General features: G+C 37.8%; 4 protein-coding genes across 10 annotated transcripts; 1 reads left to right on the forward strand and 3 right to left on the reverse strand.

Annotated features, from left to right (window-relative positions):
• Positions 1 to 7,721: 7,721 nt before the first annotated feature.
• On the reverse strand, positions 7,722 to 19,620 carry nsun3 (NOP2/Sun RNA methyltransferase 3). Of its 2 annotated transcripts, none has more exons than XM_089132186.1 (6): positions 19,500 to 19,620; positions 19,097 to 19,206; positions 15,747 to 16,108; positions 13,520 to 13,674; positions 9,771 to 9,892; positions 7,722 to 8,199 (listed from the first exon to the last, which is right to left on the reverse strand). In XM_089132186.1, exons 1-6 carry the CDS (start codon positions 19,512 to 19,514, stop codon positions 7,932 to 7,934), a joined length of 1,032 nt encoding a protein of 343 aa, XP_088988312.1. In that variant the 5' UTR covers positions 19,515 to 19,620; the 3' UTR covers positions 7,722 to 7,931. The 2 variants fall into 2 exon arrangements, with proteins under 2 accessions (XP_088988312.1, XP_039505575.2); XM_039649641.2 differs by having other exon boundaries at positions 19,372 to 19,540.
• A 977-nt stretch (positions 19,621 to 20,597) lies between these two features.
• Positions 20,598 to 39,134, reverse strand: arl13b (ARF like GTPase 13B). Of its 6 annotated transcripts, none has more exons than XM_089132190.1 (11): positions 38,822 to 39,133; positions 30,781 to 30,851; positions 30,436 to 30,685; positions 28,446 to 28,551; positions 28,055 to 28,257; positions 25,145 to 25,259; positions 24,904 to 25,057; positions 24,603 to 24,722; positions 22,228 to 22,296; positions 21,672 to 21,736; positions 20,598 to 21,561 (listed from the first exon to the last, which is right to left on the reverse strand). In XM_089132190.1, the coding sequence occupies exons 2-11, from the start codon at positions 30,833 to 30,835 to the stop codon at positions 21,520 to 21,522; spliced, it is 1,179 nt and encodes a 392-aa protein (XP_088988316.1). In that variant the 5' UTR covers positions 30,836 to 30,851; positions 38,822 to 39,133; the 3' UTR covers positions 20,598 to 21,519. The 6 variants fall into 6 exon arrangements, with proteins under 6 accessions (XP_088988316.1, XP_088988313.1, XP_088988315.1 ...); XM_089132187.1 differs by having other exon boundaries at positions 38,356 to 39,133; XM_089132189.1 differs by lacking the exon at positions 22,228 to 22,296 and having other exon boundaries at positions 38,356 to 39,134.
• Positions 39,135 to 39,458: 324 nt separating this feature from the next.
• On the reverse strand, positions 39,459 to 56,610 carry znf654 (zinc finger protein 654). The gene is made up of 9 exons (XM_039649539.2): positions 56,450 to 56,610; positions 55,487 to 55,632; positions 53,904 to 53,985; positions 52,282 to 52,417; positions 51,966 to 52,168; positions 45,177 to 45,313; positions 44,856 to 44,997; positions 40,773 to 44,724; positions 39,459 to 40,689 (listed from the first exon to the last, which is right to left on the reverse strand). Exons 1-9 carry the CDS (start codon positions 56,573 to 56,575, stop codon positions 40,679 to 40,681), a joined length of 4,935 nt encoding a protein of 1,644 aa, XP_039505473.2. The 5' UTR covers positions 56,576 to 56,610; the 3' UTR covers positions 39,459 to 40,678.
• A 553-nt stretch (positions 56,611 to 57,163) lies between these two features.
• Positions 57,164 to 58,385, forward strand: cldng (claudin g). The gene is made up of 2 exons (XM_039649538.2): positions 57,164 to 57,323; positions 57,608 to 58,385. Exon 2 carries the CDS (start codon positions 57,610 to 57,612, stop codon positions 58,237 to 58,239), a length of 630 nt encoding a protein of 209 aa, XP_039505472.1. The 5' UTR covers positions 57,164 to 57,323; positions 57,608 to 57,609; the 3' UTR covers positions 58,240 to 58,385.
• The last annotated feature ends 5,842 nt before the right edge of the window (positions 58,386 to 64,227 follow it).

Below are 64,227 nucleotides of genomic sequence, written 5' to 3' on the forward strand. Positions count from 1 at the left end.
TACCAGGGAGAAGCGCAAAGTCTGGCAAACCACTGCACAGATCGCAGGCAATGCAGAATCTCGCTGGGTACCGCCGTCACACCAACACTGAAGAGGACGCTCGTCTCGAAGAGTCTTGAATCAGCTTTGAGGAGTGAAGAGGTTCTCTTGGCTCCGAAGCGAAATACTGCGGTTGCGTTCACTTCCTCCTTTTATACTCACGGAGTAGGGCGGAGTACGCTATGCAAATTTCCGCAGCCCCAAGGCATTGCATGCCATTGGCTCGTGTTTTAATACTCGAAGAGGATTGGCTTTCTATGCGAAATCCCCCAATCTCCGTCACTTCTGACGTAACTCGAAGTGACTACGAAAGGGAACTCAATAAAAGAATGAGCTGAAAGGAACATATACTAGTCCGGCATAATCTTATTTCCTAGAAAAAAATTACTTCACTACTTATTTGAAGAAAACAAAAATGTTCAGCTCAGTTCTTGCGTGGCGCTCTTGTGAACGCACTCAGAGGCCCACACAGCAGAAAATGAATAGTTGTCGTTATTTTTGTTTGTTTTTTGCACACAAAAATTATTCTTGTCACTGGATAAACATAAGGTTGAGTCACTGTAGTCACTTGGACTATTTTAACTATGTTTTTACTAACAGAATGAAATTACTTAGAAGCCTATGAAGGAGTGAGACAGCTCTCAGATTTCATCAAAAGTATCTTAATTTGTGTTCCAAAGAAGAACGAAGGTCTTATGGGGTTGGAACAACATGAGGGTGAGTAATTACTGACAGAATTTTAATTTTTGGTTGAACTAACCCTTTAATGATAATGTGACATGCTCCTATAAAACATAAAGCAAAACAACACTGTGAAGAAGAAAAAAAAAACACAAAAAAACCCCGTCTGTCTCTCTGTGCACGTGCCCCATTACCTGTGTATACACTCCCATTTGACATTTCAACATTCTGGAGGAGAGACACTTTGAAATCTTTGCCTGTTTACCTCATAATTAGTCCCATAAGCAACAGTGCAGAATGTGTATGAAGTAATTAACAGGCGAGATGAAGTTGACTCATTACAGCTGTTTCACTTGTGCACTCTTTGTTTGTTATCATAGAAGCTGCTCCATCATATTCTGTGCCATTTTGATATCAGATTATGATACTCATAAGAGTCATACTGTAGATGTCATGTATTTACATCTATCGACTAGGAATGTTTGTGACTATTGGTTTCATTGTCAGTGAAAATGTTATTTTATTAATTGTATAAGTGTAAATATTTTCACACATTTGCATAGTCACAGAAACATACGCTGTAAATGTATTATTGACCTAAATTGTATGTTTTTTGGAGACATGCAAATGTTTACGACTTTAAGGTTCATGAAATATTAAATTTGTTGCTTTCAATCAATATGATTAATACAATGTGTAAAATGCTATCAAATTTATTTAGCATATTTACACCGTTTGATATGAGTTTAATTAATTTCTGTGTGATTTCTGGTGCAATTTTAATATATATTTTTAAGGATATTATAACTTTATCCAAGCCTAACCTGTTAAATGATTTAATTAGTTAATAAATAACAACAATAATAACACTATTCAATCATTTTTTCTTTATTTTAAACTGCTGTGGAACAACTAAAATTATATGACAAATGCACCATAAAATGACCATAAGCATAAATCCAATATATTTTTGCATTGTATTCCAATTCTTCAGAAGCTCTCTCTCTCTCTCTCTCTCTCTCTCTGGGTGGATGTATAGACAGAGGGATGGATAGATGGTCACTTACAAATACCTATACATACTTAAGAGATCCGAATAAAAAAAAAACCTAACAAGGCCTCATAATGTGACATTGTTTGTAAAATAACAAGAGTCCATTATAACTACAACAAAATGAGGCAAAAACATCTCAAATATAAGCTATGCGTCGGTGAACATGGGCATACACACAGACATTGTTGAAGCTGTGAGCATATTTCCTCTAAGCAGAGCCAGGCCAGTCATAAACAGACCCCCATTAACACTGGGGACTGTGTTGCAACCCGCAGAGTTGGCTTGGTATCTGCTGTGCAGTGCAGGCCAGGAAAGCAATCTCAACATCAAACAGAGAGAGAGAGAGAAACAGAGAGGCATAGAGAGAGACAGAGAGAGAGAGAGAGAGAGAGAGAGAGAGAGAGAGAGAGGGGCAACATCAGATTAAATCAGATATCAGTATGGGTCGCCAGCGCTCTTTCACCCACATGAGGACATAGATGAGACGGTTCAGCTACACATGAACTGAAGTGAAACAAAAGAGTCATGTAAACACTGTGCTTAATCCAGTTCCGTTATTTACAGGGGTGACGACTGCAACTGAATTCACGCCACAATGATTCAGGAAGTGACAAGAAAATCATCATTAAACCTGTGTAGCTTGTACAAAACCAAAATGAACAAGTAGTTATTTGGGCCCAGTGTTGTTAAGGCCAATTTATAATTCTGCGTCGAGGGTACGCCGTAGTGTGCGGCGTTGGCTACGCACGTATAGAAGCGACGCCGTTGTGAGCATTTATGCGCTGCGTTCAGGTCTTTGTTGCTCTGCAGTACTGCTCCGAAACGCTAGTTGGTGGCGGAGGGTTTTAATGTTCTACTGTGTTTAGATTCCTCGTGGCTAGGTTACTACAAGCAATGGTGACTGAAAGGGAGCCGATCATGTTGGAGTTGAAGTTTATTGAGGTGGAAAAACAGTTAATTTTAGTGAAATTACTAAAACTCAAAGGCAGAAATGAGAGAAGACGTCGGAGGAGATGGTACGGGTGGAAATGCGATGCTACCACGCAGTGGCGTATCCAGGACATTTTTTGGGGGGTGGCCAAGATGGGACACAAAGCTAGAGTGGGGTCACTCCCTTTCTACTGCAGCAATGCGGTGTGGCGTGGAGTTGATCAGTCTGTGGCACTGCTCAGGTGTTCTGAGAGCCCAGGTTGTTCTGAAAGTAGCCTTCAGCTCTTCTGCATTATTGGGCCTGGCATATCGCATCTTCCACTTCACAATACCCATAGATTTTCTATAGGGTTTAGGTCAGGCGAGTTTGCTGGCCAACCCAATCCCTCTTTTTTGCTGGAAGAGGGATACCATGGTCCTTAAACCAGGTACTGGTAGCTTTTGAAAATGAAATTTGCATCTCCATAAAGTTGGTCAGCTGCAGGAAGCATGAAGTGCTCTAAACTTCCTGGTAGATGGCTGCGTTGACCTTGGACCTAAAAAACACAGTGGACCAACACCAGCAGATGACATGGCACCCCAAATTATCACTGACTGTGGAAACTTTACACCGGACTTCAAGCAATGTGGATTCTGTGCTTCTCCTCTCTTCCTCCAGACTCAGGGACCTTGATTTCAAAAGGGTGAGTCATTAATGACATCATTTTCATTTTTGGGTAAACTAACCCTTCAAGGAAACATTTTTAAAGTTTGACAGTAAAAATCATGTGAGCGAACTTTGCCCTCATTGGTCAGAATATTCCAGGACTTAGCTCATAGCAGCATTTATGCATTTTAAGAAGGATGAACAAAACCTCACCATTCATTTGAAGGCGAGACCAATTTGGTTGAACCTGAACTTTCATGCATTCGGTTTCCTCCATAAAAATCGTAATGAACAGTGGAGAATTTCTCAACTCGTCACAGGTGTGTGAGTTTTTTCTGTCCTTTTCACAGTGGCATTATTAAAACAGCAGACATGGGGAGCTAGTGTAAATGTCAGTGGCTATTTTAAAGTCTTTACCCAACCAGGGCCCATTTCTCAGACCGGCAATGGACTCTGCGCAATCTTTACTGAGTATGCTTTAACGTTGCCAGTCTATCGTTCCTTGCTCTTTCCTCTTTTCCTCTCTCCCTCTGAGAGGCAATAATTCATTTCCTGCGCGAATGAGCCGCTCACTGATTTGAAAGGGCAAGCGGAGCCCAATGCAGAAAATGGAAGGGCAAAGACACCTGCCATCCCGGCACAAACTCACACTGAGATATTTTTTCTCCTTCCAAATGCAAGCAGAGCTGCTCTAAAAAACATTCCAGTTTGTTTTACATAAAATAGCAACATTGTGAGAAATCTATGAAGTTAGCACCAGTTAATGCCCCTTAAAACAAAAATTAAATTGTGCATTTTAACTTATCTACTGTATGGATGGATAATTTTACTGTAACCGAAAGAACAGTTTTTTTTTTAAGTGTAATGATATTGCACACACACTTTTAAGGGTTTCACAGGTTTTATATAAACGTTTTGGAGGAGAAAAACTCAGCCCCTAAGACAGTTAATAATTGATATGATATGAACACAAAACTGTGATGTATTTAACCAAAAGATTACACAACATCAACACAATTCAATTATGGCAATAAAGTCAAAGAATCAAGTATTTTACTACATAACCTTGTGACTCAATGCACATTTAAATAGTTTATTTATCATTTACCTACACATCCTAAGTGATCTGAACCACTGACAACTTCTAAATAATCGGTTGTAAATATTGCAATACTTAATTTAGAAATGATAAATAATTAATAAATTAGGAAAATACAATTAATAAACATATTATAGATATTATGCAGGAATAGAGAAGAATAAAGCATTTATAGCTGCATTTATAAGCTGATTATTAATGTCTATTAATGCCTTATAAATGATGAATTAACTAATTCTTAACCAATGATCAACAGCGTGCAGTTATTATTAAGTGTTACCGAATTTATGAATGTCGTGAAAATTCCCACCAAAGTGTCAATTCCTCCACATCTCAAATTATGTATCATGTTTAAAATAATTTAACTTTTTAAAAAATTTTTGGAATAAAATAACTGAAATAAGGAATACTTTGATTACACACAATAGAAACTTTCCATTCAATGATATTTAATTTGATTTCTATTTTCTTCACATAGTTTATGAATATTATATTACCTTAAAAAATGTATTAAAGGGGTGATGAACTGAGAAATCAAATTTTCCTTGAGCTTTTGACATCTAAAGGCCCGTACACACCGGGACGAATATCAGCACGCGTTATTCGTCAGCGTTTTTCAACGCGTTTTTTGTGTTCACACCAAAGCGATTTTCACTGACATTCATTCCCTGACATTAGATGGCACCAATTTGCTCTGCAATACAACTCCATAACAGTTTTCTTTTATCAAGATGTTTGTAGTCCCTGTCGCGTTTGTCATATAGTTCTTTAGTTCTTTTCTTTATAGTTCTTTTGTCATATAGTTCATATAGTCTTATTTCTTCCTGGCTGTGTAGACGACGACGCGTATATCTTCTCCACCGTTGCAAATGTGTGTTCTGCAAGACCGTTTTGTGCTTGAGCGCCCCCAAGTTATGTTTTACTGTCTATTCAGAAGCTCCAAACACGTGAGCAAAAGCGCCAATCTCATTGGTCGGATAGTTTCTGACGAGGCGCATCAAACTAAAAAAACCAACCAGAGGCGTTTTTTTTTTTAAAACGACGCTTTTACATGTAGCGTTTTACATGTTGGTGTGAACACTCACATTGGTGCCCTTTGTTAGTCACGAGGCGTTAAACGTCGGCGAAATAACGCGCGCGAAATTCGTCCCGGTGTGAACAGGCCTTAAGAGGTCATCAAATTATAAGAATATCCTGTAAGTTTTAGAAATGAAAACGTCCTTGTTAGTCCAATAAAAGCTTTTATTGACACCAGGCTCAGCAAACGACTCGTTTTCAAAGTGGGGAACTATGACATCAAAGAGGATAAAACACCACCCCTGCAGAAGAAGATCAACGCCTACTTCAACACGGCCGGTTTAGCCCCGCCCAACGATTTGCGCATTACTCGCATAGCTTAATAACATAGGCCTGCCTACCTCGTGATGACAAACCGGGTCGAGAGTGAAACTCATTATAATATGCAAAACTGTAATCCGCTCACAGCAGTGGGCGTTTACTTCCAAGTCTTCAATGCGAGACTCCAATAAAAACCGAGCGTTTTTGAGCTGGGCTCAAAACTAGGGTACAAAATAGCCCATTACTTATTCATTTTGATGTTTTTTTAATGTAAAAACCAAGCGAACGTCATAAGTTGACCTTAGACAACAATATAAAAAACTTTAAAAAGCCAGTTCATGACCCCTTTAAAGTAAATACTGTAGTTTGGTGTGCTGTAAGCAAAGCTCTAATTGTGAGACATATTAATAGTAGTAATAATAACAGAATTAACAATACATATTACAATGGTTATTTACCTTATTTATTGTATAATGGATACAAAAACAGCACAATTAATATTTTACAAGTGAGCATGGAAAGAAAAATATTACAGCCTCAACATGTGATAGCATGTAATGGGCTTGACAGAAACATGAAATAATCATATGAACTGAATTTTTGGACCGCCACGCTTTTAGGCAAAACCCTAGTACATCACACAAAGAACACAATCCTTAGAGTGAATCACGTTGGTTGCAACATCAAGTTTTGGGTTGGCTTCTCTGCGGCAAGGATTAGAAAACTCATAAAGTTGTAAGTAAAAAATGGATGGAGACACGTACAGTAGAATCCCTGAGGACAGCGTGCAGCAATCCACAAAAGCGCTGAAATTTGGAAGACGATTCATCTTCCAACAGGGCAATGACCTAAAACATACCGCAACAGAGCTTGAGCAATATTGCTCCGAAAGAATGAGCAAAAATTCCATTATCAAGATGTGCAATACCGACTTGGAGGCTATGGAGGCTGACAACTGTAATCCTGCCAGAGATGATCCAACCAGGTTTAATCTTTGGGGGAGTGAATACTTTTATATTCAAATGCACTTATAGTTAAATGAACCATCTAAGGTGCAGTTTATGTATAGATGAAATAGCAACAAGCATTGATGACCTCTTAGGATAAAGTTGTTAATGTATAACCCTGTGTACTCTGTGAACTAAAAATAAAGCTACAATGCTGCTGTTATAGCACTTATAAAATGTTCCTTAAATGTATACACCTTGTCCAAGAGCCGAGATGCATGCGATCTCATTTTCATACATCATATTAATGGTGAACATTCAAGGTGTGCTCTTCCATGATTCAGGAAAACTCTTAAGTTTTATTAGACACAATTTGTCTTTGAGCTCAAAGGCTGACAACAGTGAAACCTCCTCAAGCAGTTCAGCTGAGACGTTTAAAAACACTTATGCAAAAGAGAAGAGACCTGAGCCCGCATTCATTACTCAAAACCTTGTTCAAGTGTTGCGTTCTGAGATTTCAAAACAGCCTTCACTTGCGACAGATCATCTTAAGTGATGCTTCAGCTGGAGGGTCACCAGCGATTAACATTTCTGCCTAACCTGTGCCTTTGCCATGGCATGAAACAAATCAAAGTTCAGATGCAAGTTCCATCAGATATACATGACCTTGCAAAAATACTTTTCTTTTGGAAATAAATCAATACCTTAATTCCGCGAGGATGCATTAAATTGATCAAACGTATCAGTAAAGACTTTAAACATTAACACAAACCATTTCTATTTCAACTTTCTATTCATTAAGGAATCCTGAAAGACAATGTATAATGGCTTCCAAATTTAGCAGCACAACTGTTTCCAACGTTGATAGGAAATTAGAATGATTTCAGAAGGATCAAGTGAAGACTGGAATAATGATGCTGAAAATTCAGCTTCCATCACAGATATAATTACTTTCAAATATAATAAAATAGAGAAGTTACTTGGAAATGTAATAATACTTCACATTATTCATTTTTATTGTATTGTGGAAATGTGGAAAATAATAAACAATAATAAAATTAAACTTTTCTCAAACAGTATTATTTATTTATTGAAGAGGGCTAGGATAGACAGTCATGACTCAAACCCATGTGAACACCCCAGCTCTGATGTGTTAAAAGTAAAACTGCATGCTGCACCATAGCCCTACGTACATTTTTAATTTATTCTCCGTAATCGAGAAACATACATAGGTCCCCAAGTTTTACCCTTTAGCGGGATCACCAACTGTCCCAATGAAGGATGGAGGTGGGCAAAGTAGAAATGATCAGATAGAGAGTCAATTAACTGTTGCTCCAGGTCCAGAAGCTCCACCCCTGGATAAGACGCAAGGACCGCCTCCACAACTGATTGGTTCTCAGCTCGTGACATGGTGCAAGTGGAGTAGACAACCACTCCTCCAGGACGCACTGCTGCTAATGCCGAACTGAAAAACCACAACCAACCAACTATTATTAACATTAAAGTAGGGCACTTTCTAAAAGTATGTTAGTAAAACCAGTGGTGTTATTGTTAACTAAAACTATTAAAAAATTTTCATTCATTGAAATAAAGCAGAGATAAAACAATATAACCATTATATGAAAAACTTAAACTGAAATGTTTAAAGTCAACCTGTTATGCTTTTTCTGGATATTACCTTTCACGTAGCGAGTTATTTAGCTGTTTATGAATTTAAAATTTACATACAAATTTGCAAAATTCCAGCCTATGGTCTTCACAGTCTATCTGTGAACGTCTACTTTGACCCGCACTCAAACACTGTAGCTGTAGCGGAGGCCTGGAAGAGTTTGCTTCGTGATTTGCGAAAGCAAATCCACTTTCCACGCTCTTCCAAAAGGATGAGGACTTTGGCTCAAATTGATTCAGTAAAACCAACGCCTGTTTTAGTCACTGTGTATTAAGTGCTAAAGAAGTATCCAGAGCTGAAATTCAGATATGGTAACGGCAGTTTAATTTCTGACACACTCTGTAAGTGATAGACCAATCACAAACACTCTGGGGCCATCTAACCAATCAGAGCAGAGTAAGCTTTCAGAAAGAATCCTTTACCAAACTCTTTCATACACTTTAAGAAAAGAGGTGATTCTGCACTGTATATTATGAAAATAAGTGGGGGGTTTTTTGACATTAGATACATGTAAACTGTTGTAGGAGACAAATTAATCACCTTTGAAAACTGCATAATAGGGGCAATTATTTATGCACTAAAACAAAAAATGACAAAAGCACAAAATTACTAAAATAAAATCACTTAAATTAAACTGTACAAATAAAAGCTAATTCAAAATATGAATAAACACTATAATAGTAAATACATAATACTGAGGAAAAAAAGGCTTGAAACTTTTTCCAACAAATAGTCAGGTGCTTAACCTTAAAATGAAGTCAACCCCAGGAGGGTAGAATTAATACTTAAGCCATTTTATTTTCAATTATATGAGGTCTGCGATATTTGCAATGCTGTTACGATTTTGTCATTTTCTAGCAATAAACTAGCAAAAAAGATATATATATATATATATATAACTTTATATATTATTTCTCATATTAATATATTCAATATTAATATTAAATAATTTATTATTTGCAACAAAAAAAAAAAAAATCTGAAAATGCTATAGAAATTATGCCACAAAAATACTCTTCCTGCCATACCGTGGGAAGGATACAAATGTTATCACTATGACACAAATTGACAGTTTTTTGTACAAATTAGGAAACCATGCAACAGCAGGGTCATGCAATAATTTTCGTACACATCAAAATAATGCTTTTGGTCATTCAACTTCCTTTACAAATAGGCTTTTTAAACTGCCTTTTTAATATTATGCCTTTACTGTTGTACGATACGATTTAAAATTTTGCATAATATCGAAAAGGTCAAGAACTTTGCTCAAACGAAACAGAAACAATAAAAATAATGAAGCAGCTTTGTTTAGCTTTGTCTACTTGCCCACATGAGTGTGTGTGTTAGTTCCCATGATAGATATTTACCAGAGCAGCTCCTTCTGTAAGAGTGGTAGTTGAGTTCTCTCCTTCAGCCACATTTCCCCTTGGTGGGTATCAGGGGTATAAAGCCAACTCCGGTCATTAGAGCACGGGGCATCAACAAGCACCTGACAGACATGGACAGAGCAACGCACACAGACAAACACACATCAGAGAACAGGTTTTAACTCCGCAGGGAAGAAAAAAAAGTGTATGAGACTGAAGGGGAATATTTCATGTAGACTTGGGGGATGGCGAACATAACACAAAGAAGAAAGCAGAAGGACAGCAGGGACCTGCTGGAATCGGCCTCATTAGCTCTTTAAAAGAACCAACACACTCACACCGTTCTCTGTGAGACCGGCTGGGCAAATGAGAGAGTGGCTGAGGCAGAGAGAGAGAGAGAGAGAGAGAGAGAGAGATAGTGGAAACACCACACACACCTGGGGCCAATAATCTCAAGTCGCACCTGCGTTAGCATCTTCTACAGTGGTTAAACAAACAACTAACGCAAGCGGCAAGAATCTCCCTGAAAGATTCAGATGAGCAATAGAATGAATGAAAAAATGATCCAAACCTCTCTTTTTCTCTGGAAATTCTGTGGCCCAATACCCACCAAAACCCCTCGTTGCTTGCTCTAGCTAAGCTCATCTATCTAGGCTCCCTTTGAGACTACTCTCTCCTCATTAGAACTGGCTGAAACTGCAGTCAATCTGAAAATTGAGCCCCACTGTTTTTCTGCCTGCCAGCTTTGTATTAGAGCCTCTTAATTCCCTCTCTTAGCTCTGTTGCCTGTCTGGCTAAGAGAATGCCGGGGGGCACTCTGGAGACCGACGTCACTAAAGGACATGATGGTGTAGAAAGACCCCCGCGGGCCTGACAATGTGATCTAGGAACGGCTGCATTTGAGAGGAAGAGCCAAACCTGTTGCCCTCATCTAAGTGCCAACACTGATAAAGTGATTTGATTATGGGCGTCAGAGACATATTCATTTGGCATTTCGGGACAGGAGGTTTCATCACCACAGCTTGAACGCGTACCTGTGTCCCCTCCATCGAGGGTCCCCGGGATCTTAAGCATCTGTCCAATGTGAATCGAGGTCAGTGGGTAAAAACTAAACAAAAAAAACCAACACTGCCACCTTCTGGTTGGATCGGTGCATCACAGCCATGTACTTACACAATTCACTGCAGCTGAAATGAAAACTGGTGGCAGTATAACCCCAACAACTTTTATTCCTTTTCACACAAATTCTGATTGCAGCAGCAGATAATTGATTATTAAAGACTTTCTTGTGGTTCATTGCACAATACTATGTTACGAACTCAAAACAATTTTAAAGGTGTTGTATGTAAGTTTTTGACTGTACTAAAGAACACAAATACCATAATATGTTTGCAGATACATAGGAATTAAAATGCGTGTTCTGTGTCGGAATGTCCGACACAGATACCCACACGTTGCCAATTTACCCAATACACTTTCACCACCACACAGGTTAGGTGAAAACATAGCATATAGCAGCCATGGAAGCCAGCGAACAAAGTGGGTCAGAGATGGCAGATTCTACCCAACCTAAAAAGCCTTCCTACTCATCTAAAAATCTCTATGAACAGAAACATTAAGTAAGCAATAAGGTACGAGAGCCTGTTCTGTATCGTGAATAAGTAACGGCTGAAGGCCGTAGTTAGCCACAACACGAAGTGGAGCTTTTATAAAATTGTTACCACTCAATATTACAGTAAAAAATTGCAACTTTCATGAAATTAAATTAATAAATGCATTACTTCTGCTAGAAATTAGAAAAAAAAAAATGAAAAACAAGTTCCAATGTGTTATATGCATGAAAAACAACAAACAACAAACCGTTCTCAAACTTTGTCTCATTCTTTTTTTGTTTGTCTCAACACAAATTGTGTGAAATTTCCTCACACAAATAGGCATAGCTTATCTCTCAGCATGAGAAAACATTTATTTTATTGTTTATTCCATTATTTTTCTCTGTGCACTAAACTAAATATTTACATAGCCTTATAAAAAAACACAAGGGCATAAATTAATAGATAACAGTTAGGTCGTTAATCTATTTTATTAATGTTATTAATTTAGTTGCTAAAATGCTGCCTAACGAGATAATACTAAATAAATATTTGATAAAAAGATAATAATATTTGTAGAAGTCTCTCCAAATTGTTCCTCAAACCACATATGTATCATCATGCTACCTAGTAAATAGAAATTTACTTTGAGCATTTTAGCCTTTTTAATTCTTATGTTTTTTTTCTATGTTTATGTGTGGTTGCTAAGGGCACAGAGATAAATAAAACCGTTGGGTGAAGCGGACATAGCCGTGTTTTATCATGAATAATCAGAATCAAGGATTGGAACTAACCGCTTTATAAAATCCATTATAACACAGCTCTGTGGAATGCTTGATTCTGATTGGTCAATCGTGTCATCCAGTGGTATTGGTATTCCTTGATAACAACCGCTGAAAACAGATAACACAGGCCCATCTGGGTTAAGTCAGCAGCGCTATACACTTTTTTTACACTTAGTTTTGTTTTTGGTGAGCTAATAAAATATAAAAACTCAGTCGAATCAATATTTTGTGTACAGTTATTTAATTATGCCACCCAGTATCATGGCCTCGCTCTCTCGTTTCATACAAACGCAGCTGCTGCCATTTCGTGAAACACGAGACACAATAAAAGAGCTCAAAATCTTGTAGAGGCAAGCTAAAATGGCATGGTAGCGTCAGCAAATACATTTATATCTTTAGTTTTCTTTTATTAACACTATCGGTTAAATTTAAGCTAGGGTTTAATGTCGGTGGTTCATTCTTTTTTTTAAAACGTAATAGCGCATTAACCTTTTAGCACAACTCACCGGACATTTAATTTCTGAACTGCTGTGCTGCGTAAAACATCCAACATAATAAAACAATGCCAGATTCATGTCATCAGTATCGAATAATGCTGAACATGTTTTTAGCGCCAACCACTGAACATTTCGCTTTGAAAGTGACGTGAGACATGCAAGAAGCAGCATAATATCATTTTGTAGAACTGTTGCCACAGGGATGTTTTTCAGTGAGCCTCTGTTGAAAACCACCCTGAGCCCTTTTCATTTAAAACCATCACGACACCTCCTGTCGCATTGTGTATTCGTTTACCTTTCTGCTCAGTGGCCCGACTCTTCTCTCCCCGCCAGAAGAAGATAATTCTCAGTCAGCAGTATCTGGGAACCTTAAAAGCTCCATATTCACTGCTAGATTGGCATGTTTGGCCTGGAGGGCTGCTAGTGACCTGCCCAGTGTCTCGTCACCCCATGTTGAGTAGGGGAAAAAATGCGTACATATGCAGCTTTGCCTTCAAATGACTGAGTGTGCAGAAAACCTCTATTCCACCAGACAGCTTTTTTGGTTGCTTTGAGAAGGAAAGTAAGGGCTTGCACTAAGTGTTATAAATGAGGGAGATTGGAGGCAGCATCGTGTGAAAGTGTCACTCTGACATTCAAAAATAAGCAGGGTTTTTTCCCCAAACACTTGGATGGATGAAATTCAGGGGAGGTTAATTCAGTGCATTTAGCTTCTGCAGTTAAAATAATCTTACAAACGTTAGGTTAGGTAATGTTCTCTCTTATGGAGAAGTCATTTGATGATTCGTTCTGGGTAAAAATCAGTGCTTAAAATAGCAAAATGATGGCTTAAATGTTGTATGGCTCTGGCAGATGAGCAGAGGTGAGAGTGGTACCTTGTCGTAAGCCCCTGGCCGCACGCTCCCAATGCTACGGCCGTCCAGGTGAGTCACTGAAAGCAGATGTCGTAGTGCAGGAGGAAAATATGATTCCAGAGTCTTCAGTAGCCAATCATGTCTGTGCTTATCCAGCTCATTACAGTGCAAGAGACCTGGGAGTTAACAAAAATATAATTGTAGGGTACAACAAAGTCATTTACATTTAAAGGGGTCATTTAATGAAAAAATGTAGTTGTACTATATAAATGTGCTGTAAGTTTCAGTACTGAACAACCAAGCCTAAGAAACATAAAATACATGATTGTTCAATAGTCTGGAGTTGTATGAAAGTATGGGTATGATTTCATTTGTTTGAAGAATTCTCTTGTGCTAGCCAAGGCTGCATTTATTTGATCACAGATGAAGTAAAATGTAATATTGTGAAATATTTTTTCAATTTAAATTTTTAGCATCGTTACTCCAATCTTCAATGTCACATAATCTTTAAGAAATTATTTTAATATGCTGATTTGGTGCTCAATAACAATTTCTTGTTATCAGCAATTATCTTATTGTTAGCTGAAAACTGTTGTGCCGTTCAATAATTTTGTGTAAACTTCAACTGACCATAAGTTACTAACCTAACCGTCTAATAATAATACTCTAACTAGAGTTAGTTGACTTGTAGTTGCAAATGAATGAGAATTAGTTGACATGTAGTTGCAAAGTTGGACTATCGAAATAAAGTGTAACCTATATCAATTATTTCACTAGACTACGCTTGGAATCTCCTGATTCTCTGCTCAGATCCTCACTTTTGTCTTTCTCTATGTTCAGAGAGATGCTTTAAAACTTTGCCCCCACTTTCTTCACTTCCAATTCTTGTTGACATCCTTTACTTCAAGAATGATTAAAAATTAGGAAAGGCAACATACCAGCCCACTTATTTTTTTCTTATTTTGGCATTTTTAATTATCTGTGCTTTTAAAATTTCAAGAACATAAAACAAAAATCAGTAAATGCAATATAATAACATATGTACACTACACTATTGATACAAAATTGGGCCCAATATTAGCAATATTAATTTACAAATAACAAATAAAGCTGTTCTTCTGATCTTTGTAAAAAAAAAAAAAAAGTTCAAATTCAACAAGAATATTAAGCAGCACAATTGTTTTCAACATTGATAATAATAAATGTTTCTTGGGCTGAGTTGAGTGGGGGACGGAGGGGGGTAACTCTGGGACGCCAGAGTCACTGTCGAGCCCTCTTGAGGTGACGTGGGCTAGTCGAAGAAACACTGAGGAAGGTGCCCACTTGAAGACCCTATAGATGTCCCCTACTCGGCTCAATCCAGACGGTTGTCACACCACCATATGGAAAGAAGCGTAAATGTATGGAGAAGCATAGTTTACTGTAAAGCTACATCTCGGTTTTGCTTATCTTGGCAAAAGCCGAGTACAAATCAGCATAAAGTTTTTAACATCTACTCTTGTAATGGAAATCATTTCTTGAGCAGAAAATCTCAAGAATGATTTCTGAATGATCATGTGACACTTAAGACTGGAGTAATTATTGAGCTTTGCCAATAAAGGAACACATTACACACACACACATATATACAGTATATATATATATATATATATATATATATATATATATATGAGGAGTTCAGATGCAAAAGCCTCTAAGTGCCATTTGAAATTTTCTTCTTCTAGAATGATAATTCTTATCAAGCTTGTATATTTAAGTTCAGTGCTTTCACTTAAATGGCAATGATAATTACCTATTAATTGTTATATAAGCGACTTTACTGAACTTAAATATACAAGTTTGATAAAAATCATCATTAAAGAAAATTTAATTAGCATTTAGAGGCTTTTGCATCTGAACTCTTCATATATATATATATATATATATATATATATATATATATACATATATATATATATATATATATATATATATACATATATATATATATATATATATATATATATATATATATATTACAATTTAAAGTATATATTTTACAATATTGCTGCTTTAACTGTATATTTGATCAACAAAATCCAGCACTGGTGAGCATAAGATACTTTACAAAAACCTTCCCAACGCTAAATTTTAGAAATGACACAACATGGTTTATCATTAGGTATGTTCCAGTCAGAGATTATTTCACATATATTAGGCATGGCCCTGGCTATGGCTAACCTGACTCTAGACTCGGTTTGTAACTTACCAGGAGTGGCTGTCTGTAATATGGCCAGACTTTTCCCCCCAGGAGCTGCACAGAGATCAAGCACATTTTCTCCTTCCTTCACATTCAAAGTCAGTACTGGGAGAAGAGAGGCTGCATTCAGGAGGTAGTACTGCTTTAACCAGCCTGGGTGGTGGCCTTGTGTGGGAATACGCACTGGATCCCGATGAATAAAACATTGCAGGGGGATGTGTGTCGTATGGGACTGAGATTCAGGATGTGTCGTCTGTGGAAGGAGGTTTGTGTATCCAAACGCTGTGAGACACTGCTTGAGGTTTGTAAGGTCACTAAAGCGATTAAGCAGGACACCGTATTGCCATGAGAGTGGATTCAGAAGCACATCCCTGCAGACATCAAACATTTATGTGGGCTAAATTCAGAGATAAATATGTCAGGTAAAATCTTACATTTCCAGAAAGCTAATACTTACAACAACAAAAGTACTGTGAAAGTTTCATGCTTTGGTAACACTTTACAATACAGTCTCATTTGTTCGGAGGCGTATTGCATTCACTTGAAGAAAAAAAATCTACTCTGTTTTTCTGATTTAATGAGTTAATTTTTCATGAGAAAAAAAAAAATTTTGCTCTGTTTTTCTGAATTAATGAGTTAATTTTTCATGAGAAAAAAAATTTGCTCTGTTTTTCTGAATTAATGAGTTAATTTTTCATGAGAAAAAAAAAATTGCTCTGTTTTTCTGAATTAATGAGTTAATTTTTCATGAGAAAAAAAATCTACTCTGTTTTTCTGAATTAATGAGTTAATTTTTCATGAGAAAAAAAATTTGCTCTGTTTTTTTGAATTAATGAGTTAATTTTTCGTGACAAAAAAAGTTTTTGCTCTGTTTTTCTGAATTAACGAGTTCGAAACGTCAAAAGATCGCGTAGCTCCCGTTTACAAGCCAGCGTCTTTATAGTAACGTTAGCCTATTGGCTACTGTTTTACATCATGGATATGCTAATTCACTTTAATGTTTGTGTGGTAGATAATAGCCATATCATCAATATTATAATATCAAGCTACCATAGATGAGTCTGCAAATTTTAAAAATCGATTTGCATTATAGCCTGAGGCAAGACACTTTCACCAGAAAAATAAGTAATAAACATGAATATCAGCTTGATAGTTATCCTGACCGATTATTTTGTCCGTCTAATCATGTAATACTTGCAAGAATGTAGTCCCTACCAAACTCAGTAATCAGTATACTTTCACATCTCAAGCTGGTGCAAGCTGCCCGCCCCGGCTCTGCGGGGACGCTTGAGTATGTTAAGCGCCCTCAAAAGAAAGCAATGCAGCTTACATTGGATGCAGAGACAACACATTACCAACAGTAAACTGATCGCTCGTGCTCTGTTTCTGACGCACTTCACATTTGCTAGGCAGGGAAAGATTGATGCACCAGACTGAAGCCATGACAACATACAGAGGTAAAAAAAAAAGCGCTCATTGTGCTCTTGCGTCGGAATTTGAGGAAGTGGGGGAAGTGATGTATGCCGTAAAGCAGTCGAATTTTGTAGTTCTTTTTGTGCTCGGGTTCCTACCCGCACCTCGAAGTTACATAGTGCCCAACATGACATCATGACTTTTGCGTAAACATATACGCCACTTTCGCGCCAGGTGGCGTGTTATCTCTACGCATTTTGAGCTATCCGCGTGTATCCGCATGTATGCGTATATGTCTACGCCATTAATGCCCGCGTCATTCCGCGTGTCTGTACACGCAGTCAAATCTCCAGTCATAAATGCCATTAACCCCAGTGACGGTTAAGTTTAGGGATGGGGTTGAGGTAAGTCATATCTTTTTCTTTCCTAGGATGGTAAGGGAACAGTCATAAATGCCATTAACCCCAGTGACGGTTAGGTTTAGGGACGGGGTTGAGGTAAGTCATATATTTATATAACGTTAAGTCAACGGCGTTCATAAACACGCTGAAAGGCGATTATGCGTCTTGATAGCACGCCAAAAATGGAAATACGAATTGGCGTGTCATACACACGCTATTTCATGAGATCAGTCTGTAGTGCCAGTAAAAGCGATACAGACACTGTCAGGCTATGGCAGACCAGTCATTCAACCTATTGTAAGTCGATGTACCATCTTCAGGGTTTTGGAAAAATATTATAAAGGTTGAAAAAGTTACATAGCGCTGCTTTAATACTATTTAGCATCATGTGTTAAGTAAAGAAACTGATTTCAGAGATTGAATTAGAATTTAAGATAGTAGGGTGGTTATTACATTTTAAGAGATAGACTGTGGAGTCCTTTTCAGACAGCCTTATTACATCCACAGGTTCTCCTCAAGGATGTGTTCTCACCCTAACTCTACATTTATACTAATGGTAGTGTAAGCAAACACACAGATAGGCTCATTTAAAAAACTGCTGATGTTAGTTTACTGTTATTGTTAGTTTGCTGACTAAGGATGAGAATTGTCATGGTCCAATTCATGGTGTGACGGTGCCTTTTTGCAAGTAAATGTAAAAAAGACCAAAGATATGGTAATTGATTTTAGAGTCCTTTGGCTTCTCGACCAACAAGAGTGAAAGATCAAATGGTGGAATAGGCTGTTACAAGCATCCTGGACTTATCATTGATAATAAGTTGCATTTTGATACTTATTTTGAAGCAGTAAGCAAAAAAAAAAAAAAAGGGCCTGCTCCGTTTACACTGTCTTTCTTATGACCATGTACTATGCATATTATATTTAATCTGTTCTTTGCTTCTCCATATGCTGTTGGTATGCAAATGTTAATGTTAAACATCGAAACTCATTGAATGGCATTGACAACCAAGGTAGTAAGATTATTGGCATTAAGCAGTCAAGTCATCACATAGTTTTGAACGATTTGTCTTCTGAGAAAGCTAGAGCTATCCTTGCAGGTTGTACTCATCCACTGTTCCATGAATTTAAAATTCTTCCTTCTGGTTATAGTATGCCTGAACTTAAAAACAATCGTTATAACTAAATTAAACTAACAATAAGCTAAATGTTTTTACAGCATGTTTTAATTTTAGTTAATAAAAATGGTCATATACATGGATGTTATGGTCATACAATGTTAACAAATTCAACTTTTGATTTTAGTTAGCAAATGTTAGGATAAACATTAACAATTAATACAATGCTTTAGAAGTATTATTCATTATAGTCAACCATTGTTAGTTAACAAATGAATCCTTATTGTGAAGTGTCACCCATAGTTTTAAATGTAAATACATAAATGTAATACCATAATAACCTAGCAAGTGAAAGCATGATACAAATGAAGAATGAAAACGTTTTTACAGAATTTGAGAAAATTATAATTTTGAAAAATCATATGCCCACCTTGCACCACGCCACTGCTCTCCAAGCTCTTCACTGTACTGTGCATCAAAATGCTTCAGTACAGTCTTACAGACTTGCCTCCGAGGTGCAGATTTACACTGTGCTGCAAGCTAATGATGTGGACAATAATTTAAACACATTTAAATGATTAAAAAATAAGAATGATTATAACTTATACATGATACACAGAAAATATATTTATAAAGTGTTGTCAATGTTTTTCTGTTAGTAATAAACCACATATATCTAATACCCTCGTTGTTTCGTCCGCTCACCGTAGTAGTGACTGTGCAATGAGACGAGGCGATTAAAATACACTTAAAATACTTCAGAGCGACAAGAGGACTACTTGAAAATCCCTTTATACAGCATAATTTCGGAGAAAACATCGATGTTGGTTTACCGTTTTTTTAAGCATGTATTGTCCGTCTTCTGACTGTGTTCCCCCAGAAACGTGGAATATGATATTAGTTCCGCGTCGGTGTTCAAGGCGGTTCACGGGTCGGCTTCATAGGTCGGCTTTTAATGTTTTCTGGTCGGATTCATTGCGAACAGCACCAACAAAGACCACCACACTGGTTCAACAAAACCTACCAACTGGTGAAAGTGTACATCATCTAACTCATCAACACTGCTGAGGTTTTCATATATATATAATGATCCCCTTGATATTTTTTTTGCATTATGAGACTTTTTGATGTGATGGAAATGACATTTTGCAGTGCCAGTTGGCAAATAGATATAAAATACTCAAATTATATTTAAGCTCAGTCGTGGCCATTATTATATCTTTACATTAAAGCGTGTAAACATTGTCTTGACATAATTCTAACAAAATTCAACCAAATTTCATTCACCAAAATGTAAGATGGCAAAATACCCCCAATTGAAGAATCACCCAAGTACTCAAATAAGTAGGCTACTAGGCTACTTTAGGGTTAGTTGCTGCTTGTAATTATGCGTGCTTGCACACCATTAGTTAAGTGTTAAAAAGTCTCTTTCATCAAAATTAGGCCTAGTTGTTAAATGTTTAGGGCTTTTCGGGACTTTCACACTCAAAATGAGAAAGCTTTTTTGTTGTTCTTTATACTCATTTTAATTTTACAATTAGAATTGTTCAAAAGGAGAGATTTAAAAAGTACCAGATACTGTGATATGCAAGCCTAAAAAAATGATGAGCATAAAGTGTTTTTAGTAATTTTAATAATGCACTTTAGAATGGATTTTGGAGTGATGATCAAAGTTTGATTACAATTACTGGCCTTATGGAAGGGCAAATATGCAGAAGACCTGAAAAATGTGTGATGGCGTATATAGACAAATTCATGGTTCATAGACCTTTTAATCCTAGTTTCACTTTTTTTAATAAGTATAAAATATTAACTACCAAAGGTGATTTCAAACCTTTTACATTTTTTTACACTTTATGATTGCAGAAGTACAACATATTTCCCTTTATATATTTTTTTAAATATTATCCTTGCGTGAAAAAAAAAAACTATAAGTATAGGCATTTTTATTTTTTCCATGAATTATACAGAAAGCATCGAAATAGTTCAACTCTCTTTGTTTTAATGAACAAAACCGTGATGGTGTAGTTACGGCATGTGCCAGCAGAAGGCGCCGCTAACAGTTGTGCAAATGTGTGCATTATCAAACAGTTGTAATAATAACACGGAAATGTGTTGAGTGATAGTGAAAATTAACAGAATAAACTTTCTCTCTTTCTTTGTCATTCATACTAAATGTAAACGGGTTGCAAAAGGCGCAGGTACTGCAAGCAGAGCAAACTGGATGATAGACAGAAGTTCTCATGTGTGGGGTAAAATACAAAACAAAACATCCAACAATGTAAATTATAAAAATCGCAATAGCATAAAATAAATATGAAAGCATGTTTTTACAGTATATGTCATAATACATTAATCAAGATCTCTTTATCTGTTGCTGGTGCTATTTGAGAGTATGAATGTTGTTCTCAAAATTAAGACAGCGTAGTGTATAAACTTATAGATGCTGCTGAGAAGAAAAAAAAAGTAGATATTTTCTGATATTTTAAAGGCAAACTGTGTCGAAATGAACAGCACATTTCATATGCACACGAGCTTAATATATGCAAATGGACCATAAAGAACATGTTTTTACAATTTCAAGTACACAAATTTAAACTTTTATATATTTACATATTTTTCAATTCTCTTAAAAAATAGGTCTGTAACATGGAAATGTCTGTTAATACTGAATTTAAGTATTTTGATTAAACTACAGAAATAAGAACATTATACGAATATGTCTAACAGTGAATGTCCACGTCCCTTCATCTCAAACACTGGCCAGGAAACAGCTTCCGATGACCATCAGTCATTGGTTGGTTGAGTTCATGTGATCCATCTGGGTATGCCGATTGGGTATCAATTCCTCGCTTATGGGGAATTACATCCGCGTAGATTACTACACTGCCCGTGCTTGAAGATAAGAACAAAACAATACTTTGATTGGTTGGGACCCTTAAGAACTGTGAACCAGCAAGGAGGATGGGAGGGAGAGGGTGCGAAAGGTAGTGTTAGGAAATTACATCATGAGTATCGCTGTTCGGCCTCTGCCTAATTGCTACAGGTGGGAGAGGTTTGCCATAGAAATCTGCCAATGAAAGAGAGTCATGGAAGAAAAAAAATTAGGTCAGCAATGTCCATTTTTTAAAATCAAGGATCAACTAATTTCAACGGACTACAAGCTACATCATTCAATTCCTAGATTAAAATGTCACTGGATGCTCAAAAGACGACATAGAACATTATATGGAGGATTCAAAATGTTTCCTGCAAGCGTCAGGAAAATAAATGGCATACATTAGATACAGTGCAGGAAGCAAGTTGTTAGGGAGATTATGCAAGTAGCATTTGTTAGGTACAATATTAAAGTGGATGGTTGAGGTATTTCTGTTGGCTGATGACAGATGACTGTACAGGAAGGATGTGGCTGAGGCTTGCTGTGTGGATGGAGAGAAAACAAAGCTTTAAAGACAGAATTATGGGAGACACTTACATGGTTAGGAAACAGAACGAGGGGAAAAAAAAATGTTAGTGATGCGCATGCCGGAGATGGAACAGATGCAATGAACTAACAATTACCAGAATGACTTGTATCTCCAAGAGGCTCAAGTTTGGGGAGCCTAGAAACTTTGGGAGTAGCCCATCCAACTAAAACCAAGAAAAAAAGTCAAATGATTAGCTGTTAGGTTTAAATATATTTAATTAAAATGAAGAAACAAAAGGGAAAACTAGGACAAATCAGTGGTTATTTTGCACACGCATTTGACAATGAAAATTAATGTTTAGCAAATGATAGAAGAGAGTTTCTCTGACTTTCCAGAAGTCTGTTGTAATCCTAGAAACATTCACCACTGCAATGATTTTTTTTTTTATCTAATAGTTTTAAATCAAAATGTCATAACTCAATCTTCCACTTGAAAGACTTCTCTCTGGTGACATATGCTGTACGTCCAGACTCCATCCAATCAAAGACCGATAAATTGAACCCCACTCCACATTTTTACCCTTTTGAATAATCTATTTAATCTGATGTATGCCACAATACAGAAAAACAAGCTATGCTGCTATGCTTCTTCTTTTGAAACTTTTCTTTTGTTAAGAGGCAAGTAAAGAGACTACTCTTTATTTTCTAGTATTCCATTAAATGTATTATTTCTATAAAAATATTACTTGTGCTATGGATTGGATTTTAAATAAATACGTATTTAAATTACTGTATTTTCCAGAATACAAGTCACATGCTTTTAATTAACCTAAACATGCTGTGACTTATTAAATACAATGAACATCAAGTTCACAAAACATGGATTTATGCCTAATGAGAAAGGTAGGTGAGCTTAAGCATTTCCCACATACTGTACTAGTAGTTTCAGTTTATTTCAGTTTATCAGTCATTTATAACAAATGTTGTTTATAATGACTGACACTTTAATTTATGTGTGTTTTATTCTTATATTTTTCATTCTTGTTCTGTTCTGAATATTGTTACATTTAAAGGATTTGTTGTGGAGTGAAAGGAACTAAATACATGATTATAGAAAATATAATGTTTGTAAATATTTGGTTTTATTCATCAATGTTTTACATTATTTCTGAACGTAATAAAAAAGTGTGACCAATGCAACTTATCTGTATTTATTCTCTCTAAAATGGAAATACTTGCATTATTGGAGTATTATAAAAGTATAACAGTAACATGGAGTATATAATAGTACAACAGTAACATGTAAGACATGTCTTTGTGAAACCTCTCAACCACATTGAACAGAACAAGCACTTCATAAAAGCACTTGGCATGGCAACTTGGACACATGAAACATATAAAGTGCTCCTCCTATGCTTGTACACTTCTATGCTTAATAAATCCAATAATTTTTTTTTTTAAATGCAATTAATCAAAATAAAATTTTATACACATTGAATTTCTTGTGCATACTATAAATCCATTGCTTTAATATAACAATATTCGGTAACACTTTAAGGGTTCATGTCATGAATTATCATGAATTCGTGGATAAATGAATTATGCATTAATTCATATTAATATCATCAGGAACTATCAACGTTTTTTTTTTTTTTAACAGTTCAACGTTTTTCATTCATGACTTCATGGATGAACAAAACCTTAATTAAAACATTAACTAAGACGAGCACATCATCATGAATTATGATTTATTAAGCATGATCTAACGATATCGCTGTTGTCAACCTTGGGACGTCGCCACTGAACTTTTTTGACGGCGATCAGCTGTAAACTGGCTTGGTCCTGCTCGGTTTTCGTTAAAACAACTGAAAGTTTTCCAAAAGATCCTCTGGGGGTCAGTGTGTCAGCGTGACAGAAGTTTGATGCTGTCGTGTGAGAACAAACAACAGCCGGCATTTCCTCCTCCCGAGTCCATCTTCTTCCTCACGTAAATGATTCGATTTCGATGTCACGTTTACCCATGCAGGATGCCTTACCCTCCGCAGGTTCACCAATGCTGTCAAAATTATTCATTTTTTTGTTTGTTTGTTGATTGAAAGGACAAAATAGAGAAAACCTAGGAAGCCGGGTTAGTTAAAGCGCTGCAGTTACTGTTTACATTGCGTGGAATGGTGCGTTGTGATTGGTTTAGCGGATATGTGGCATTTTGCAGAAAAGGGAGACTGGCGTTTGTCGCGGTTTGGAAAGAAAGGGAGAAAACATTTCATAATAACACGGCGGATATCCCATTTTACGTAAAATTAAACATTGTTTTGTATCTGGTCGGTATTGAAAAGTCAGATTTTTGCAGTAACTCATTTTTTTTTAAAATGGCGTTTATCGCGTTTTGGAACCAAACTCTTCATATATGTTGTTTTTGTTTGACAAAGGTTCATAGTGCAAAAAACCTTGGTAAACCATTTTTATTGATTTGATCAATTATTTGTTCATTGTTCATATCTGTAACTACCAGTAAAAGAGGCATTCTTACCTGGTAGGGGAGTAGGGGTGGGGCTTTTGGCTGCTGCTTCTTCCACTCTAAGAGGGTCAACTCTATGCTTGCGTTTCAATCGCAATTTCCTAGTTTTGTTTTTGGTCTGGTCCACTGCTCCTGATTAAAGGTGACAGATACATTGCGGTTTGTTTTAAAGTGATTTCAGAGGCAAAAATGTTTCTCATATGTCATAATAGTAAAAGCATGTATTTGAAATGAACTGACAAAACAAAAATAAAAATTTTCATTTTTTACTCTCAGCATAATGGAGACCCTTTGAGGAAATTAGAGGTCCTACCTGATTCTGTACTCTCTGGGGTCTGTCTCTCGCTCTCTTCTTCATCCTCCTCCTCGTCCTCATCTTGAAAGACTCTCTGTTCTTGCACACTGTTCTGCTGGGCCTCTTCTCTTTGTCTTTGCATCTCTTGCTCTTGAATTAATTTGTCTTCAAACTGGGATTTTTATATAAAGTGAGTATTTTTTGCATCTTAATGATTTCATCCAACTTGTGTATTAAAAGAAACAATGTGACAACTAACCTCAGTAAGAACATTGTTTATTGGCTGGAATGGGTTGGGCATGTTGATATCATCTACCTCATCCTCTTTCAGTGTCCTTCCTTCTCGCTCAGCCTCCTCTCGCTCCTGTCTGTCTCTGTCAGAGCAAAACATCTTCATTAAACTGTTGTTTGCATTTTGAACAATTTAAAGTCATAATAAAACAAGTAGACAGATATTTTCTTCAGTGTACACATGAGGGTAACAGATTATCATAAAAAAATGTGGTTAGAGGCTCCAAATATCATCAGCAGCCATTTAAAAATGGGTGTTCCCCAGGGTTCTGTCCTTGGTACTCTTCCATTCTCTCTTTACACACACAGTTCTGAGGCCTTGCTTATTCAGTTTACTTTAAACTCAACTGTGTTTTTTGCTGTATACGCAGTTTTGATGGACCTGATCGCTAAGAGTGATGAGACGGAAGAGAATCTGACATGGAGATGTTGGTATAATTCTCTCATTTCAAATACAAGCAAGAATGTAGGACTTGGTTCAATTATTTGGCTGTTGATTGGATTTTGTGTTGCACTCAAATGAATAGCTGCTTTTCCACTGAGGGGCCAGTGGGAGCCAAAGTTAACAGCGTGCCGAGGCCAAAATCAAGCTATGTTTCCACTATAGGGCCAGTAGCCCCGCAATGCTACCCTTAACCCACCCTTAACATGCCTGCATAGAAAAACATCACACAACCCCACCGTTTCACCAGGGAAGCTAGCAGACTAAAAACTAACTAGATCGGGAGTGCACATCAAACATGCTGACTCAAACAGCATATCATTATTTCACATAAAAAGTGAACACACATACTTATTCAGTTACACCTGCCTCAATTTATTGAAAAATTAGGATTTCTATTAATTGTCCATGAAATTGTGCGATCTTGAGGATGTTTGAGCGATCTCTCCCATCTCACTATACTATTATCCCTTCAGTCAGACCAACAGATGGAGCTCACAGAGAGAAAGCAGGAGTTATGAGTTGTATGAGTTAACTGGAGTAAATGTATTTTATGTATTTTATGTGGACGCAGAAGTCCGGTGTCAACAAAGGCACAGGGAAGAGACTGATAAATACATGATTATAACCATAAACCATGCATGCTTTGTTTAACTTCTTCAAGCATTGGCAGGCAATTTCTTTAATCATATCTGTATTTATATTATGACAATAGTTAAAATAAGTAGCTTTTAGTATCACATATAAAATATTTCTGCTTCATACTGTGATCAGAATCCCCATCAGAATACAATCAGAACTTATTTCACACACTCCCTGTGGTGTCTGAAAGTGCGTTTTGAGCTGAAAATTATTGTGAATGTCTTTAATGTTGAGGTTAGCTGTTAGCCTGACGTGGAAACATGAGAAATGATCAGCGGTGTTGACTCTCAAACGTCGCCTCTGTTAATAACCACTGCTCAAACCCTTGTTGGCCCACTCTGGACCAAGGAATTCAGTGGGCCAAAAAACTGTGCCTGACCTTGGTACGCACTAGCACACTTGTATTTGGCCCAACAGTGGAAACACGGCTAATGAGAGCTTGCCCACTGTTCAAGGGGCAGGGTTTAAGCGGACCAAAAGTTTGGAAAAGTCTGGCATGTGACCAGAGAGAAAAGTCTGTCACTTGCATGGAGGAAGATTGAGTTTAGATTAAACATTACAAGAACAACAACAACAACAACAACAAAAAATACATGGATAAATCATCCACAGTAAAATCTATGAGATGCATTAAACAGGGTATATTTTCATTTTATGTTGACTTAACTAGTAGTAGTAGTTACTAAGTAGTAACTCTGCAGTAAAACAAAGAAAAACACAGTTAGACTAACTATGAATATATATTTGAATATAAAAGAAAATAAAACCAGCTTAGTTGATATGAACTAATTTCTGAACTAAACTAAATTTATTCTTAAACTATTTTTAAAGGGATAGTTCACTTTGAAATTAATTTTTGATATGTTTTAGCTTACCTCAAGGGCACCCAAAATGTAGGTGTCTTTGTTTTCACAGTATTTTCAATTTTGACATTTTTCGTTCAAACCGGTGTTGTCTGTCAGTCATATAATGCAGGTTTAGGGGGTCCACCTCAAAGAGCATGCAGAGAGAAGTCAAAATTAAACATGATTTAAAGACTCGTGAATGTAAGTACACACTGATGGCCTAAGACACGAAAAGAGTGGTTTGTGTGAGAAAACCAACAGTATTTATATAGTTTTTACCTCTTGTTAACAAACAGCCGTCGAACTGATCTGAATCAGATGTCCAACTGAACCGTCTCCAGACGTTCCGCCGGAAGTGATCTCTCGCGCGTCTACGTCACGCATTGTTTACACGGAGATTTCGGAAGTTTTACCCAAACATATTTAGATATACGGGAAATCGCAATATTGCGATATATCTAAATGTGTTTAGTTCACTTCCGGCGTAACGTCTGGAGACGGTTCAGTTCGCTTCAGTTGGACATCTGATTCAGATCAGTTCGACGGCTGTTAACAAGAGGTAAAAACTATATAAATACTGTTCGTTTTCTCACACAAACCGCTCGTTTCGTGTCTTAGGCCATCAGTGTGTACTTACATTCACAAGTCATTAAATCATGTTTAATTTTGAGTTCTCTGTGCATGCTCTTTGAGGTGAACCGAGGGAGGACCCCCTTAACCTCCAGTGTATGACTGACAGACAACAACGGTTTGACCAAAAAATGTCAAAATTGAAATTGCTGTGGAAACAAAGACACCTACATCTTGGATGCCCTTGAGGTAAGCTAAAACATATCAAAAATTAATTTCAAAGTGAACTTTACCTTTAATGACTATGCAACTGCTGACATATCTGCAAAATGGGGATTAGCATGACAACACATGTGAAAAGTCTTGTTAGCTCACTGACCTCTCCTCTCTGATCCGCCGAACTCTTTCTGCTCTTTCCTTCTTGTCTTGTTCTTCCTGAGCCTTCTGCTCTGCTGTATCTCTTTGCACACGCTCTGAAATTGCCTCGTAGTCCTTGGCAATGTTATTCAGGAGCCAGTTAAGGCCATTCTTGATGGATTTGTCAACCTTCTTACCATAACCAAGCACAGCAGAACAGGGCTCCTAAGATCAGAAGAAACAACGTTTAGTTCAGTTTTATATGATTGTTTTGTAACATTTCTAGTAATTAGTAATTTGTTGAATTGTAAATATAAAAATATAAATAAAGCAAATTTCCTCACTCATTTTCACATTAATTACAAACTCAAACTGGTCTCTGGTTAATGTAAACTTTTTACATTTTAACTCACAATCTGACAGAGGCATTTATTCTCGTTGACAATCTTCTCTAATGACAGGGTCTCGATGATATCTGCCTCAGCCAATGCCCCATCTTGGTCCTGTTTATTAGCCAGTCTGAAAGCCAATCAAAAGAATACAAGCTGGTCACTAGGTGTGCAGGTTCCAAGGTAAGCTGTCACAAACAAATGGCCTGAGGTCTGCACTTGAGGTGGACTGAATAATTAGCTTTGAGTTATTGAGCACTCTTGACTTATTAACACACTTAACAAGCTATTATTAGTCAAGGACTTCATCTACTGCTCACTCCCTCAGCTAATTTGACCCACTGCAGTTGTCCAACGCTCCAACAGTTATACAGATGATGCATTGCACATTTTCTGCACACCGCCCCATTCAACATGGGCTAGAGGCAGGAATTATGTGAGAGTGCTCTTCAATGATTACGGCTCGAAATTCATCAAACCCTCCAGGCTCGTCAGCAAACTCTAGGTCTTGGCTCTGAACACCTTCCTATTTCTGTCAGGCAGACATGGGTGATGAGAAAGGGCTGAAAACATTTAAAAATGGGTGTTCACCAGAGTTCTATTCTGAGCCCTCTTCTATTTTATCATTTACCCACACAGCCTCAACTCCATAACGTTTTTTTGTTGAAGCAGTTTTGGTGTGTCTGATCAATATAAGAGCTAGTAAGCAAAATAGTAAAGAATTGACATGATGTTGTTGGTATAATTGCCAAATACTAGCAATAACAAGAAGAAAATCGCATGAAAAACACACGCTGACAGCTTGTTTAGGATGAGCCCCAAGGTGCAGAGATCTTTTACAGGTGTACAAATGAAATCATTCTGTCTGGTAGTATTACTGCCTGTTAGAGGAGCTGGACCATGCCAAACTGTAGAGGCATGCACAGGGTGGTGTAGAAAGCTGAATCCATCACTTAGGATGTGTTTTCCAAAATGCAAATCTTCATAAGGCAAGAATAGTACTAAAGTCAAGGGGGAAAAAAGATTAAAGACCCCAGTCACCCGAACAAAAGCCTTTTACATTGAAGACCAGTAATAATTCATTTATTTTTTAATTTTCCACATTATATCTAAACACGTAATGCAGTATGTGAAGGTGGGGTATTTTACTTTTCTCCTTTCTAAACATGAATCTGCATATCTCATCAGTATGTACATATGCTTTAGGTAAAGTGAGATTTTGCACAATATTAGTATAAATCCCTATTATTTACTGGGGTAAATGCATTTAAGTAACTTGCATTTATCATTGAAGACCAGTAATAATTCATTTCTTTTTGAATACATAACGGTGATACATAAATGTCACATTCAGACACACCCATTTAGCAGCTGTGATGCCTGATTGATGGATTAAACTGGCCCAAGTTTCTATATTTTTTAAGAATATTTGGTCACCACACCTTTATAGCTTTAGTGATTGCTAATTATGTTAGTTAGAAAGAGTAACATTATTAAATGTCATAACACAACAACCGATTAAGGCCCTTGCACACCAAGTCCTAAATTCACGTCCAAAATCTTATCTTAAAATAAAATAAATCTGACCTCACGTTATGTCAATCACGCTTGCACACTGCCTCCGAAACTTTCGTCGGTCATAAAGAAAATCGAATTGGGTTCAATTTTCTGCTTTTTTCGCATCCGTAGCAAGCAGTTTGAAAGGAGTTTGAATGGTGTTTTGACAATTCAGAGCCACTGAATCATGAACACGAAAAAACGCATACGAAAATTTTGGACTCAGTGTGAAATGGCCTTTAGAACCCATTGGATGCTTTAAACATATATTTGAATGGCACTGCATATTTTCTTTAATTTTCTGTATATTGTGCTGATATACATGTGTTATGTATTCATTTTGTCTAATGCTTTGTTTTTATTCTATTGACAGCCATTCCATGTTTAATGATCTGTACTTATTCCAGCCATTAAGTCACATTCAATGACAAGAACATGTCAAGTTCTGAAAACTCACACTAATACAGGTTTGCCTGCAATACGAGGGTGCCGGAGAACCTCAGCCATTGTGTCTCTGGTTTCTTGGATTCTCTGGACATCACTGGAGTCCACAACAAACACTACCCCATAAGACTCAGAGTAGTAGTTTTTCCAAATGCCACGGATACGTTTACCGCCACCCAAGTCGAAGATTGTGACCTCAAACTTCCCCTGCTTCAGGTCCACCTTTGAGAAGCCCACTGTAGGGGCTACATCTAAAGGACTTTCTATGACAGAAATTACACATTATGAGAATTATCCTGGATCTCGAAAACACAAAAAATAATTAGAAACAGGAAATAAAATTATAGTGAATATTTACCTCCCTGGATTCCTCTGACTGTAGCGGTTTTTCCAGCATTGTCCAGTCCAACCATTACTAAAGTCACTTTCCTGCAAGAACACAAATATAGCAACACTTTTATTATGCATCACAAAGACCTCCCAAAGTTCAAGACGGCCTTTCCAACAAGAATTATTTTTCTGTTAAAGGTTCTCTAAGCGATGCTGGGCCAAAACATTTTTTGTCACATACATCAAACGTCTCCTCACTATCGGCTAGCTGCCTGTCCCCTAAACACACTGTAAAAAAACACGGTCTCTGTAGACACCACAGGCTCCACAAACGGCAACAAAAACAATCATGTCTTACCCGGACCACGAAACCTAACAAACAGTGTTCCAGCCAATCACTGGCAAGAAGTATTTGAGGGTGGGTCTGGGGGGTTAGTGCGCGTGCACATGAAGGGTGTGTGTGTGTGAAGGAGAGCAGCGAAGCATCAGAGGGAAGTTTGAAAAATTACCGACACACGACCAAAGAGACGTCGTTCTGAGGAACATATTAAAAAGAAGAAGGAGTCGGATAAAGAATGTGCGAAGTTCCGAATTTACATCGGTAGCAAAGCTTTTGAACGATGGCGAGAACTACGCCAGCAGAAGGGCTTATAAAAGGACGGCGTGCTCTCCGGAGCTCTGTTCATACAGGCAGCGAGTCTCCTGTTGTGGGCGGACCGTCACATTCTTTCCATAAGAGCGGTGCACATCCTCGGTCTCCTAAATCTTGGAGAGGAGAGCTTTCGAGGAGTGGGATTCCTCAAGGAGAGTGGAAACTTCACCCAGGATCGGTGCAAATGATTTGGGATCTGTTCGTAAGGGCGGAAGTCGACCAGTTCGCTACAACAGAGACCACGCACTGACAGGCGTTCTTCTCGCTATTCCACTCCTCTCTGACGGAGGATTCTCTGACATTGCGCTGGACGGGGACCAGGCTTTATGCGTTCCCTCCGGTGAAGATTCTGCCTATGGTGTTATGCAAAATTCTCGTGGCCCCGAACTGGCCAAATCAGCCCTGGTTCGCGGACCTGAGAGGGTTATTGGTGGCTCCCCCATGGGAAATCCCCCTCAGGAAGGACCTGCTGTCTCAAGCGAATGGCACGATATGGCACCCAAGCTCCGTGCTGTGGAACCTTCATGTGTGGATGCTGTGGGGACTTTGAATGTGTGGGACACCCTGCACTCACGGTCTATGCTCTGAAATTGGGAGTGTTCACGAAATATTGCCAGGAAACCGATGTTGACCCAGGTAGCTGTCCCATGTCAGATGTTCTGCGCTTTCTCCAGCACAGATTGGATAACGAGAGTTTGCCATCCACGTTAAAGGTGTGGCAGATATTTGTTACTTTTCATTCCCCGGTTGACGAGCAATCGATTTGTAAGAACGCTCTGGTGATCAGGTTTCTGAGGGGAGCGAGGAGATTGTGTGCTTTATGGCCGCCATCCGTGCCCCCGTGGGATTTAGCTCTAGTTTTGAGGGCTCTATCTTTACCGCTGTTCAAGCCGGTTGCATCAATCGCGATTAAGGAATTTCCGCGGGAGATTCAAGCATGTCTTTGCATCATTACGTCACATCTGTGCACATAAAGAAGGAGTCTCGGTTAGTAGGCTATATTGCATGTGAGGATGTTGGAGGTTTTATAGCCTTTTCTCACAGCACTTGGTATCATTAAACTTATCAATTTGATGGCGAATACAGAAAGGTTCAAACGACAATCACCAGTGACAACAGATTCACACGCTGTAAAAGGCAAAAAGACTTCAGAGTTGCTACAGAAAAAAAAAGAGACTGCAACCGGACCCATGCGAAAACAAGGATAATATCGGAAGGGAAATACATGTAATCACATAATGCTGATGTTGCTAACATTAACAATTTGAGAAGAAAACATAATTTGCATGGTTTTGCATGATATGGTAAGCGATTGTTAGATTTAATCAGCGCGATTTACTGCAATGTCAGAACCAGAACAAAATTGGATGTTTCTAACTTGTTCAGATAGGGCCCTATGATTTCCACGATCACGGAATCGCGGACAAAATTGCGGAGCATAATTGACAAATTAATCTGGAATCTTGTGTTAATGCGGTATTTCGTGGAATTTTTACATTTGGTTTGAAATTCTGTTTTTGTGTGGGAGAACAACGTATGTCTGGTGAAAATGCAGACCGGGGGAAGCAAATCACAACCCCCCACCCGTCATTTCAGCTACAATGACGAAATCAAAACAATGAAAGCATGACGCAGCGGCACTCCACGGCTCTGCTTTTGCGGGCAAAAAGTTAAGAAACTCAACGCTATAAGCCATCAGTGCCGAGCCAAGCAGTTCGCAAGTGGCTTATGCAGTGTTTCCCACACATTGACTAATTTGCGGCCACAAAATCAACTCCGGCCGCCACATATTACGTTTCGTTCATTTTTTTAACACTATTTAAAACACGTAGCATATTCTTTAAGTTGTATTTCTCTATCACTCACACGTCTCTCTCACATACACACACCCACACACAACGTGCACACCGCGTCTGTCTATGAGGCGCCGGATTGGACAAAAGCGAACTCTGTGAGCAACACTGGGCGAGAGAGAGACAGAGTGTGACTTAAAATTATATAAACTAATATAATTTATTTTACTGGACAGTTTAAAGCTCATAACCATATTTTGTTGCTATTTGAGGAATGCAGTGTTATGGGGCATTATGTATTTGTCCAGAAAAGGCTACTGAGTAAATGTCTGTTACCTCAATAAATTTAAGGTCATTCCTATTTTATTTGTACATTTTAATAATTAAAAGCACTCTCGTTTTACGACTAAAATAACAGTCAAGGGTAAAAAAAAAAAAAAAGAATTCCCAAAAATTAAAACGGAAAAAACGGAATTTGGGAAAAAATAAAACAGATTTCATAGGGCCCTATAAGATGACATTTTCCGATGAAAATTATTATGTTGGTCATACTTCCAAAAATAATAATCTGTGAATCTGATTACCAGTATCCACACCGGTATGGTGACTGCCAGCTGCACACTCTCCTCAAACATTGTGTTCATCCACACTGTGTCGTGTTGAAGTACAATTCAAGTAAAGTTGATAATTCCGTGAATAACTGCAATTGCAGATTTCGAACAGAGATGGTGACAAAGAGGGAAAACCGCGGACTGCAGCTTTAATGTAAGATTAGGCCTAAGCCAAATAACTTAAATGTGTATTTTAAAGAATTTCAATATGAAGCTTTTTCATTTTGATATCAAGATGTATCATCCTAACATTTTTTATGCCCCCAAAAAATAGCAAGATATATCATATCAAGTAATCAAAATTCGTTCATGAAGGAAATTTAATCTGTTTAAAGTTGCCTCCATAAACTTAACTTTTTGACACATAAAAAAATCCTTGACATTAACTTATGAATATACCCACAGCTGTGAGCTAAGGCAAGCTAAGCCTGTACGTTAATGCATCATCTCATGACTAGTAAAAGCGCACAGGGATAAAAAAGGATGATTCAGCATACAACACACAGAAATACAAAGAAAATAATGTAGCCTTTGCCAATAAAAATTATGTCAAAAATATAAATTAAATGATAAGCAGTCCAAAACTGTAGAGTCACAGCTGTTTAAACTACAAGGCTTCCAGTGGAGGCTTAAGAGGCATAAAAAGACATCTGTGGAGTAACACAAATATCTTGAAGTTACATGGGATTTCTGCTCACCATCATCAGCCTATGCTTAATTCTGAAGAAATGCCAGACAAACACATGGGCCAGGCAGCGTAAACAAAACTTTCAGTCATCACTGGTGCAAACAAGAAAGCTAAAGTCCTCAGCAACCAAACACACACACACACACACACAAACAGATACTTAACTGCGGCACTTGCGCCGCAGGGACATCAAGCGCACTATCCAGGTGACAGTTCTCTGCAACCAGGAGGCCTTCATTGAGACTAATAGATCAAGATGACAGCTAGCTTTCCCTTGACTCTGGTTGTTTTTGTTGACACACGCACACACACTCTCTTTTGTCTCTCCTGGCCTCTCTGTCAGCTCTGTATCTGAGGGATTAGCTGGGGATTTCTACTTAGCCCAACAAGATCAGTGGCAGGGTGCGAGAGGACACACTACGTTCAGCCAATGAAATTAAGACAATAACTTAGACAGTTAGTTAGTCATCAGTAAGACATAACCATAACATCACTGACACGTTTGGGGCCAGACATCTCCACTTTAAACGGACTGATTCTTGGGTACGATCGAACATTTTACCCAGATTTAGCCTTATCAAGCATCTTGTTTCAGGCACAGCAGGTGATGTGAGTAATCAGATATTAATCGCTTGGCTTTAAGCCTATGCCTGATTGTGAGTCATGTTCCAACGTGTATAGTGAGAGGTGCATGTAGGGCCTCTAATCAACAGACAGCATCTTTCTGAAAGTGGACTTAAATACTGAAATTGAACATGACACCAGGGCTAATGCATCTTCCTGACAAAATATGAATCTACTGTATTCATAAATGAACAACGTAACTTGGCACAAGTGCTTTGGTGTCGCCAGCGAAACGGTTATGTTAACAGTTTTAAAATTATAAAAAAAAAGAAATATTCTCAATTAAAATAGAGATTGAATGAAACAAAATATAAATGTTAGATGAAAAACAAAAAATAGACATGCTGGCAATTAACTTATCAAAAAAAAAAAACTATGCATACTACTTAATAAAGTAGTATTAGGTGAAGTGAAAAAGTATTTTTTTATGTCAAAAAGTTAAAAGTTGCCTTCATTAACCTTTTTTTGATGACTTGAATGCACCTCTTTTGTGTTTGTTATGTTTTTGTTTTTTTTCTACATTAAAAATTAACCTTGATATTTTTGGAGCAAAGTAATGAGGATGATACATTTGTCCTGATGAAATGCTAAATGAAAAAGCTTCATTAAAATAATGAAATTCTTGAAAAAGAAAAGCTTATTAAGTGACTTGACTTAATCTTAAATAATATAAAAATAAATTATTTCAAACTAATGTGGTGTGCAAAATACGCCTAAAAATAACCATGCAAAATATCAAACCAATTGGCATGCAAATAAATGTACTTGTTATTTAAATTTAAATTTATTTATTATTACTTTTAACCAACTGGTTTCTAAATCTTTTTCAGAGAATGTATGAAAACCATTAAAGATGTATACTTGTTTGTCTTACGAGAGGTTCTCTTATACTGTTTAATATAGCTAAAACCTCTTTTCCATGAGATATCGAAGCCAAAAATTATCCTTAATTTTGAATTAATGTAAAAGGCGTTGTGGCAGCATGCAGACAAGGTGGCTCGCGTGCCTATTGGCTGTCCTGCGGCAACTTCAGGAACCTATCAACAGAGGCCCTTTGGTGATGAAGCGGGCGTGGCCTAGCCCTATATATATATATATATATATATATCTGCGTTTCCCGCCTGGGTAAGGATCATGCAGCTCTCACGCTCACTGACGGCGGCTGCCATCATTGTGAGCTATTGCCATGATGACTCTGAGGACTCGCCTGGCATTTTTTCACCGAGTCTGCACTTCCGCCCGCTGTAGTGCTGCGTCGTAAGGTCCCGAGCCTTCTCCAGCCCTTAAAAGCTAGCCGGTTAGCCCGCCAGCTTCACTCGAGTCGCTCACTGATGGACAACAGCCACTGCTTCCAACATTAATGAGGACGAGATAGCTACATCTGTAGAGAAGGCCAGCTGCTCTGTCAGACAGTGAGGATTGGGCGAGCTCTGTGGACCTCTCAATACACAGTCCTACCCTTCGGTCTGTCTCTTGCACCCCGTACATTGTCTCTCGCAACCCTGAAAAACCCAGTCGGTGGTAGCCTACATAAATCCCCAGGGCCGAGTTAAATCCCAAAGCCTTTACAAGCTGATGGAGCGCCTCCTTGTCTGGGCTCAGCACAATCTGTGCTCACTGAGAGCAGCACATGTGCCTGGTTGCCTGAATTTCGGGCCAGACACAGTCAATCAGAATCAATACTCCATCAGGAGAATGGTCTCTGCACCGCAGACTGTCCCTCTGCTGTGGGAAACATTCAGCAGAGTACAGATAGATTTGTTTGCGTCCCAAGAGAATGCTCACTGTCCGAAGTTTTTCTCCAAGAGCAGGTATGCGCTAGCCCACGTCCGGCCCCGCTGCCTGCTTTTCCCCCAGTTTCGCTCCTGCCTCAAGTGTTGGAACGAATCAGGGAAACCGAATGCTCAGTGCTTCTTGTGGCTCCGCTCTGGACAACCCAAGCTTGGTTCCCAGTCCTGATGCAGCTGACGAGCACTGCCACTTGGCCAATACAGTTGAGGAAAAAGCTGTGGTCCCGCAAACCTCCCAGACTCCCAATAGTGCCGTCTACTAGACGACTCTACACCTCAATATGGTCGGTGTTTGCTTGCTAGTGCAAAGCCCGAGGCTTTTCACCCCTAGACCGCAGGGTTACGGAAGTGCTCTCCTTCCTTCGAGAGCTGCTGGATAAGGGCAGAACCCCATCCACGCTCAAAGTCTATTTTAGCTGTCGTAGCTGTAAAATCTGCGACTGTCTTGTCACTGGGGAAAAATTATCTGGTCATCCCCTTCCTAAAAGAGCTAAGAACCTCTCATAAGAGAACGTTTACTAACGTAACCTCGGCTCTCTCTAGAATAGGGAACGAGTACTGTGTATCTAGCTGTGCCTGCAACATGCTCTGGTTTGCTTCGGCGATGAAAAAAACAGTAATATCAGCTCATCGAGCTATATTTATAGGGCTAGACCAAGCCAGCTTCGGCGGGAGTGTGAAGCAGTGGGTGTGAGGCGCCCCCTTTGGACCGTCACCAAAGGGCCTCTTTCGGTAGGCTGCTGCAGTTGCCGCAGGACAGCCAATAGGCACGTGAGCCGCCTTGCCTATGTCTGCATGCTGCCGCAATGCGTTGTACATTAATTCATAATTAAGGATAAATTTTGGCTTCAATATCTTGTCGAAAAGAGGTTTTCCCCTAGCATAAGATATTACTCGTTCCCTCTTCTAGAAAGAACCGAGGTTACGTTGGTAATACACTTTCTTTGAGTACACTTTCTTTAAAGTGATATTTCACTCAAAGATTATGTTCATTTTCTGAAGCCACATGTTCATGAAGTAAAAGGTAACTAGAAGCTGTTACTCTGCCTAACATCTCTCAAGTACCTAGCAATATATATATATTAATGTTTAGGTTTAGATCCACATGCATGGGCACATGATGATAGAAATTTTGTAGATATTTTACGTTCCTGTGATGCATACATTATTAAATCACTAAGGGAAAATAATGTCCCATCATTGTGTTCAATCATTATAAATACTTTTCCATAAAATAATGCATTTTGAAAGCTACACATTGGACTTGACTTTACCCTACAATACAAAATAGTAACAATTTGAAATGTACTTGGTGTATCATAACTTTCATCAGCCATGTTGATTTTATTTTATTATTTTTTTTGCTATAAATAAATAACAATGTACAAAAAAGAGACAGTCGCCCAGTTAAGTCAAGACTCAATGGATCAAAGTTGTACACTCACCTTGCAGGTTCTTTCCATCGTTTCAACCAGTTGCAACAGTTCGCCATCAGATTGAACATTTCACCCGAAGTGTTTGAAATGGGATTTATTATTTCATGACAGTTCCAACATTACTAAAGTTCCTGACTAATGTATTTCCTTTGTGTTTTAATCAACCCGTTATCTGCTATCAGTCTTTTATATGCCTATCTTGTGATTTGAGTAAAGACATCTTATTTTATCATTATAGCAGAGAATAAGGAAAGAATAAACTAAAGATGACAACTATGTTACATTGTTTAATTATCACTTACAAAACTGACCATAGAGTTTAGTTTCATTTTACTCACTAACGTTACCCGAATCAATGCACCCGCACTGAAGGCTAACCAGTTAGCTAACTACTGTACGATTCATGAAAACTGAATTACATTCTTCTGTCTTTAGATGGAAAATCGAATCATACAATAACTAACGTTATACATACTGTTTCAAAGACGTCCCGGTGAATGTTTTACACTAAATTTTAGACCGTTTCTTTTTTTTTTTTTTGCAAAAAGATGTAACGTTAACGGGGATAACTGTTAGCTTGCTAACAGTCCGCTTTGTTGACCAAGCTGAATCTGGCTGCTATGGCTGCAGCCACAAGCTCGTCGAGGGTCGGGGTTGCCAAGTGTTTAAAATAATTGAATATAATGTAACATATGAAAAAATAATTAAATTAAAACTTTCTTTGTAAGCTTTCAACATATGTGTGTAATAGGACAGCTTATAATCCGTACACAGAGACCCGTACTATACTGCTTCGATCTAAGTGGCCGAAAAATATCAGTTTGGAAATAGTTGACTTGGCAACACTGTACTTACCTAAGAGTAACGTAGTCTAAACAGTGAACAGTGCCTCCCGTGGACGGAGACATAGCAAACTGTAGATAATTCAAATGAAATGAAAATGTTCACATCACATAAACGGGTAATATAAAATAAAAATATTATGGGCACCATTCTGTCTGTAATGTAAAGTAAAGACAAAGTAAAGTAATATCTGCATTTTTCCCCATTTGGGCATGCCAACGATATCCAAAGAATCCATGTCTGTTTACAATAAACAAACAAACTCAAAGCCCCCTAAAATGTGTTTATTAATTAGGACAAAAAAGCTCTCAATATATAAACCCAGTGGCCCAATCCAATCATATACAATTTACACTCTTGAAACATTTACAGAAGATACAAAAAAAAAAAAGAAAAAAATAAATAAGACTGTCACTGCTCATAAATAGAACAGTTTTAAACATGCCTCTATTTGAGACACAAATTAGTCCTCCCCTTAAATGTATTTATTTATTTTTTATTTTTTGTTGCTTAAAGAGCAGTCCTTTAGAATATGTCATGAAAATGTTCGGTGAGGCTTTGTGGCACATGTACACTCCTCCATTAACATGGATATCTGAAGTTGTAAAGACTAGGCCTTCCCAGCAGCACCAGCTTGCTGTTATAAGCCAACAGTTCTTCTGATCCCAACAGAAGTCAGTCTGTCATTTAAAGACTGGGTGTCTTTAACTCTTCTCAAGTGATCACTGACTTAAACAGAAGCAACTTGATGACATTTGCAACATATGCAATCAGTGAGAATTTACAATGGTTCACATATCAAGGTTAAAAAAAGAAAAGAAAATGTTTATAGTGTGCTTGCAATACTTTGAGTGCCCCATGAATCTATATCCAGAACCTCTGCTCATAAAGCACCATGTAACACTGGTAGACACCTGACCTTCTGTCACAAAACAGTAAAGTTAAACCTTCCACTAAATGCCAGACTGAGCATAACATTGTGTGCTTTCTAAAGAAGGTATATACCCTGAATAGAAAGACTGACCAAATCCTCTTGTAGTGTTATGGTTGCCTCTCATTACCAGGAATTGAAAAAAAAAAAAAAAAAAAAAAAAATCAAGCCAAAATGAGAGAACAGACTAAGCTCTTTGACAGAAAGCGATGACAAATATTGACAAGAATCTGCTGTGCATTTTATAGAAAGACAACCTTACTATTTTACTAAGAACGCTTAGTATCAGATGATTAAGTTAAACAAAAGAAATATAAAAAAAATTATTAACAAAAAGAATTTTCAACATCAGAACTTTAAACGAGATAACAGACCTATGCTCTAAAATAAAGCAGCTGATCGGTCATATGAGACTACAAGGAGGCATAACTCGTTTCCCATGTGGATCTCAATATAGTTCAGTTTTGAGATGCTGACAAAGTTGTTCAGCACACGTAAGAACGCTGTTGGCCTACAGCAGCATTTAGCAGTTTTCCCAGTAGAAAGGCCTGCTTCTCTTCAGGTAGCACCTATAATGACAAAAAAAAAAAAAAATTGTAACAAACTGCAAAAATTCAAATAACCTTAAAATGATTAACAAATAGGTACTTACTTTCATCATCCGAATCAAAACCAAAGAGGGATGTGCATTTATCCTTGTGTGTTTGCAGCTCTTCCTCACTGTTGAAACACTCAAAACATCGAGAGCAACGTTGCCTGGTAGGAAGTATTTCTGGCTTTGACACTGAGCCCAATAACTTTGAGCCTACCTGGGGTTCCTTCCAGCGTTTTGGCATGCTAATGTACGACTCATCTAGATAAGCTGAGGGAAGGGGTCGAATGAATTGTTTATTTGCAGGTTTTCCTGAAACCAGTGGTTCCTTCTCTTTAACGATTGGCTCTGAAGTTTTGGCAGAAACTTCTTTGTTACTCTCACTGTGCCCATTAACAAGGCTAGGGTTCTTGCTACTGTAGCTAACAGAACTTTTATTGAGGACCAAAGGCTTTTCATCATCATCTTGATTTGCAGATGTAGGGCCCTTGCACTTGGCTGCATCCTGAATCGGTTGATTGACTGAAGAATTTGCTACTGCCTCCATACTACCTTCCAGAATTTGAGGGCCTCCATGCCTTGTTGGTTCAGAATCTTTGGGGAATGAATTTATTCCCAAATTTGTATCCAGCCTATAATGTGTTCTTTCATGCTTATAAAGGAGCAAAATAGTCTCAGTTTGCATACAGCAACCAGGAAAGCAGCACATCGCTCTCAATGGATGATGGACTAACATGTGCTCACTTAGTTCTGTACGTGTTTGGTACCTTTCCTTGCAGCCGTAATGGTAGCATGGGAACTTCAGCTCACCTCTGTGGCATATCACATGGTCAAAAAAATGCTGGGGATTATATATCTTTCTGCAACAGAAAAGACATTTTTCCTTTCCAAAATTGAAAAAGAACAGAAGCGCCTTCTTGTCGCCATGGTGGTGTGACAGCACATGTGAAAGGACAAGGATTGACTTGGCAGTGAATGTACAAATCTCCACAGGGCATCTAACATGTGTAGATGCACCAGTTCTTTTTCCCTGGAATGGTGTGGAAGGCTGTTTGGACTTTGTCTGAGACCCATTTTTATACCCCACCATATTTATTTCCTTAAATTCTGTATTATTGTCTATGGGTTCCTGATTCTCAGAACTGTCTTCTGGACTAATTGTAATCTTCCTCCTTTTTATAGCTTCTCCGCCCTCTTTTTGGTCTCCAGGAGTAATCATCATCTTTTTTAGCCTAGAGATCACAATTTCATCTTTTCTTTTAATTTTTGACTTGCTCTTGTCTTTTCTTTGTCCTACATTCTTAGATTCAGTCTTGACACCGTCTTTCTGACTTTTTGCACATTCTGCATTCTCAATTTTCTCTTGGTTGTCCTGTGGTAATGATGTCTCAATTTTCTCTTGGTTGTCCTGTGGTAATGATGTCTCAATTTTCACTTTGTTGTCCTGTGGTAATGATGTTTCAATTTTCTCTTTGTTGTCCTGTGGTAATGATGTCTTAATTTTCTTCTTGTTATCTTGTGGTAATGATGTCTGATTTTTTTTATTTGAGGTATTTGTCTCAGGCACACTCTTAACTTTCCTTTTCTTTCTGATCACTCCATTTACCCTATGAGCCGAGTTTCCATTGGAATCCAACTGTTTGTCCTCTGGAGTTTCTGCTTGCATAGCCTTTGGTCTCTTCCTTGCTAGTTTCACATTGAAAAACTTTTTGTTCTCATCTGTGGGCTGAGATCTCTTTGCTAAAACCCTCCTTAGACATTTTGTCTTCACCTTGCAAACCTTCTCCTTTTGTTCATCCGATGTACTTAGAGGATCTGAATTCTTGACCAACCTTGTCCGCAATCTAACCTTAGGCTCTGTGCTTTGCCCTTCCTTGTGCAAATCTGTGATGTTCAAACTGCAGTTTAACCTCATTTTGAGGTTTCTAAACTTATTCTTCACCCGTTTAAACAGTCTCTTCTGGGCACATTGTGAGGCAGTCTCTGTGGTATTCCCAGTTTCACTAAAAAGCCCATTAGACTTTTTCAGTTCCTGAATGTGCACTTTAAAATGGATTGAAGGGCTGCGCCCATGAGTGTAACGTTTGTGACAGAACATGCACTTTCTGTCAATTCGGTGATGCCACAGTGCATGACGTAGAATGTGTGGGTTTTTGGTTTCTTTATTGCAAAGGCTGCAGGTAACTGAAAGCTGGCAACTTGCATCACTTGCGGGGATAAGGTCAGAGACTAGACCATCAGCAGCTGCATGCATATCTGGCGATGTCTCCACAGGCCTTGATGGCACCACTGGCACCTTCGTCCTCTCAGGCACAATTTTAGTGTCAAGAGTGTCAATCTCAGTTTCACTAAAAGTAGCCACTGTTCCATCGGGGAGCATTGTCTCTTTAGTAAGAACTGGAGGAGCATCCTCATGAAGAACCGTCATGTTTTCTGGCGTACTATGAGGTACAGAAATGGTGTCAGCTCTGGTGTCAGTTGTCACTTCTGGTAAAAGATCAACATTAATATTTTCTGCAGGACTAATAGGACTGTAAGGACCGTAGTCTGGATATTTAGTGTCTGCATCTTGGGGAACTGATAACTCGCTATTTACTTTTGGATCTTTAACTGGCTCAAGAATGGCTTCAACTGGAGTGGTTGTTTCCACATTTACAGCTGGGATTGGTGTAACCATGCTTTCCACTGCATTTCTATCCTGCGTTGCAGCTCCCAGGCTCTCTGTAGGTTCAAACTGTTGCCCAGCAGACTGTGGTTCTTGTTTGGATTCATTATGGTCCAGATGAAATTCTTTATCTCGATCTGATATTACTTTACAGTCAACTGATATTCCTTCAAATTCAGCTTGTCTTGAATATGTGTGGAATTTTCGAACCATAGAAAGGCCTTGTTCCCGAAAAACAATCTCCTCCCGTACCATGAAGTCTTTTTTGGTACATGGAGTAGATTCTGCTGATAGTAACTCAATAAGAGACGCATTACTGTCAGGCCATTTCAAATTCTCTTGAATTTTGTTAGTACTGCTTTCAGTGATATTAAGTGTCTCAGTGGAAATCTGTGAAGTCTGAACATCAGAAGAGAGGTCAACTTCATTATCAGGATATGAAAATTTCATTGTCACTTCACTGATTGCTGTCTCAAGTGAAATCTCCGTCAAAATATTTGACTGCTTTGGTTTCCTTCCTGGTTTCTTGGCCTGTCGAGGTTCACCATTTTCTGCTTGGGCAGCTAACTGGTCCAAAAGCCATTGTGGTTTCCTGCCCTTGCGTTTTAGAGTGTGCATCTCTGTCTGTCGGGAAAGTAGTCTCTGACGCCTGCTATTAAGTTGCCTGGTGTGATTCTTTGCCAAGTCCAATTGCCTATATGAACGTCGAACTGGAGAGGCTTCTGAATCTTTAACAAGATGCGTCCCTGGCTTCCGCCCCCGCCTTTTGCCTGGAGGTTTGGAGGATGCTTCCTCTGAGGCAGAATTAACCCATGTTTTCAATGAATCTGCTTCCTGGTCATTTCGGTTTGTATGGTTCTCTGCTTTATTTATAGTCCTGTCTGTGTTGTCTGTGTGACACTGACAATATCCTTTCATACAGTAACTTGGAATCCACTTGTCCTTTTGCATGATTTCACATAAGGCTGCTTTACCGACCTTATCACTCATTAGCTTCAGACAGTTTGCCTCGATGTTGACAATGCTCCAGAACTCAGGGTCAAAGTACAGGTCTTTTTTCAGGATCTGGAGAACCTCAAAGCGTACACTGTTACCCACAAGACTGGTGTCTGCATGATACTCTTGATCAGGGTGAGTATATAGGAGGAACACATTCTTGTATGACTCAACAGTTCTCTCTAGGAAGAAAACTAGCAGCGCACAAGCCCTACAGACCTCAAGGTCATTAGGAAGTAGGTATGCAATGGTTTTGTAGATGAGGGACTTGGTGACTGGATCATTCTTAAGGTCAGTCTGCAAGGCTCGTACACAAAGCTCCAAACAAATCCCAAGACCATCTTTTCCAAGCTGAAAATAAATATTTTATTGCCATTATTAAAAGATCATTCCATACATATTGACATATATTTGCGTAGATTTTTGTCTATGTCTACAATTACAAGTTTAATACAATACATTTTGATAAAATAATATCTTACCTCTGCCAAAATCACCTTCATAAATGGGAAAATCGCTTTTACGTTGGTGACTGACAATACCATTCCTCTACATTCCTCTAGGAAGTTCTGTTTAGAAAGGTTCAACCGCAAGTAGAGTCTGCTCCATATGAAGACCAAATCCCTTTAAGGAAAAAAATAAATATGGAAGAAAAAAAGGAGAATGTAACTTTCTGCAACCTCAACACTATCTTCTGTTCAGGTTGTTGCAATAACTGAGTAAAAATATAAAATGCTAAAAAGAGGGGCAATACACTGAAAACAATTCCCCTTCTAAATGTTTATGGAGCTATTGAGACCCACCAAAGGTAGTACATGTCTCCAATCTGGAGCTTCTGAGATAGGAAGCCTTTACTCAGCATCAAAACAGTCTCATCGTTCTCTTCATTCTCCATCATGCAGAGTATCTCTACGGCATCCTTCCCATCGATATCTGCCATCTTTAGAAAAGAAAACGAGTGTAATTTTTGACATTGCTCATGAAATATGGTGATCTTCCATTATCTCAGAAAAAAAAAAAAATCATTTTTGGAGTCACAATCTTTCAAGTCTCTCTATATATATAGCTTCAGCTGTGTTTATATACAAACAACACACTACGTTCCTATACCTGAACAGACCACAAAAAAGCGTATTTCCTGTGATATTGCATTGACTTACAGTAAAAAAATATGTAATAATCATGGAGACAACTGCATGCCCTATACTTTGTATAATTTATTTTATTTATTTGTTTTTTAAACTTATTTCAGAAAATTTATTTGTTCAGTTGAATGGCCAACTTCACACTAGCCCTCTTATCAATAAAAGAGCTGATTGAAAAAGTCACTGCAGCTCCAGTTCCCATAGACCATTTCAACAGCTATTTGTTATTTTAGGGAAGTGACATCTTTGCCCTTTGGACATTTCCGGTTAGCTGGCGAGAGCATTCAAAACATTGGCGTAAGGCGCTTAATGAACAGTCGGATTGCGATTATTTAAACCTGTAATTAAACTACAACTAAGCTACTTTAGAAAATGAAAAAAAAAAAAAAAAAACGATGTGACACCTGGAATGCAGCAGTAAAGTGAGAAGGCTGGATTCCAACTTACAAATAGGTTATTCAGCACACATTCTGATTGTCAAGTAATTGTTTGATTGGTAAGTAAATTACATTTTCCATTGAATTATTTGCAATTCTTTACATTAAAGAGATACTCGACTTTTTTGGAAATAGGCTCATTTTATAACTCCTCCAGAGTTAAACTATTGAGTTTTAACATTATTGAATCCATTCAGCTATCTCCGGTTCTGGCGGTACCACTTTTAGGATAGCTTAGCATACACCATTGAAGTGGACAAGACCATTAGCATTAGGGCTGGGTAATAAATATCGATTTCTCGATATTAATCGATTCTCATTTTTACAAACCGATATCGATTCTTAAATCTCAAGAATCAATTAGCCATCCTGTTTCATTTGAATGAATGGAACATTGTATCGCGGCTGCGCGCATCCAAAAAAACAAAACAAAAAAACAAAAAAACAAAAAAAAAAAAAACGCAATAATCTTTGTCCTTTGTTACTATTGATACGAAACAAAGTCTCAATTTTCAAATTACATCCATTTTCATTAGAAATTCAAAAACATAAATAACGTTTTGGCGCTGTGGCGTCAGATCGCTCTGGCGCAGCTCAAGAGAAGCAGCAGCGCTGATCTCTCTTCCGGCTTAATAATACCAGCTACAGCGCAAAATAAACATGAATGAGCATCTGAAAGTGTGTTAAAAGATAGAGTACAACTTATCGAAATCCATATCATGTCACATTGATTCGCTCAATCAGCGTTTCAACCGTGGAAAGACGTCAGTTAAACAGCTTGTAATCAATGTCATGTATCGTCATATTTACCTCAGAAAACCCACATTAACTCGTTAGTCAGCTAGAAAAAAATAACTCGAGAGAGGAGCATTTATACACCATATGTACACGATATACACATATATACACCATATGACATATGCATTATAATATTAATATTCTTCAATATTTAATGCATATTTGAATAAATCTGGCAAGTTTTTACTAATGCTCACACTCGGTCTCTCGCGCGCACTGTCACTCAGTCTCAGACACAACCGGTATCTCTCGCATGCTGTCGCTGTCGTGTCACACTCAAGGTTTTTCTCTATGTCAAGGAAGGGTCCTCAGAAGCCGTAATTTCGAGGATGCTATCCTTCGCGCACTTGAGCGTGCTTGGGCACTCGTCTCTCTTGTTCAGTTCACTTTGCGCACTGGACCTCGTGGAGGCACGTGATCAGACAGTGGTTTACAGAGCGCTAGATTGGCTTTGCAAAAAAAAAAAAAAAAAAAAAGAGCGTTCTGTGAATGGAATGACGCATTTTAAATATCGCTCGGTCACGCGAATTTGATCGTGGAAAGCCAAAATCGTGATCGTGATTAAAATTCGATTAATCGTGCAGCCAAAAACAATTCCAGGGACGCTTGTTTGCTGTACCAATTAGTTATCAATTATGTATATCTCAGCCATATGCATGGTATTGTTTATAGCAGGTTGGAATAGACCTTTCTCACAACTTCCGTATTTGGGACCGGAAATACGCAATTGTCGTGGTAATCTTCTTCCGCTCCATTCATAACAGATAGCGCCGCAGGCAACTAGTGAGTTGTTGCGTACAGATCTTTTTTTGTTATTCCCAAAAGCATCCATACCTGTCGTTTTCATTCCTTCCCTCGTCAGTTCCCTGTCGATGAAGTTCGACGGAAATGGATTCAGGCAATCTGGCGGGATGTTATTGATCCTGTGATCTTCTGTACTTCTCTCATGTCACCATTCACTAAGCCGTCATTGTTTATGTTTATTTTTTATGTTTTATGATTTGTGTATTTTGAAGTAACGTTAGTTCATGCTCAACTTTATTAAGATATTTGTATCCAGCGGAATAAGCACATAAAAATATACACCACAATACAAATAAGAACACACAACAGTGGGCTACATATAAATTTAAAATATTAATATATACCATTCCGAGTATTTAACAATCTGAGTGTACAAGGGATAAATTAATATTTGTATAAATTGTTCTTCATCTTTGATCGTTCTATAGCAAGAGCAGTGCAAAAAATTCATTACCCCTAGAATAACTGTTGAATAAAACTGACAGACTTCTTTCTGGTATTCACATCAAAATGCAGTTTATTGTAAATAATACTCCCTAAATATTAATAACTTTCCACACACTCCACCTTCTTACCTTTAATGAACGTATATTGGGAAGAATGAGCTTCAGTTCTGAAATCAATATCATATCTTTGGTCATTCGGTCAATATCATTCTCTCCGTTTTATTTTATGTATCCTTCTTTTTGACATACGATGTCCTGTCATTTTATTTTTAATCTTTAAAAAATATAAGTAACCGTTCCAAATTCACTCATTTGATCCATGGTATTGCTTGGAAACACATCAACATCATAAAAACCGGCGCATAAGATACGTCATAAATACATTTATCTGATTGGCTTACGGGTAACCAATGATTTTAAACTTCAGAGAAGCGCCCCCTAGCGAGAGAGAAAACACTTCTCTATTATGCCATTCCAGACTCTGTGTACAAAGCAAAGTGAAGTAGGAGAGTCTGGTATTACTAGGCTACTAGTATGCGACATTGAAACATACAATAAAAAAAACAACTATTTGCTAATGAGTTCTGTGGGTTTTTTTCCCCCCAAAATATTTGTATTTATAACAGGAATTATTGTTCATAAGTTACATTTACAAGTAAATAAGTCAAATGTTTCACTGTACTGAAAAAATTGAAAAACAAATCAATGACTTAATTATAAAAATTATCTAAATGCAACTATAACTGTTCTTATAAACCAGTATAAGTCTTAATGAATCCTTATAAATATATGATGTGATCTAGGAAAACCTGTCGGATGTCGCGCTGGTACGTTTTCAGTAAGGTCTAAACACAGATGGAATGTCAGTATTTTGTCAAAATTTTGTTTTTTAAATAAATGTATTATTCTATAAAATCTTGTTTATCATGTCTGAATATATCTTGGGAAAATTCACTAGTTTAGTGCAGAAAAATAGCGATTTATACTGGCAAGCTGAAAACGTCTTTCTCTTTAAGAACACGTATGGCGCAGCAGAGGGGCAAAAAACAACAAAAACTCTTCTTCTCTTAATACTACAGAGACAGTTTCGCCTATCAAAATAATCCATGTCCTGCCAGTACTGTGTAAACTACAACGGCACGCAAGTTTTTATTTATTTGTTTTTATACAGCATAATCGTGTGGTGTGATGCGGTATGGAATGCCAAAGCTGACTAAATTAAAAATAAATAAATACATAAATAAATATACGAAGAAATGTAAAAAAGCAAAAATACATAAATAAATACAAAAATAAATATACAAAGAAATGTAAAAAAGTGCATATAAATTAGTATTTATACTTTTATTTCCGTATTTATGTATAATTGTATTTTTCCACACATTTATTTATTTATTTATTTATACATTTATTCATTTATTTATTTCAACTTTTATTTATTTCCACATTTATTTCAGTATTTATGTTTTTATGTCTACATTTCTTTATTTTCACATTTATTTATTTCTATATTTATTTATTTCCACATTTCATCATTTCCACATTTATTTATTCCAACATTTCTTTCTCCGTATGTTAATGAGGGGGGCGTGTTTTAACTCAGACATGAGCAATCGATCTCAGAGTGGCAGTGCTGAAGCTTTGAGGCCACAGTGACACCTTGTGGAATGTGACCAAACGAAACGCAAGAGCTGTGCAGGCAATATCACATTTTAAGTCGTGTATATCACCCTAATTGTATGTAGGGTAGGCTATATAGGGTTAACACATGAATATGATAGCTGACTGCTTGCTTTTGGCTTGTGATTATTGACGATGAGACTCGCACCCCAGCGCAGAACACGGAGAGAAACCAGCGTACATTTCACTGACTACCACGCTGCGCAAGCATATTGATCAATGAGTTTGAAACGTCCACGGTTACATTCGCGTTTCCTAACTTCGGATGCATAACAGGTGATAATTCAAATGCTTAAATCGCAACCCTTTAGATGCTGCTCTTAGATAGATATTGATTAATCACAAGTCATCAATTTTGAATTATTCTTAAATCAAATAAAAGTGGCTCACTCACACGCAGTGAGCCACGCATCTCACGCCATGCATTGGAGCACAGACGCATCCTGCTCATTCAAACAGCACCGGTCGTGCCCGTGGTCGTGGTGATATTTCCCCCTGTAAATTGATTTTATATCAACCCAAACCTTAATAATAGGTAGGCTAGGCTGTACATCATCATGTCAAGTTCTTATATTTAATTGATAAACTACTCAGTTATAATAATAATAAGGCACTATGGCTGTTATCAGTAAATTCAAATTAACAAAAGTCATTAAAAGTCAAAATCTTAATACAGAATGCATGGCGTGAGAAGCGTGGCTGGCTGCGTTTGATTTTAGAATAATTCAAAATGTAGGCTATATGTCTTGTCTTGTGATTAATCAGTATCTGAGCAGGATCGATGGGTTTTGTTTTAAACATTTGAATTGTCATCTGTTATGCATACGAAATTAGGAAACGCGGATGGAAACCGCGTATTGAGTCGTGTTTCAAACTTGATCAATATGCTTGGGTGGGAGTCAGTGAACTGTGCGCTGGTGTGCGAGTCTCATCGACAATAAACGCAAGCTATCAGCCCTATCCACCACGTTTAGGCCTACATTGTTATTAATAGTGGATACTTTCATGAGCTTTCATGTCCAAGTATCTGTTAACCCTATATAGCCTATACAGTTAGGGTGAAATACATGACTTAAAATGTGATATTGCCTGCACAGCTCTTGCGGTTCGTTTGGTCACACACCACAAGGTGTCACTGTGGCCTCAAGGCTTCAGAACTGCCACTCTGAGCTCGATTGCTAAAGTCTGAGTTAAAACACGCCCCCCTCATTAACATACGGAGAAAGAAATGTTGGAATAAATAAATGTGGAAATGATGAAATGTGGAAATAAATAAATATAGAAATAAATAAATGTGAAAATAAAGAAATGTAGACATAAAAACATAAATACTGAAATAAATGTGGAAATAAATAAAAGTTGAAATAAATAAATGAATAAATGTATAAATAAATAAATAAATAAATGTGTGGAAAAATACAATTATACATAAATATGGAAATAAAAGTATAAATACTCATTTATATGCACTTTTTTACATTTCTTTGTATATTTATTTATGTATTTATTTATGTATTTTTGCTTTTTTACATTTCTTTGTATATTTATTTATGTATTTATTTATTTTTAATTTAGTCAGCTTTGGCATTCCATAATGCGGAGCACAAGAGAACAACAGAGTCTGAAGCTGCTCGCTTAAAAAGACCTTGCTCACCTCTCAATCGTCCAATTTCAAAACAGTTTTCACAGAATGAATTTTGAGTTTGAAATGATACCTAATCTATGATGATTACTAAAATATGTGATATGGAAAAAAAGGCAATAGAAAAAGAGCGCCAGTCATCCCTCTAGCAGGATGTGACAGTTAATTTAACCTGTTCTTCTCAAAATTCTGTTTCTGAAAATCATTTCAATCAGCCGACTTCAGATAACCACAACTTTTGTTACAGACAAACGATAAAAGAAATAAAAACAGATATGTTTTATATGTGTACTGTAAAGTCAATATCAAATTTCACCATGTGGTGGGTTTTCCCAGATCGCATCACATATATTTAGTAATACTTAAATATAAAAAAAAGGAGCTGTAATTCATTATAAGCATGGACTTCATAGAAAGCGTTACCAAAAGCTCTATTAATACATAACCTACCAGGGCAAATCATTTCAAGGCAGGACTTTAATGCACAACTAGTAAACACAAAAAAGTCCAGAAAATTCAGAAGTCCTATTTACCACAAGGGAACGGAGAATCTTTGCTATTGTTCTGGTATGCAGAGTGCCAAAAAAAAAAGTGGACTGTGTATATGGTCTGTTTCACACCAAGATAATTTCTCACTCACCTCCTTGTACAAGCGCTCACAAAGAGAAGCTCTCCGAAGGCAGATGAGGTAGGCTTGCTTGAAATAGAGATGCCTCCCTACAACAGAGTGCCGGATGCATCTCCTTGTCAGTGCCAAGGCCTCCGGAAGCCTCTCACATGCCACCAGGTATCGCAAACGTAGCTCAAAGAAAATGGATACTTCTGAACTCAGATACTTGTCCACTGCGAACAAAAACAGCAATTAAAAATGATAATAATCAACAGTTTAGGAAATTCAAGGTAAAGATCACTTGATCAACATACACTCCTTTTAAACAAAAGCTCGATACACTTACCATCTTCTTGTGGTAGCTCTGAATCCTTGAGAATGGCCTGAAGTACAGGGTTTGCCCATGGCCCTCCATCTTTAATAATATGCCTAACCTGCAGAAGGTAAACATTCTGGTGCCTTACCAGGCTCGCATAGCAGTCCTAGAATAGACAAGAAAAAACATGAAGCCATATTAATGGAAACATAAGAGTGACAACAAGATAACCACTGAAAGGTTAAAGGTAGGGCTGGGTATCGATTCACATTTCAATTTCGATTCGATTTCGATTCACAAGCTCTCAGTTCGATTCGATTTCGATTCTCGATTCAATTTTCGATTTCGATTCCTGATTTGATTCCTGATTCGACTATAATGAAGATGTAATACAAATCCTATATTTATAAAAAAGAACAGTGGACATAAGTTTACTAGTGGTTAATTAATACAAGGAAATTAAGAGCCATAAACCTGTATATAAAACTCTTTTTATTTTAGGTACACTAAATGCATACAGAGAATAAACAGGATTTTGATGCAATATGCAAAAAAAGTCAGAACAGTCGCACAGCTTGATCAAACAGTATCATGTTATTTTATGTTTAAGATAGATATAGATAAATAAATATATAAATATTTAGACTTTTTTTTTACATTGATCTTACCTAAATGGTAATGTAATTTTTTGTTTATTTTTGTTTTAAGAGTTTATGTATGGAAGCTTGATTTCAATCTTTGAATTAAATTGAAAAAAGTAGCACAAATAAATACAATAGAATAAAGACACAAATTAAGAGACATTTTGGGGTAGTTTTTTGGGTATGTCAGATATACTACAGAAACTGAATAAAGTAATCCAATGTAAAATAACACTGGATAGTCTTTTTAGTCCAGACTGAATTAAATACAAAGGCTATTCATTCTGATTGGTTACAATTAATACTATATTCTGTTGTTATGACAACAGAATTAATGACTGACACAAATGGCTGCGTTCACTTTAAGAACTATCCATTATCCAACTATACGCGAATCCATTACTGTTTCATTAACTTTCTGTCACACGCGTTTAATGCTAATTTAAGACATTACCGACTGTCTTTAGGAGGTTACTCACCAAGACCAGAGTTTTGACATAATGTCGCGTGTTTTAACTGTTAAAGTGATATAATCCAGGGATAAAACTTTTGTTTCTGGCGAGCTGTTTGTGAGGCAGATTTAGGCTGTAACGTTACTGTACACGCAGTGAAAGACATCTCTGAGAGTGCGCGAGCACGGGATGGTTTAACATTGCTTGTAAAACTCAAAAAGACGTGAAAATGATAAACGTTAGTTACGATCATAGGTTACGATGCAATGCTGGTCCGATTGTTAAGTGAATATTCCGTCATGTCACGACTCCTAAACGCGTGTGTGTATCGACAGCTGCAGCGCTTGATTAGTGCAGAGAAACGAGAAGATGCAGCACCGCGTCCGCGAGCCCTTTATATGGAAAAAATTGATTCCAGCCGTTGAGAATCGATTTTGAATCGAACACATTTCTAAAAAACGATTAATCGAAAAATCGATTTTTTTGCCCAGCCCTAGTTAAAGGACAGAATTCTACATGATACTTCCCAAGAATAATAGGATTGATGTCATGTGATTACCTGGAAGGAGTCTAGAATATCTTTTAAAGGATGCTCAATGAATTCATCTTTTCCAAAGAACAACAGCAGTTCAAAGATACTCCTGCAAAAAAAAATGTCAAGACTGTAATTATTCACTTTAAAACCTGTTGCACCAATAAACAATACGGTAAGCATTTTAGCCACTTTTATATCTTCAGACTAGATTAGTTTTATATTAGGAGGTGGAGTAACGATATAGTTGGAATCACTCCACTGGACGATATAATTTTAATTTTATAGTTATCTTTATGTTTGTAATTTTTGATGTGGACAATCGTTATAGTCCGATAACAACTTCATATAGTTGAATCGATGGTCTAAAGGCCGATCAGAAGACCTGATCAGACAATTTTTCTATGTGCAAGTAAACAGTAAAATACAGTCTACTGTTGCTAAACTGCAGGACATGCTATGTAGCACTGATCCACCTCAAATATAAATCAAAAATATCTTCATTTGTGTTCCGAAGACAAACAAAGGTCTTACGGGGTTGATACAGCATGGGGGTGAGTAATTAATGACTTAATTTTCATTTTTGGGTGAACTAACCCTTTAAGTTTTACAGCACCTGTCAAGTCAGCATGAAACGGAAGAACTTGTGTAAGTCTTTTCTTTCCTATTGTGACATATATAAAAGTTAAACTGCTTCTAGAACAAGAAGAAATGTAGGGTATGTTTGTTATAGATTGATGGAGGGATGACTTAATTCTGTAGGCCAAAACCCAGAAACGAGTTTGCATTTTAGCCCTTTTTTTGAATGAGTTTTTGACTAAATGTTTGAAATAAGGTCTGTGGTGAACACAAACTTAAGATTCTTTCATGTTTTATTCTACAATATAAAATACATCATTAATATCCTCTTGTGATTTGCCAAATCTTTTACTTGTCTTGTAAAATACAGTTGCTAACAAGTGGCTAAATCACACCATCAGCAGAACAGGTAAACTCATCCCTAGTTCGCTTTCACAGCCTCATTGCCTGTATAATCACGCTCTTGCAAACTATTACAACTCAGACATTGAGGGAAAATGTTTTTAAATAAAGACTGAAAGAGTAGCTTAGTGACGGTGACATTCGACCATGGTGTAGCTCGTTTATAGCCTACATTTAGCTTTTGACTTCTGCCGATTGTATTTATGATTATCACAATGTCAAAATGTGTAAGAATCAGAAGTTTTCGGCGCACACTTGCTCCGGTAAACACATCATCAGGGAAGTTGATGCAAGAGAGATGGCAAGTTAATTTCGATGAAAGGGTTAGTTCACTAAAATGTTTTAATTCTGTCATTAATTACTCACGCTCATGTCATTCCAAACCCGTAAGATTTTTGTTCACCTTCCGAACACAAATTAAGATATTTTAATGAAACCTGAGCGATTTCGGTCAGTCTATGACTCCAAGCAACAACCATTTTGAATGGATATTTTATCAAAATATCTTCATTTGTGTCCCAAAGATGAAAAAAAAAGTCTTACAGAATGTCTTAAAGAATTAACTTAGAATAAATACAAATATATTGTCTTTTTTCTATATCATGGCAAAAGCAGAAGTGCAGACTCACAGGGCCAGACTACTCAGCGTGTAGCGTACATGCTCACAATCCGGAGGAAATGATGCCACACCCTGGACAAAAGAGCACAGGGCACTCCGCAACACCTGGAGTTGGGGAAGAGGCACTTGCCATCGCCCGGTTTGCTCCACCACCAACTAAAAGAAAAAAGAGAGACATTTAACAGAAATAGTAGAATGACTAAATATAATACTATCACTATGTGCTTCTAAAAATAGAAAGCATTTCTGTCAGGTGACTTCTAGAGTTTGTTTATAATCATGGGAGTCATTGCCATTCATGTCCATGACAGGATACAAATTACGAAACAAACATAATTCAAACTTTCGCAAAATGGCATGAAAAGTTTATTTTTTAAAAGAGGAGGCTGGATTTATTCATTTAGCAGTCATTTCATTCGAAATTAAAATCTGCTGGATAACTGTTGGCAAGAAACCAGAGGTTTAAAACCAACCTTTACAGAGATTGGCTATTATCAAACACTGCTAACACTGACAGCATCGAGTTATTCTTTCATTTAACACCCTACAGTCGTGCATAATGATTTCTCAGAGTAGGTTTGCCCGTTTAAGGTTGCATAAAATCGCTGGATAATAAAATAGCACGAAGAGTACAGAAGCTTAAATCTTCTGCAGACTGCTTGTTTTGGAATGCAACTTAAGGATGCTAACCGTTAGCCACTTTAGGCTAATGGAGCTAACTGAGAGAAAGTGACCGTACGTCCTCTCTAAATCGTGATTGGAAATGATCAATAGCTCTATTGAGATCTACTCCTACGGTATTTTTAAAACACCTGTAGACAGAAAGGTAAAATACTGTGTAAATGTTGGGCCACGGTGGCTGTACACTGGGGGAGGGGAATCTGCTGACATGCTGCTAACACTGGTTAGCACATCTCTGTTTGCTTTTTAAAAAAGCTTGCAAATGCTTTCGTCCATTCCAGTGTCATCTTACCTCGCAAAACCTTTCACAGTACGTCTTGCTCTGAAGTCCGCGTTCGTCGTTTGCACTAGTCTTTAACAAAGTCTCCAGTTCTTTCTTAAACCTGTCTAACTCCAATTCACTCTCTTCTTCCGCCATACTGCTTGTCTAAACCAGCGCGTACAACAGAGACCACGAATGTTAACGTGAGTGCAAGGACAGCCCATCGGAAGCATTTGATTGGTGGAACGGCCTGTCAGTTCCTAGTGAGCATTAAATGTTTCCTTTGTTATTGGCCGATGACCCCTTCGATCAAACGGTAGTCCGAGTGTATCCTCACCCTGGATATTTGATTGGTTAGGTAAGAATCTTAATATTTTTTTTCTGTTTTGTAATAAACACACCAAAACAAATAAGTTGTCAAAATCGCTTTAATCGTCTCTCTAATTAACTAAGTTTTCCAAAAACTCACACTCCCATATTCCTGCCTCCAACATGTTTAACGATCATGGGCGTTTTATAAGGTTTATGAAATATAAGATGTGTAAATCATAGGCCGAAATGTAAATAACGGAGTAATTGATGATTCACTGTACCAATAATGAATAGTTTAATAATGAAAAGCCATCGTTATCAGTACAGCGTGCTAAACAAACCAGTAATTAAACTGATTGATAATCAGCCAATCACTGATAGATAGTAATCAATTCAATTCATGCTATTAGAGCAATATAACTTCTTAAAGGAGCACAAGGGAGTTTTTGTTGGCGTGAATCAAGGCTTTTAAAATAATTGTTTTCTTGCACATAAGCATTTTGTACTTGTTTCAGAATTTTGTCAAAATCGTTTTTGTTTGATTGGTGTGGGTGTTTTAAGTTGCAAGCTCAATATCATTGGAAGTTCTCAGGTAAGAGATGTTTATCGTGGAGATTTTTGTTACAGACAGGTGAAAATATTTCTCTTTGTAACATATAAGAAATTTTGCTTAACTTTTCAATAAATCAGGAAGCTAGAACCATCCCTGGGTAGGTCTTGCTGCTTTAAAGCGGGTCAAGCTGGAGTTCAGCTTTTACCTGGTTGGTTAGGTCCCCATCAAGACCAAAGAAGTGGTTGAAGCCCTTCTAAAACTACCTGCTATAACTACCTATAACCATGGCTATAATATGGTTTGACTTCTCCTTCTTCTTGCAGACATGTCTACTGGATTACAGCTTCTTGGAACCACACTAGGCATTCTTGGCTGGCTGGGCATCATCATATCGTGTGCGATTCCTCTATGGCGTGTGACTGCTTTTATTGGCAACAACATTGTGACAGCGCAGATCATGTGGGAGGGACTATGGATGAACTGTGTGGTTCAGAGCACGGGTCAAATGCAGTGTAAAGTGTACGACTCCATGTTGGCTCTTCCTCAAGACCTACAAGCCTCTCGAGCTATCCTTATTATTGCTTCCCTTGTTGGTCTAGTAGGCATATTTGCAAGTTTTGCAGGTGGTAAATGTACTAACTGCTTGGCAGATGGTTTCGCAAAGGCTCGGGTTGCTGCAGTAGGAGGCGCTGCCTTTGTCACTGCAGGAGTCTTGGCTTTGGTGCCATCTAGTTGGACTGCCCATAGGGTCATTGAAGACTTCTACAATCCTTTAGTGGCCCAAGCTCAGAAGAGGGAGTTGGGAGCAGCCATCTTTATCTGCTGGGGGGCAGCGGTTCTCATGCTGGTTGGTGGAGGCCTTCTCTGCAGTTCTTGTCCAAAAGGAAGGCTGTCCGGTGGGGGGCGGTATGTGCCGGCTTCTCAAAATGGAAGAGCGCGCTTGGAGTATGTGTGACTGCAGAATGTTTGACTTCTGACAACTGATGTCTGTTTTCCCTCCTTTTAAATGTCTGTTTGTGTGAGCTCCTGTAAACTATGAATTTTAACCTGTTGCTCAATTACTTACTATTGAGCTAATAAAATGGAAGTTTTTATCCAACAGATGGCAGTATTGGTTTTGTAATGACTTGAATTTATCTTATTTTTTTCTGCTTCCTTCAGGGTGGGCTAGCTAGATTATGGCATTGGTAAATTTGGCAATGGTTTGTATTGTATTCTGCCAATTCCATTCAGTAACCGGTGCTTTAGGGATTTTTTTTTTTTTTCTTTTGTGAAATGAGAAACAAATAAAATTGCAGTTTTTATTATACTCTGCCAATGACTTCTGAATTCCAATTAATAACCTGTGCTTTTGGGAATTATTTTTGTCAGTTTGCAAAAGACAAACAAATGAAATTTCCATGACTAGACAAAGCTTAATATAATTCCCTTTCATCTCAGTGGCAGTTGCTCTGATGGAGCAGGACTCATTTAGTGATTTGAAGTCAGTGATTTGTTTTTCTACTAAAAGATAAGATGGCAACCTCCATCTGTTTTAAGAGAAGTAGTTTCTCAAGAAGGTTGTAATTCAGGTAAAATGTTTTCCATTATTGTTTACAGCTACTATACTAATGGCATAGAACTGTGAATGCCTGTTCTGAAAATGTGCCCATTGTTTTATACATTCCTTAAGCAGACCGCAAATGTAACACACTCTAACATATACGTTGAATATTAGCAGTCAGTCAATTATGTGACCAACTGTTTTTCAAGCATAAGCTTTTATTTTCATCTTACATTCAAATGGAATATTATCTGTCTTTCACCTGGGATTTTTCTGTGTCATGCATTTTGAGTTAACCTAGAAGATTGCCCTGGGAGAAGGACTGTCTGCCATCTTTGCACATGGCATGGAATGCCAAAGCTGACTTAATTAAAAATTAATACATTTATTTATTAATAAACAAATATATATATAAATAAATATACAAATAATTGAGTATTTCCTTATTTTTGTATAATTGTATTTTTTCACACATTTATTTTTTTATTTATACATTTCTTTATTTCCACTTTGATTTATTTCCACATTCATTTATGTATTTATGTGTTTACGTCTACATTTATTTATTTTCACATTTATTTATTTATACATTTCTTTCTCCTTATGCTAATGAGGGGGCGTGTTTTAACTCAGACATGAGCAATTAAGCTCAGAGTGGCAGTGCTGAAGCTTTGAGGCCACAGTGACACCTTGTGGTGTGTGACGAAACGCAAGAGGTGTGCGGACAATATCACATTTTAAGTCATGTATATCCCCCTAACTGTATGTAAGGTAGGCTACACTTGAGTCATTACTAGTTAGTTCCAATGATCTTCACTTTATAATACAGATCCAAATAATTAGTAAATAGCTCACAGATGAAAGTGTTACTAGATACTTCTGTGGGAATTACCAATTATTTGGATCCGTATTATAAAGTGAAGATCATTGGAACTAACTAATGACTCAAGTGTTACTACATGATCTAGTCATGATTTGTGCAACCGTTGTAACTTGTTGTATTATCACAAATAATTGGATGTTGCACTTAAAATGCAATGGTTTACCTAAATAAATTATCGCCTAATATGTCAATTCATATTGTGTCTTTTTGTCATTTGCACTAAAAACATCCCTGTCTCATGTTAAGGTCCCTAACCCCTCACATAATGATGACGCATTGCACTCGCACATTTATCAATTAGACATTATTAGTGGGAGTTCAATCCATTGTTTATGGCCTGACGAGCCGCGTGTGAGTTTTAGTAATAGTAGTTTTTGACAATCAAGTGCCACCCCAAATAAAAGACTGGCACAAGCTGGCCCCCCCAGAAATAATGTCCTGGCTACGCCCCTGTTCCTAACTGACAACTGAAAATACAGTAGATTAGAGTTACATCATGTAGTTCTAAATACCTTCTACAGAATTGTGTGGCATTCACTGAAAATCACTGAACTGTGTTGATCTGTGCACCAGAAGCTGATGGACCATCCTCCTGCTGTTCTTTCACACTCTGGGGATGGGGATGGGGGGGGGGGGGGGAGATAAGAGCATCCGTTTATACTTAGATACAATCTTAGATTCTAGGCTACTGTGATATAGTGCCGCATATTCTAAATGGAAGGGTCTGATTTTCCTTGTGTTGTAGACCGCAAAAATACTAACATTTCCTCTGTAGGTCTCTCTGTGGCAGCAGAAACTGTTTCTTCATCCCCATCGTTGTGAAGATGAGCATTTGATTGAGCACATTTTATACTGCTGTTTGTCATAATTCCTGGTGTATTGAGTACTTACAACTGTCTGGGGTTCTGTTGGGACAGGAGGCTCCAAAAGACAGATATTACCATCAGAATCAGTTGGGAGCAACCACAAACCCAACCCAAGGTAAATATGTATTATTATTTTTTTATAGGTTTTTGATATTTCTATGTAGACCTCTTATACATTTTATGAAGGCACTTGAATCTTCGGGAGTGACTGGCTCTGATGAAGCCCCTCCTGGAATTCCCTCAGCCAATGACCATCTCCATCTCCATCTCCTCTGCATCTCAACTTCTTCTGCATCTCCATCTCCTCTGCATCTCCATCTCCTCTGCATCTCCATATCCTCTGCATCTCAATCTCCTCTGCATCTTCATCTCCTCTGCATCTTCATCTCCTCTGCATCTTCATCTCCTCTGCATCTTCATCTCCTCTGCATCTTCATCTCCTCTGTATCTCCATCTCCTCTGCATCTCCATCTCCTCTGCATCTCCATCTCCTCTGCAACTTCATCTCCTCTGTATCTTCCTCTCCTCTGCATCTCCATCTCCTCTGCATCTTCATCTCCTCATCTCAACTACTAAATTCAAACTTGCTCTCGCTCGTTGGCTGGCGCTGAGCCAGAGACGGACGCAATGCTGTCATTTATCAATTATCTTTATTTAGGTTTCAGACATTTAAATACACATAAGTACTAGCAAAACAATGATTTTGAGTTTGTAAAATACATACAGATGTCTAAGCGGCAATAATAATCCTTTCAATTATAATAAGACGACATGTTTTATTCATATCAGATACACATTGTGTAAGTAGCTTAACATATGACCCTATTCTTCTCCCAGTTCACCAGCCACTTACTTTCATGTATTTCGTGAGAAGTGGAGGAATTGACGTTGTAAATCCAACAGATCCGATCCCCTGAACTGTAAAACAAATTAAAATGGCGCCGCCCCTTGTGCATGGCTCAACTAATGCGATCGTTATAAAGATGTTTAAACAACAAAACACATCCACTTGCACATATTTGACAATCAGAATATCAGTGTTTCATGCTAGCTAATACATTTGTGAATATTTTTAATAAAAAAGGAAAAATGACATAAAAGCAGATCCTCATTCATTCTGCGCTCTATTTTGGTTGTGCTGTGTCATGTGACAAGCAATGACGCCGCGTCACCATGGAAACATTAAAGTGGCAAGTTCTAAATAACGGTCGCCTTGAAAAACTCACGCTGGGGGTTCAGTTACTAGGCCGTGTGTCCACCAAAGCTTTTTCCACGCGCCTGGCGTATGTTTTCAATTGTTTTCAATGGGAGCGCCGCGTTTTTTAAACGCCATGAGCGTGACGAGACGCCGAGCGTTTTTTTCACGCTGAAGCGCCGAACGCTCTGCGTTTTTTACTGGTCGCAGAGAGTTGAAAAATGTTCAACTTTGGATAAAATGCTGCGCTCATCACTGTCACTTCTTACCCAGCTGTCCAATCACAGTGGAGGAGGGGCGGGACTAATACCACACTAACCAACTGTCACAACATTCAAACTGTGCTGCGGATATTCTGTATCATAGCAACGAAACGTCTCAACGGAAAAAACGCTGCGCTGCCAAACGCTCTCAAGCGCCCAAAGCACGCCGTCTTCAGCAGAGCGTCTAGCATTTTCAGCTGGCTAAAAACGCTTTGGTGGACACATGGCCTTAGAATATTTTAAACTTACGTGTGAAAGGGTTAAAAATTCTCATTAGTATTGTAAGAAAACACTAATTTTGCCTGGTCAAAAACAGCTATGTTTTTCAGCATGCTGTTTCAGTGCATATGCCTTTAAATGATAATGAGCTTCGCTCACTCTGCTCCTCTTTACTGTGGGCATGTGGAGAATTGCCTTGACAAAGTTGAGGGTATTTTGGAGAAAGGCAGCGGGAGTCTCTTAGGACACATCTGTGCAACCGTATCAGTTTCTACTGGAGTCGGACCTGAAGCAATGTGAGTGCTGCAAAGAAGTTTGACAATTAAGGATCGAACAGGACGTTTCTGAATGGTTGGTTAACATAATGTCACTTTGATCTATCTTTGTGTACTGGCAGGGTAGAGTAACTTAGTGAAATGTACGAACACTATGTGTTTACTATTGGCACCGCCAACCCTATCCATAATGCATCCATCTGTGTATTCAGTAGCTTCGTCCATAGTTTCAAAAAGTTACTGTCAGTGAAATCAAACGCACTGGCACTGATCTGTGATAGGTCTGTTAGCGCATTAGGTCTAGCCCCTTATGGGCTGGTTTGAAAGGGTGGGGACTAGTCCTTGTAGTCTTTACAGAAATCCTCCCCTTACACTTCCTCCTACAATGACATTTACATTTAGTCATTTAACTGACACTTTTATCTAAAGCGACTTACAACAGAGGATTAAACCAAGCAAATCATCGTGAAGATGCAAAAACAATGCAAGAAGTGCTCAAAATACATTGCTCGGAGTAGTGAAATCGTGCTCTAGAGACGGGTAGGCAGGAGGATGAGAAGCTCAGACTTAGCCAGGTTGAGCTGCAGGTGATGTTCCTTCATCCATGCCGAGATATCTTCCAGACAGCTTGAGATTCGTATGACGTAAAATGATGATTTTTGTGTCATTGTAGGAGGAAGTGAAAAAGGTAAATAGCTTAATAAAATAGAAAATAGATTTTTCTCGTCTCAGGGGAAAATGAGACAGTGTTGCACGACCATTTAATAGTATGATTGGATTTCTAACAATGGAAATCCTAATGCAAATGGGTGGAGTGTACCTTTAAGAAATTAGCTTTACTTAATTAGGTAAAATGATGTGTTACTGCGAATATTGTTGTTACTTGTTCATCACTGCGTCAGTGTTTTATTAGCAGTGACTTTACAGCTTCTTGGCACAAAAGGCAACATAGTGACGAAACTTTGTCTGTTTAGGGCTAGGCTACTGTAGAAACATAATGGTGCAAAATGGCTATTAATGGCTTGATTGTTCAAAACACAATTTCAATTAGCCTATTTTAAATTGCAGCACCTCTCTGCCCAGTCTGACCCGAGCATATCGCATGGTTCCAGTTCTGATGAAGCCCCTCCTTCCGAATACAAACTTAGCTGTGATTGGTTAGCTGGCCCAGTGTGTTGTGATTGATTGGCATCGTCGTGTTTGGGAAATATCATGGCCCATGGCGAGTTCTAGCCTACTCTTTTTTACAGTCTATGGTTCTACTCCGATGTAAATATTAAGGATATTCATATCAAGGAAATATTAATACATTTTCCGTAAACATTTTAGATACGATGTAATAATTACAAGTTGTGATCCACAAACAACAGATTGTACTGACAAAGTGAGAACTGCACTTTTGTACTTAGTCTGCATTGTGGTTCTAGAAGCTGTTCTCAGGCCAGTTTTAAATGAAGAAGGCTTCACAAAGCCTGAAAAACAAAAACAAAAAAACATGTTGTTGTCCAAATGAGTTGTTCATTGTAGTTCTTGGACAGTGGATTATGTTAAATAAAATATATCCCTTTGGAGTAGATTGAACTTTGTAACCAATCTTTTTTATGCTCAAACAGCATAAAAGTGAAAAAGCATAATGGACCCCTTTAAGCGTTTGATTCCATGTGAATATTGCTAACTTCAATGGCACATGGGAAATGTT

This window comes from Pimephales promelas, chromosome 6 (genome assembly GCF_988280905.1).
Source record: "Pimephales promelas chromosome 6, fPimPro1.hap1.1, whole genome shotgun sequence".
In the NCBI taxonomy this organism is placed as follows: Eukaryota; Metazoa; Chordata; class Actinopteri; order Cypriniformes; family Leuciscidae; genus Pimephales; species Pimephales promelas.

Bases quoted from the DNA above. Each gene is read 5' to 3' on its own strand.
- cldng (XM_039649538.2), top strand. From the start codon at position 57,610: ATGTCTACTGGATTACAGCTTCTTGGAACCACACTAGGCATTCTTGGC.
- arl13b (XM_089132187.1), bottom strand. From the start codon at position 38,414: ATGTTCAATCTGATGGCGAACTGTTGCAACTGGTTGAAACGATGGAAA. The intron at 30,686-30,780 runs GTAAATATTCAC...TTTCTGTCATAG, and splicing joins AGTCAGAGGAATCCAGGGAG to AAAGTCCTTTAGATGTAGCC. The intron at 22,297-24,602 runs GTAAGAATGCCT...TCTTGGTTTTAG, and splicing joins CACCCCTACTCCCCTACCAG to TTGGATGGGCTACTCCCAAA.
- znf654 (XM_039649539.2), bottom strand. From the start codon at position 56,575: ATGGCGGAAGAAGAGAGTGAATTGGAGTTAGACAGGTTTAAGAAAGAA. The intron at 52,169-52,281 runs GTAAGTGTATCG...TTTTGTTCGCAG, and splicing joins AGAGCTACCACAAGAAGATG to TGGACAAGTATCTGAGTTCA. The intron at 44,998-45,176 runs GTGGGTCTCAAT...TTTTCCTTAAAG, and splicing joins GGAGACATGTACTACCTTTG to GGATTTGGTCTTCATATGGA.
- nsun3 (XM_039649641.2), bottom strand. From the start codon at position 19,485: ATGTTTTCTCCGAAATTATGCTGTATAAAGGGATTTTCAAGTAGTCCT. The intron at 16,109-19,096 runs GTGGGCATATGA...TGATGTCTGCAG, and splicing joins GAGCAGTGGCGTGGTGCAAG to GGATGTGCTTCTGAATCCAC. The intron at 13,675-15,746 runs GTAAGTTACAAA...GTTAACTCCCAG, and splicing joins ATTACAGACAGCCACTCCTG to GTCTCTTGCACTGTAATGAG.